This window comes from Oncorhynchus keta, chromosome 6 (genome assembly GCF_023373465.1).
Source record: "Oncorhynchus keta strain PuntledgeMale-10-30-2019 chromosome 6, Oket_V2, whole genome shotgun sequence".
NCBI classification, from domain to species: domain Eukaryota; kingdom Metazoa; phylum Chordata; class Actinopteri; order Salmoniformes; family Salmonidae; genus Oncorhynchus; species Oncorhynchus keta.
In genome coordinates this window covers 28032211-28104299 of record NC_068426.1, presented here as the reverse complement: position 1 = coordinate 28104299, position 72089 = coordinate 28032211, and the positions used below count along the sequence as shown (strand labels likewise).

At 44.7% G+C, this 72089-nt stretch overlaps 1 protein-coding gene across 39 annotated transcripts; it reads right to left on the bottom strand.

The window, feature by feature from the left end:
• Positions 1-19199: 19199 nt before the first annotated feature.
• On the bottom strand, positions 19200-70262 carry LOC118385337 (ephrin-A5-like). 39 transcript variants are annotated; one of them, XM_052521266.1, is made up of 10 exons: positions 69150-70262; positions 29060-29352; positions 23958-24029; positions 23748-23828; positions 21527-23566; positions 21456-21481; positions 21362-21408; positions 21174-21220; positions 20914-21043; positions 19200-20866 (listed from the first exon to the last, which is right to left on the bottom strand). In XM_052521266.1, the coding sequence occupies exons 1-5, from the start codon at positions 69272-69274 to the stop codon at positions 23442-23444; spliced, it is 696 nt and encodes a 231-aa protein (XP_052377226.1). In that variant the 5' UTR covers positions 69275-70262; the 3' UTR covers positions 19200-20866; positions 20914-21043; positions 21174-21220; positions 21362-21408; positions 21456-21481; positions 21527-23441. The 39 variants fall into 39 exon arrangements, with proteins under 39 accessions (XP_052377226.1, XP_052377214.1, XP_052377222.1 ...); XM_052521254.1 differs by having other exon boundaries at positions 20914-21114; positions 21198-21220; XM_052521262.1 differs by having other exon boundaries at positions 20914-21067; positions 21198-21220.
• Positions 70263-72089: the final 1827 nt, after the last annotated feature.

The window sequence follows — 72089 nt, the reverse complement described above, 5'->3', positions numbered from 1 at the left end:
TCACTGCAGGCTCCGGTCCTAATGCCCACCCTAGTCACACCCTGGCCTAACTAAAATAGAGTATAAAAGCCATCTCTTTGGCCAGGGCGTGACACTTAAATAGCATGATTAGTGTCTCCATGAGCTTTTCTATGATTTAAAAAAAATGTGGGTGCAGAAGGAGGACCATGCCCCAGTCAAGGGTGGCCATGGGAAATCAGTAAATTGTATCACAAATAGCATTGCAAATTGCCTTAAAGTATGATGCATTGTATTGACAAAGTGTTTCAACTGTTTATTTATATCTGTCGCTAAGCTATAGAAAAAAATCTATATGAAGATGAACACGGGGAACATTTTGAAGTTAGATACATGTTAACCATGCTGGTTAAGTGTGCCTTGAATTCTAAATAAATCACTGACAGTGTCACCAGCAAAGCACCCCCACACCATCTCACCTCTTCCTTCATGCTTCTTGTTGGGAACCACACATGCAGATATCATCCGTTCACCTACTCTGCGTCTCACAAAGACACAGCAGTTGGAACCAAAAATCTCCAATTTGGACTCATCAGACCAAAGGAAAGACTTCCACCGATCTAATGTCCATTGCTCATGTTTCTTGACCCAAGCAAGTCTGTTCTTCTCATTGGTGTCCTTTAGTAGTGGTTTCTTTGCAGCAATTTAACCATGAAGGCCTGATTCACTCAGTCTCTTCTGTACAGTTGATGTCGAGATGTATCTGTTTCTTAAACTCTGTGAAGCATTTATTTGGGCTGCAATTTCTGAGGCTGGTAACTCGAATGAACTTATCCTCTGCAGCACACTTGGGGTCTTGGGGCCTTCCTTTCCTGTGGTGGTCCTTATGAAAGCCAGTTTCATCATAGCGCTTGATCGTTTTTGCGACTGCACTGGAAGAAAAGTTCTTGAAATTTTCTGGATACTTTTCATGTCTTAAAGTAATAATGGACTGTCGTTTCGCTTTGCTTATTTGAGCTGTTCTTGCCATAATATGCACTTAGTCTTTTAACAAATAGGGATATCTTCATATACCACCCCTCCCTTGTTACAACACAACTGATTGGCTGAAACGAGTTAAGAAGGAATTAAATTCCACAAATTAACTTTTAACAAGGCACACCTGTTAATTTAAATGCATTCCAGGCGACTACCTCATGATGCTTTTTGAGAGAACGCCAAGAGTGTGCAAAGCTGTCATCATAGTGTTGATGTCTTCACTGTTATTCTACAATTAAGAAAATAGTCCAAATAGATAAAAACCCTTGAATGAGTATAGTAGGTGTGTGCAATCTTTTGACTGGTACTATATATGGAGATGTTTAGTGCCTAAAATAAGGGGTTAAATACATGTAAATATATATAGACAGATTCACACACACACACACCAACACACCTTTGAACTGTTATGGGTTAAGCCTCCTTTTGTTTTATTGAAATCAGAAGAGAAGAAATGCAACTCTTGGTACCATCTTTTTCAATGTCTCATGTTATGTACTTACTACATCTGTGTGACTCTGAAGGAGACTCTGAGGAAGTCCCAGTCTGACTTCCAGGTCCCCAAGTGGTCCTAAGTGTGCCAGAAAGTCTGACTCTATAGGCACCATACAGTGATTCATGCTGGGAGCCTGAGGCATGGAGATATTGCTTAGATCATGGGAAACAATATTTTTGCTTCAAACAACTTACTGAAACTGATTGAGTGGGTTGATTTCAACTTTTTCATTTTGATGATGATAAGGGAAGTTGACATCTTCGAAGACATTTGCATAATTTTGTAATTAAAGATGCTCCGGAACTTTGGCAACTACAAAGTATTTTTAAACCTCCCGCTTTGGGCAGAATGTGTCAATGTGTAGTTCATACATGCATCATCTATGAGCATAATTACAGTCTTAATTAGCCATGAAATCCCAGGGGGAAAAGTATACAAAAGTACCAGAGAGTCTCTTTAAGATTTAAGATTCGTATTTGTCTAATGAAGCAAGGAGCTCTGAATTGGAAGTTGATACATGGTCCTTGAGAAAACAAACGACCTTACTTGCAGAGCGCGGAAAAGGCACGCATGTGCTCCAGAGATTGTTCTGAAATTATTTAGCTAAATAATCAAACTGAAGCCCCACAATATACACAATATAGTCCTCTCAGCATTTTGTGTCACAGCACATTTCTCCCATTGTCACTCATTTCTCATCAATTTATGGAAATGCGAGGCAAATCAGTACGGAAGAATGACTCAGAATTAGGCTATTTATGGAAATTCTTTTCAGAAAGACCATTTGTATTTTATATGGATGGCCATTTATTAGAGGGCTTTTGTTTGCAGTGCATTCTCCACGACACTGAATATTTACTGAATGATTCACTGCCAAGGCTGTATCATAAAGTGCCTACTAAGTATAAAGGATGTCACGCTGCTTGTTTAGCGAGGATCACTTCCTCCTGATTCGTCTCAAACCGAGGCTCACACCGAGGCTCACACCGAGGCTTAAACCCAGGACCTCTGCCTTTGCTAGCACACGTGACCCCTGTCCCGAAGTGTCTTACCAGTAGGCTCCACCGAAAAGTTGACAAGTGGCGCAAGTGGCAACCCTTCAGGCTAGAGAGTAAGTTTCACACATCCCCCATGTGCTTTATAAGCACATTATTTCTTGAAGACTGGAGTGTTCATAAATGATTTGTGAACTCCAATTGCAAGCACAAGGCTTTATCAGAAATCAAAGCTTCATTGTGCTCTGAAGAGTTGAGGCACCATCATTCTCTTGAAACATTTACTGGCATAGGCCTATTCATTTAGAAATGGTTCATGCTTTAGTTCATATAATCCGTAAATCCATGGATTTGAGCAAAAATGTATCGAATCTAATCTATGAGTCATTCCTCTACTTCACACCTCGTTGTTAGTGTTTTGTTCCTGCCTGCTCCTTTTGAGCCTGTGGAACCAATGATTCAAGCACCAGACCTCTGCTCTATGACACACTAATAAACGGGCAGGCTGAATAGAGAGTGGCTTTGGATTACAGTATAACCCTGCCTTATAAACTGTCCGGGTGAACAGTCAAAGTGATATGCTGCCTCCACTGCTGACTAATTGCCACATTCATGGATCTTTAGATTGAAGGGTTCAGCCACATCCCGTCAATAATGCAGTCAGTAACGCAGGTTTCCGTTCTGCAGCAGAGCAGAGCACTTCACAGCAGGTTCAGTGGGTCTAAATGGCAAGGCAGAATGAACGTTTAGCACAATGGGATTCTTAAAGCCTCAGTTCCCCAGGTGGGTTATTTTGTGGTGATTAAGATGCTGATAGCTGGAGTTTAGACAGCGACACAGTGCTCAGTAGGTTCAGTGATACGTCTACATTTCTATAAACAATGTGGACACCTGCAGTCAGCGGCTGGCTATTTAGAAACATGATTTACCATCCCTCTAAAAACTCAAAGGGCTGTGGAAGCAGGGAGAGAATGGAGCCGGTGCGTTTCTGTGCCGAGATGAGAGCAGTTCTCATGAGATGGCATAATGAGCTGTGGCTGCCTGCGACCGTAGCGGCGATATCCGCCCATTAAACAGAAACCCCAGGTTTGTGTCGTTAAAAAGCAGCTGTTTTTGCACGGGTCATGACTGACAGAGCGCTGGCTGGCTTGTGATAGTGGCTATAAGCTAATTGTGAAAAGGCTCATTATATCTGATAAAGAAGCACATAAATCACATAGCGGGGCTGACCTGAGGTGGGCCTCAGAGGCTTGGCAGGGGGAACAGGGGGAACGGGGGGGAACTCTCACCGAGGCTGACTCGGAATGCCTCACATCTCATTACTTGGTCTTCTTCACAGAGTTCCAAAAGCATCTTTGATTCTGTTAGGGATTCCATCTTTACATACCAGCTCTGTTTTGTCTGGATAAAAGGAAGCTGAGAATGTGATGATGGTGAATCTTAAGAATCTCCTGATAGTGGTGGGTGGATATGTTCCTCATTGACATGTAAGCCTAAAATATAGGAGTCGGAAAACCATCAGCGCAAACATACCGGCCAAATGTTCCTGTCAGATAAATGGAAGTTATAGGCAGTAAACTAGGCTTTCCTTGATCATAAAAACTAAGGATGCTGGTTGGTGTTCCCTCCTAGTTTAACCTCTGTTTGTAACTTTCCACTGACGTGTTCAATCTCAATGACATAGAGCATGTACCGTAGACCATTGAGTACTCTCATATATGAAAAAAACTGTGGGTTGAGAATAGAGAACACAATGATGAATGGAGTTTAATTACTAGATATGAAACATTGGCTTCATTTGATTTCTCCTGAGTTTTGCACATGAGCCATTGCCCATCTGAGGCCTGCGCTTCTTTGGCAGTGGCAGAACTGGGATAAACCCAGGAAAGATATTTAAAGGTTCATTTAGAACACATGTTGGGAGAGGAAGCCGAACTCGCTTAAAATGCAACATCAGACTTGGCTCATTGAGTTATATATTTGAGTATTTACTAAGGGTCTATTTCCTAAACAGATACAAATAGATCCGGTTGACTTCTGTTATTGGTTTTTATTTACGATTGAAATGTATTTTATTACAGTGCTGTGAATTCTGAATGGGCATCAAAAATAGACTGTTTCCCCACGTGTACTGTAATATAACAGAAAACTAGATGTAAACAAGCCTCTGTCTTAGTCATCATTCCTGTGGAAAACCTAAGGGATAGATTGAAATTTACATAATGGATACCTGGAGGAAAATGGGGGATGGTCATGTTTTTTTAAGAGGGAAGGTTTAGTTTTTTTAAAATCTAGACCAGGGGAGGATCATGTAATTGATGACATTTCTATGTTTCTCAGTGTTTTAGAATGAGTTGCTTATTAGGCTATATATCATGTGCACCCAATGCCGCCCCTCATCTCTGATTCTCTGCTGGGGCTGACAATATAATTTCTGCCTATAGGCTATTTAGTGTGGTCTCAATCAAATGATCCATAGCCTATAAGCTATAGGCTATGAAGTGCATGCTTGGAGAAGCACAGGGACATTTTTTATTTCTAAGATAGCTGCTGGGAAAGTTTAAATAAAACTAGGCTGCATTACACACTGCAATGGATATTCCAACCCTGAGCCCCGGCCTGCTCTGCACTTGCTGATCAAAACTATTTTGTGCGCTGCCTAACCAATGGCTGTGCTGTGTAGGCATATGATGGGAGTTCAGTTAGAGAGTCTAAGGCTTCTTCTTATTATTTTTTGATTAGGCCTATTCCAAAAAGATCTTGCGGTCAATTCCTCCACCCACCATGCACTCTTTAAATAGCCTACCCGAGTAAACGTGAAGGGTTGTTCAATTAAAATTAAGAGATTAGAATTGAGGGGGTATGAGAGAGAATGCCATAGGCCTAGTTTTTATTAAAGAAAAGGGCAAAAGGCACAGGCCTACCTCTTGTTAGCTTAAGATTTTGAAGAAAATAAAAACAGAGGCGATTATATAAAATGATTTATAACAGCGTTTTGGTCTGTGATAAATTATACTAGAAACAAGCTAAAATATCCGGGAAAGACGTGACTCCGATACAATTGGGGATATCTTTTTTCTTTTTTCTTTGACATTCAGAATCTGAGCTACAACCTTCTATAGGAGACAAACAATTGACTTTGCTTGGAAAGTCATCTAATTCTGTCACTATCCATTGATTAAGCCATTCACTTTCTGTACAACAGATGTTTAAACCTAGGCATCTTTTAGGGAAAGAGGGAGGGGAGCCTTTATCTAGCCTACTATCTATCCAAAATATTTATTTTAGTTTATTAGACACATGACCCCGTTCATGAAAATAGTTCGCTCCCACAGACAGGGAGTCACTTGGCTTGCTATATAAAGCAGGCATTGTGTAACATAGACGCAGAGTTAGGAGAAGTTTAATGATGAAGAACATGCCATTTAACAAAACAAGGGAAGCGTCTAACATGGAAACAAACAATATTGCCTGGTGGGTGATAACAAAGGAGTGCTAGATAAAGGGGAAGTAGTCAGGGTAGTGATGGAGTCCAGGTGTGCCTCATGATGGGGCGCATGTGTGTGTAATGAGGGTTGGCAGGTGTGTATAATGATGGGTGGCCAGGACCGGTGGTTAGTAGTCTGGTGACATTGGGCGCTGGAGAGGGGGAGCGGGAGTAGATGTTACAGTAGTAGATGTTACAGGGAAGGCGGAATGGGATGTTTCTGGTGGAGAGACAGACGCGATCACCAGGATGGAATACGGGAGCTTCACTGCAGTGGTGATCTGCCTGCTCTTTCTGGCGGCGGACTTGGGCCTCGTTCCATACCTCTTCTGAGCACCTGAACCACTTGTCCACATCAGGAGCTTCGGTCTGCTTAGATCCACGGAGCCAGGGCCGGCTGATAACCCAGAACACACTGGAAGGAAGTTAGGCCGGTGGAGGAGTGTCGCAATGAATTCTGGGCGTGTTCAGCCCAAGGAAGGAATCGAGCCCACTCCCCCTGCCGGTACTGGCAGTGGCTCATCAGGTATCTCCCCAGTTCATCCACTCCACCTTCCCGTTAGATTGAGGACCGTACCCGGAAGTGAGCCTGACCGTGACCCCCAGCTTCTCCACAAAAGCCCTCCATACACGTGATGTGAATTGGGGGCCACGATCGGAGATTATATCCTCTGGAAGGCCATAGTGCCGGAAGACCTGCTGGAACAGTGCCTCAGTGACCTGGAGAGCAGTAGGGAGACAAAATCTATTGACAGATGGGTCCAAGGCCACTGAGGCACGGGGAGGGGAAGGAGTTACCCTGCTGGAGTGTTCCGGAGAGACTTGGTTTGGGAACAAATGGAACAGGAGTTGGCGTAGTGGGTGACGTCCAGCACCAAGGTGAGCCACCAGTACTTAACGGAGATGGATTGAGTGTTGCGGGTGATACCTGGGTGCGCCCAGATCAAAAGCCAATCCCTTACCTCCGTGGGAACTTAGACAGGTAGCCGGTGCCTGGCATATGTTCACATCTATGTTCCAGAGTACGTGGGCAACGATTTGGGAGGGTAATTTGGGAACACTCAGGATGGGGAACTCTCCCGAATCGTGGAGATGGGACAGGGCATCGGCTTTGATGTTATTTGAACCTGGGTGGTATGACAAGGTGACATTGAATCTAGTAAAGAAAAGGGCCCACCTTGCTTGCCTCGCTGTCCTTATGTACTCCAAGTTCCGATGGTCGGTGAGGATGAGAAATGGGTCCCTGGCACCCTCCAGCCAGTGTCTCCACTCCTCTAATGCCAACTTCACTGCCAGGAGTTCCCCATCACCAACATCATAGTTCCTCTCTGCAGGGGACAGTTCTTTTTAGTAGTATGCACATGGATAAAGTTTCTGTGGATTACCTTGACGTTGTGACAGGAAGGCCCCCACAACCACTTCTGAGGCGTCCACCTCCACCACAAAGAGCAGCGTAGGCTCTGATTAATTCAGCAACGGGGTGGAGGTCAAACGCGCCTTCAGTAGGCGGAAGGCCTCATCAGCTGCAAGATTCCACAGCGATTTGAGGAGAGAGGTGAGAGGAGAGTCTTTGGATCTGAAGTTCCTGATGAAGCAGTGGTAAAAGTTGGCAAACCCCCAAAACCGTTGTAGTTCTTTTATGGTGGCTGGGACTGGCCATGACCTGACTGCATCTACCTTCCTTTCCTCCATAACCACTCCCTGCGGGATGATCTGATATCTCAAGAAGGAGACGGCGACATGATGGAACTGGCACTTCTCTGCTTTGACGTACAGATGGTTATCCAGGATGCGTCCCAGGACTACCTGGACGTGGGTGATGTGATCCTACAAGGTGGCCGAGTAGATCAGGATGTCGTCGATGAACACAACCCAAGCGCCCAAGCATGTCCCGAAACACCTCGTTCACGAATGCCTGGAACAGTACTCATAGTGCCCAGACATCGTGCTGAAGGCCGTCTTCAATTCATCCCCCTCCCGAATGCAGATCAAATTGTAGGCACTCCACAGATCCAGCTTAGTAAGAAAAACTGGCCCCCATGGAGCTGTTCAATGGTGGCCGGCAGAAACGGGAGGGGTTAGCGGTATTTGGTAGTGATGGCATTGAGACCTCTGTCATCAATACACAGGCGAACACCCCCCTCCTTCTTGGCCACAAAAAAAAGAAACCAGCTGACGCAGGGGAGGTGGATGGGTGGATGAAACCCTGTTGGAGAGCCTCCTGGATGTACAACCTCCATAGCCTTGGTTTCAGCCCCCGACAGGGCGTAGATGCGAAGGCGCAGAGTCTGATAGCAGGTCGATGGCACAGTCCAAGGGGCAATGAGGAGAAAGACAGATGTCGTGAGTCTTAGAGAAAACCTCCCAGAGATCTTGGTAAACCTCCGTAATCTCCATCCACGGCCAGGAGATGGTGGGATCGTGGCATTGGAGCCACGGGAGGCAGAGGATGACCTTGTGTACGGATGCCTGGATGATGAGGAAAGGGAGACTTTCTTGGTGCAGGGGTCCCACGGTGATGGTGAGTGGTGCTGTGATGTGTGTGACTGTGTCAGACCCCAGTGGTCGTTTGACCCGGAAAGCAGAGCGGGTATGGCTCTGACTCAGATCAGTCAACGTAGGAGGGAGAGAGGTGATGGGAGTGCCAACGCTTCCGAAGGAGGTTATCCAGATGGATGGCCATCGTGATGAGTGCTTCCAATGAGATGGTGTCGTCTTTGCATGCCAGCTCTGTCGGGACCTCTTCACTCAATCCTCTTCTGAATAAGGTGGAGAGCACCAGCTCATTCCATCCGCTGGATGCTGCCACTGCACAAAAGGTGAGGGCGTATTCCACAGCGGTCTTGTCCTCCTGCTATAGTTGGAGTAGGCGCTCACCCCCCTCTCTGCCCCCCGGGGGATGATCAAAGACTCTTCCGAACAGAGCCATGAACCTCCCCTAGGTATCCAGGTCCTCCTCTCCTCTCTCCCAGAAGGCCGAAGCCCATTCCAACACCCGCCCAGTCAAGGGAAATAACCATGGCAACCTTGGACCTCTCGGTGGTGGGGGCTCTCGTTTTGACAAGCAAAATAGGGCGAGCACTGGAGGAGGAAGACACGTATTTGGATGGAGTCCTGTCATGTTTGTCTGGAAGGGACAAACGGGCCTCGCTGACTTGGGTGTGATGCCAGATGTTGAAGAACACAGAGGACCTCATCCATCGCCTTCCCCAGTTGCGCCAGCTTATCGTGCTGTTGGCGAAGTAGATGAAGTAGATGTTCGTCAACCATCTGGGAGATGTCTCGGTTGGCTGCCACTTCCATTTTGTGAGGCAATATTCTGTAACTTAAACGCAAGGAGTCAGGAAGAAAGTACTGTTAGCAGGTTTAATTCCGAAGATGACGGAACGATACAAAACAAGGAAACAAGTCTAACATGGAAACATAAACAATATTGCCTGGTGGGTGATAACAAGGGAGTGCTAGATAAAGGGGGAAGTGATGGAAACCAGGTGTGCCTCATGATGGGGCGCATGTGTGCATAATGAGGGTTGCCATGTGTGCGTAATGATGGGTTGCCAGGACCGTGGTTCCAGTATCTCAGAAATGGCCAGCCTCCTGGGCTTTTCACGCAAGACAGTGTCTAGTGTCTATCTAGGGCAGGGGTCTCTAACAGTTTGATAGAGAGCTACCAGTAGCTCGCCAAAAAAATCTGAAAGAGTTTAGCCACTACTGGTTTAAAAAACCATACCTAACACAATATCTGCCAATTAATTTTCAGCAATATTGCCCGTCTGTCTGTGTGTTGCACACTTTGTCTATCACACATGTTTAGCCAGTTAATGTGATAACAATCTTGTGGGTTGACAAAAATAATTTCCCCGAAACCTTCTCAATTATATGTTAACTGCAAAGTAGGCTTACCTGGCAGAAGTACATGAGTAAGTATATTGTTTGTATCTATTATTTGTTAATAGCAAACTGTGCCATGAAAGGAGCAGCAGCAGTACAGAACCATCCTAGACCGGCACATTAGAAGACACATTCCTCACTGGCTAGATGCGGAATTAAAGGGGAATTACACTCAAAAAGTTGTCTTCTGATGTGGTTTAAGTATTGACATGGGCTCAGAACATCCAATTTTGTTGTTTCACTATGAAAAATTGTAATTTTGAGAGAGAAAAAACAATAAAATATATTGGGAAAATATAAAACATAATTTTGGGGAACAAATCACAGATGTTTTATGGCCCCCCTCAGTTGTTTTTTAACCATTAGTTTACCAGGTATATTGCCAGAAAAAAGTAGTGCACTGCTTTCTCTTGTACACTAAGGACCCGGGGAAGAGTTGCAGAGGAGAAGAGAAGAATGTGTAGCTAGCGAAAAGTTTCATTTGTTTAACCAGTTGCGACGAGCAATCCCGTATCCGGGAGCGTAATTATAGCCTCAAGCTCATTACCATAACGCAACGTTAACTATTCATGAAAATCCCAAATGAAATGAAATAAATATATTGGCTCACAAGCTTAGCCTTTTGTTAACAACACTGTCATCTCAGATTTTCAAAAATGCTTTTCAACCATAGCTACACAAGCATTTGTGTAAGAGTATTGATAGCTAGCATAGCATTAAGCCTAGCATTCATTTACATTACATTTACATTACATTTAAGTCATTTAGCAGACGCTCTTATCCAGAGCGACTTACAAATTGGTGCATACACCTTATGACAACCAGTGGAACAGCCACTTGCATCTAAATCTTGTTGGGGGTGAGAAGGGGGTGAGAAGGATTACTTACCCTTACTTACCTATCCTAGGTATTCCTTGAAGAGGTGGGGTTTCAGGTGTCTCCGGAAGGTGGTGATTGACTCCGCTGTCCTGGCGTCGTGAGGGAGTTTGTTCCACCATTGGGGGCCAGAGCAGCGAACAGTTTTGACTGGGCTGAGCGGGAACTGTACTTCCTCAGTGGTAGGGAGGCGAGCAGGCCAGAGGTGGATGAACGCAGTGCCCTTGTTTGGGTGTAGGGCCTGATCAGAGCCTGGAGGTACTGAGGTGCCGTTCCCCTCACAGCTCCGTAGGCGAGCACCATGGTCTTGTAGCGGATGCGAGCTTCAACTGGAAGCCAGTGGAGAGAGCGGAGGAGCGGGGTGACGTGAGAGAACTTGGGAAGGTTGAACACCAGACGGGCTGCGGCGTTCTGGATGAGTTGTAGGGGTTTAATGGCACAGGCAGGGAGCCCAGCCAACAGCGAGTTGCAGTAATCAAGACGGGAGATGACAAGTGCCTGGATTAGGACCTGCGCCGCTTCCTGTGTGAGGCAGGGTCGTACTCTGCGGATGTTGTAGAGCATGAACCTACAGGAACGGGACACCGCCTTGATGTTAGTTGAGAACGTCAGGGTGTTGTCCAGGATCACGCCAAGGTTCTTAGCGCTCTGGGAGGAGGACACAATGGAGTTGTCAACCGTGATGGCGAGATCATGGAACGGGCAGTCCTTCCCCGGGAGGAAGAGGAGCTCCGTCTTGCTGAGGTTCAGCTTGAGGTGGTGATCCGTCATCCACACTGATATGTCTGCCAGACATGCAGAGATGCGATTCGTCACCTGGTCATCAGAAGGGGGAAAGGAGAAGATTAATTGTGTGTCGTCTGCATAGCAATGATAGGAGAGACCATGTGAGGTTATGACAGAGCCAAGTGACTTGGTGTATAGCGAGAATAGCAGCAGGCAACATTTTCACAAAAACAAGAAAAGCATTCAAATAAAATAATTTACCTTTGAAGAACTTCAGATGTTTTCAATGAGGAGACTCAGTTAGATAGCAAATGTTCAGTTTTTCCAAAAAATATTATTTGTGTAGGAGAAATCACTCCGTTTTGATCATCACGTTTGACTAAGAAAAAACCCCGAAATTCAGTCATTACAACGCAAACTTTTTTCCAAATTAACTCCATAATATCGACAGAAACATGGCAAACTGTAACGGCGTTCTTCGTTTGTTGAAAGAGAGTCGGACCGAAATGCAGCGTGGTGGTTACTCATGTCTTTCATGAATGAATCGCGGTACATGAAATAACTGATACAAATACAAAACAACAAAACGGACCGTGAAACCTAATTACAGCCTATCTGGTGAAACTACACAGAGACAGGAACAATCACCCACGAAATACAAAGTGAAACCCAGGCTACCTAAATACGGTTCCCCATCAGAGACAACAAGAATCACCTGACTCTGATTGAGAACCGCCTCAGGCAGCCAAGCCTATACTAGACACACCCCTAATCAAACACAATCCCAATGCCTACAAAAAACCCAATACGACAATACAATAACCCCATGTCACACCCTGGCCTGAACACATAATTAAAGAAAACACAAAATACTAAGACCAATGCGTGACACAAATGTTGTTTAGAATCAATCCTCAAGGTGTTTTTCACATATCTATTCGATGATAAGTCACTCCTGGCAGTTTGGTTTCTCCTCTGTTCAAAATGGAAAAATGCACGTACCTGGAGATTACGCAATAGTTTTGACGGAGGACACCGGTAAATGTAGTCTCTTATGGTCAATTTTACAATGATATGCCTACAAATATGTCACAATGCTGCAGACACCTTGGGGAAACGACAGAAAGTGTAGGCTCATTCCTTGCGCATTCACAGCCATATAAGAAGACATTTAAAACAGGAACGTTTTTCATCCAAAAATGAAATACTGCCCCAAGAGGTTCAAGAGGTTAAAGTAAATGTCATAGAAAGGCTGGAGACCCCTGGTCTAGGGTTTACTTGGTGATGAGAGGTCGAATGCGGATGGCAAGAACCATGCATGCTAACAGGCGGGCCACAAACAGACAAATAACGGCACAGTACAACAGTGGTGTGCAGAACGGCATCTCGGAACGCACAACTCGTCGGTTCTTGTCACGGATGGGCTATTGCAGCACTCCTATCAGCTAAAAACAAGAAGAAACAATTGAGGAGTAGAAAACCATTGCCTTGTCCGACAAATCCCGGTTCCTGTAGCGTCCTGCTGATGACAGAGTCAGGATAAGCAACACGAGTCCATTGCCCCACCCTGCCTGGTTAAACGGTACAGGCTGGTGGCGGTGTAGTAACAATGTGGGGAATGTTTTCGCCGACAGCGTACATTTTGCCTCCAATTGGTCCTCACACACCTCCTCTATACAGTCCTTTCACAAATAATAAGAATAACACAGTGAATTTATAACATGCTTTTCATTGAAAAACAATCTCAATGTGATACAGTAAGTGCATTAAAATAAATAAAAACGAGAGGTAGACAAAAAAAACTAGACAGGGCAACTGACACAAAGGACACAGCTGATGCTACAAAAAGAGGCAAGGACAGCAAAAAACACAGATATGTCTAACGGAAGGCCTTCCCTGACAGGAGGCTTGGTAGGCCATTTTTAAAGGAGCCTAGAGTCTGGGGGGGGGTCGAGCAGAAAGCATGATCACCCATGGAGCAAATCTTGGTCCTGGGGATGTGGAGGAACAGGCTATCGCTTGATAAGAGGTTGCAGGTTGGGATATGAGATATGAGCTGGTCTTTGAGGTATGGAGGGGCATTGCCATGGATGCACTGGAATGTCAGCAGGAGGGTTTCGAATTCGATTCGGGAAGCCAGTGGAGAGATGATGAAAGTGTTTACTCACTTTCATCAGGATCCTGGCAGCGCTGATCTGAATGTACTGGAGCTTCTGGAGACTCCTGCCGGGGATCAGGAGACAAAATAAATGGACAGGTTTCTCTGCATCAGACTGGGACAAGGGGACATTTCCAACAATACCGCAGAACTTTGATGTGCCTTGTTATTCTTACACATGCCTAATTCTTCTCTGACACATTTGAAGCAAAGACATATTCACTTTTACTCGCCTCTGTGAGCTTAGATTGTTGAGGCGGTTTTGACAGCGTATAGAGAAAGCGATAGCAGACAGAAAGCATATGCTGTGTGCACATGGCTTAAACCCAGCTGAGGGATCTTGTAGAACTGGACTATATTCCAGGCAAAAACTATCATTGTGTGTCTCCTCAGTGTTATTGAACACCTTGGTTTCTTCATTTTTTCCTTTCCTCCTCTCCTCCTTTTTAGAAACTGTTTTTATAAACGGCAAAGTTAGTGGTCTGTGTGAAGAACCGTTACTATCTCTTGTTGGATCCCCCAGGAAGACTAGCTGTCATCATGGCGTCAGCTAATGGGGATCCAAATTAAATTAAATAATCCCACTTTGGCACAGTAGTTACCTCAGTAGCAACTCTCCCTTATTCTCACATCTAGTTGGCTGTGTCCATCACTGCTCCTGGCAAGCACTGGGAGTTGTGCCAGTGAGTGGCAGTGTGTGAGTAATGGTAAGTCATCCATCAAACCCTATAGCATCTGTCTGCTAGCCACAAAACCCTACTGGTCCCCAGTCTCAACCCCAGCTCATATGAAAACTCCTCTGCCACTTCTAGGCAAGTGTCACCAAACTGTAAAGCTAAGCTAATTACCCGAAACAATAAAATAATTTACCCTAATTAACAAAGAACAGGCCTATAAAAGGAAGGAATGTCAAACACCGGGAGGTCACTCGAATTGTTGCACATAGAGGAAGGAATGCAAAGTGTGTGTGCGTATCTGTGTGTGTATGTGTGTGTGTATCTGTGTGTGTATCTGTGTGTGCGCGCGTGCGACCCCAGCATATTATCATTGCGAGTGATATAGACATAATATTTACCCCGTAACAAGACATTATAATCTGTCATCTAATTACACTTACAGTCTAGTCTTCCTGTGTGGCTCAGTTGGTAGAGCATGGCGCTTGCAACGTCAGAGTTGTGAGTTTGATTCCCATGCAAGGAGCAATATAAAAAGGTACCCGAAATGTAGTGCTGTAAGCTGCTCTAGATAAGAGCCTTCTATTTGTCTCTTTTCTCACACAGACACAAACACTGCAGACAGGCTCCCGTAGTCAAACTCTGTCTGAAGCATGCCACTGACTGTCCCATTTACCTTTGTACTAATTCTGTACAATTCGTACCTTATACGAAGAGCAAGACTGTGGCTGTTACTTCAGTGAACGAGTGTGTCATCGAGCTGTCCTGTCCTCTCTGAGAGCTGGCTCCTGGGACGTGTGTGTGTGACTGTGTAGTGGGTCAGGTGGCTCCTCGGAGCCCGGGGCTGCTGGGAACACCTGCTGCTGTAGCCAGGAGGACTCTACTATCCCACATGCCCCGGCTTGTGTAAAGCATATTGTTTGTTGTTCTTGTTATGTTATTATCTAACAATTCAACGCAAAAGTAGAATCAGTCCGGAACAGCAACTCCTCAGGACCTATCGCATTGTAGGATGACTTTGACAATGTAATACAGACACCTCTCCTGTTCAAGTGAGAACTTCCTGGAATACAAAACTTTTGCACACCTGAAGTAATGCCTTGTCACAGGTATGCACCATACGAGTATCCATTTTACACACAGACTGAAATCCCACTAATTTACCATGGCTGCCTCTTTTGGCCTACTCTGTTGTATATCTGAAAGGTGTAAGTGGTGAAAAACAACAACATGGGAATCCCCACCTAACGGCCTAGTCATGATTCTTGCATTTGTACAGACCCTGTAACCAAAATACAGGTATCAGGTCTGTGTGAATTGTTTTCTGCTTGTTTGCAGGTAAATTCATTAACACTATTATTGTGTAATTTGAAATGCAAACAGCCCCCGTGGTTTAACATGACCCCCCTGCCACCACCCCTCCCAATTCGCCAGTCACCCACTGATATGTATAAAAAGGGGTATAATGTACCTGCAAGAAAGTGGTAAATAAGGGGCTGTTTGAAAGGGGCTCATACAAACATTGCCTTTTGTACAGGTAATATACCACATATTCTGTCTGAAATGGGTATAGGAGAATCATCCATTTTTCTTCAAAGTGAGAAACTGGCAGCAATGCTCATTGATCAGACATAGAGGCCATTCTTCGCTTGGTCAATCATTTTTCTTGTCCAGACCTACATGTTGTCCGTCTGGATTATAGATTTAGAACTCGTCAATCTGAGAGCCATATTCTCTGTTTCCTCTGGCTCCATCTCTCTCCTCAGAAACCCCTTTCAGCTCGAGGCCATCTCTGCCATAGAGAGACGAGAGAGAGGGACGAATACTCTCAACTCCACTCCATCTTATTTATAGAGTTTTGAGTAGAGTTACAGATGGCCTATATAAAACTGAATAGGGCTTCATTTCAGTAATAGGGCCTAAAATTGGCCACTGAGCCATTGTGAGGTCTATTATCTGAGGTCCAGTAAGTTGTCCCTAGCCAAGTTCAGTACAGTGCGGCGGTAGGATTTCTCATGATGATTTTAAAAGAGGCTTTCTCATCATGAGAATTTCCTATCACTTGGCAAAGGTCGCGTCTTTGGATGAGATGATACCGTATTTTGGGTGCTTAATACCCCATCTCATTCCTGGACCATTCTTTTTCCTGTGTCAGTCAGCGAGACACCCATCTGCTCAAACCATCAGCCAAATGAAGAGGACAGAAAGTTTTGAATTAAAGCAGATATTAAAAGCTTCCCCGGTGAGATCAAATGAAGTCGCTGCGTGAGGTGTGACAGTAGTGATGCGAAGGAGAGAAACAGGATCAGGAAGTAGAACACGTCAAATGTGAATCATACCACTTCCGCTAATTGTGTTTCACAAACAAAGTTTGAGTTTGATCATCAAATCCCATTTTGCCCTCAGGGCACACTGTGTGTGGATCCTTCAGGCGACCTACTTCAGTCAGAACATCCAGCTCCTAACCATTGAGAACATGCTCCTATGTGCATTGCTTGTTGCCTACTTTTCATAATTCTCTCCTTCATCTATGCAGGATGCAGATCTCTAGTCTTAAGCAGCTGACCTTCCCTTGGCTGGGTGTGTAGCCCCAACAAGGCTTTAATATCATGGTGTCCCACAGTTATCTGCCAGACTAAACACACAGTACGCTTCCTGTTGTTGACATTTCTCAAGGTGGCAGGTTTTTCCTTGCGACTGCGTTAATGAACGTGATGCGCTCATACCTCCCGCTAATGCATCTGCTTGGGTGAGACTCACCACAGATGGAGAAACAGACAGAAAACAGCTTCTAGGCTTACATTTCAAAGGAAGATGATCCAGCCATACCTCCTCTCATCTATTTAACCCCCCGCCTATATTTCTCTCTCCCTGTCTGTCTGCGAGGCGGTTCATATTTAATGACACATTCATAGTAATCCAATCTAACACAGATCATGTAAAATGAGGCATGTACCACACACTCCCAGGGGTGGAAACATATCCTTCGTATTAATCACCGGTGCTTCATTGTCAGAAGTTGATCCACAGAACAGCCAGACATAAATCTCTCTGCCTAATCCCATTAAAGAGAACAAGGCTGTGGATTTAACCATCTTAAATCATCTCAACATGAGTGTATGGAAATGGAAGGTGATTAAACTTCACCTGATTCTCTATCAAGGTAACCCCCCTCCCCGCAACGCAATACTGGGCTATTCCGAGGTTCCTGTACGCACTGTACAGACATTCTTGAGAGAGTATAACGCTCATTCATGGTTTACTAAGAGTAAATTATATTCTGTCTGTCTTTCAGTTAGCATACCGCACCACAGTGCTGGTTGAGAATAGCAGTGTGTGTGGTCCCCTCAGGACTATGACGTAGAGTGGCGGTGGGTTTAGGTGTCACTGAATAAGGAGTGGAAGGAAGGTCAAAGAATGCAAGCAGAATCACAGGTCGTCTGCCTTGAATGAGACCCAGCTCTTTTTCTCCACCAATCCTGTAGAGTGGCTCATCTGTGTCTTGTTGTTGAAGATAAAACACATGATCGTTATAGTGATTCTCTCTCGAATGAGAACTCTGTTCTTGACCTTTAGTTGTTGTTTGGTTCCCAGGGTCTCTGTGAGGTTGTAACATAAATGTCTGATAAGGCCTCTAAAGCTCTCCCTTACATTGTAATTACACTGCTGTTTGGCAAGGGCTTCGGTGTCAAAATCACTGTCTGCTCCCATGAGAGAGAGGGAGAGAGAGAGAGAGAGGAGAGAGAGAGAGAGAGAGAGAGAGAGAGAGAGAGAGAGAGAGAGAGAGAGAGAGAGAGAGAGAGAGAGAGAGAGAGAACAATTACAACACAGTCAACGCAAAACTATATTGCTTATTGGGAAACACAAGCACTAACACAAAGCAAAATGCAGTGCTATCTGGCCCTAAATCGACAGCACACTGTGGCTAAATATTTGACCATGGTTACTGATCCTGCAGAGGAAAGGCTGTACAACCACTGCACAACAGCAGAACCTGAGACGGAGCTGCATTTCCTGACAAAATGTTTTTTTTTAATATATAAAACAATTAGAGAGTGTCATTTCCCCAAATTTGAAACTCTTATTCAAGGTTTCAAAGACCTCTCTGATGAGAGTAGGCTACCTGTCCTGTTGGGGGAGGACGCAGAGAGCCGTGGGTTGGCAGCGCACTACATTGCTGAAAGAGGTGAGAGAGAGTGAGAGAGCGAAAGAGATGAGAGAGCGTGAGAGAAAGAAAGAGGTGAGAGAGAGTGAGAGAAAGAGGACATAGAGAGTGAGAGAGAGAAAGAGAGGGAGAGTGGAAAGAGAGGAAGGTCAGAGAAAGAGAGGAAAGAGAGAGGAAGGACCGAGAAAGAGAGGGAGAGAGAGGGATAGACACACAGAGAGAAAACAAGGATAATGAGAAGCCTAGCAGCTTTTGGCAGAGATCCTAAGAAATCACTCAACACATTGCAGGTTCAAGTATGATTGTTTGAAGTTGTGTAGTTTTTCTATTTGGGATTTAACTTCAGATAATAGAATGACAGCTGTTAAGAAATGAGGAGAGTAAATAAACAACTTTGGATGCCTAACACGTACTGCTTATTGACAGTTATCTTCCATTTTTGTCAAAGAGCAGTAGCTTGTCTCTATTTAATTTTCCATCCACTATTTAACCTTTATTTAACTAGACAAGTCAGTTAAGAACAAATTCTTATTTACAATGACAGCCTACTGGGGAACAGTGGGTTAACTGCCTTGTTCAGGGGCAGAACAACAGACTTTTACCTTGTCCGCTCAGGGATTCGATCCAGCAACCTTTCTGTTACTGGCCCTACACGCTAACCACGAGGCCACCTGCTGCCCCATTAGACAAAGCAGTTCAATTTACGTAAAAAGAAAAGACATTACAAATTTGAGAGACAATGACAAACAACTTTTATTAAATCATTTTTTTTGTTGTAGTTAGTCATAGCTGCTCCAACACGTGTATTTACAAATAATGGCCTTCGTATGAAATACATTTGCAGAAAAATCTGGTGAAGCGAGTTAGACCAGGAAGAGAGGGAGGAGTTACAACAGTCTGGGGAGGTGAGGACAATAGGTCTGGGACAAGAGGACAGGGACAGAGGCCAGGGGACAGTGGACATGGACAGAGGCCAGGGACAGGGGACATGGACAGAGGCCAGGGACAGGGGACATGGACAGAGGCCAGGGGACATTGGACATGGACAGAGGCCAGGGACAGGGGACATGGACAGAGCACAGAAGACAGAGTACAGAAGACAGGGACAGAGGACAGGGGACAGATACATACAGTAGGACAGGGTACATAGGAGGGCACAGTGACATTAGGTTCAGGCTAAATGGCTACAGTAACAGGTACCAAATTCAGGTGAAGAGCTCCTCCAATCAGACTCCCTGTTCACCCTGTAACAAAACTGCATCTAATACTCTACATCAACGGTTGAATAGAAAATTACAGTTAACTGATTTAGGACATTGTGATATGCACAGAAAACCAGCACTCAACAAGCTTTACAAAAAAATGGACATTCCATCTCCTGAATTCAGGTACAACAACATGGTGCTACTGACTACTGAAGCTTCATCTGAAACCATTGGAGAGACCACAGACAAACTAAGCAGATACAAGAACTCAAAACATCAGGCACCTAAACCACATTCCAGATGAAAATACTACTAAGTAAAGGTCTGGTCAAAAGGGGAGAGCGATAGGAGTGTGGTCTGGTTCTTGGAATGGGCATGGATGGATATAGTGCACTTCCAATAGCAGAGACCTTAACTTCAACCTCCACACACACACACACACACACACACACACACACACACACACACACACACACACACACACACACACACACACACACACACACACACACACACACACACACACACACACACACACACACACACACACACACACACACACAGTTGATATTTGAGACGCTTACACATAATGCTAACTGCACGGTGGATTCAGAATTGACAGATATAGACTGTAACATTGATCATGTTTCTCATACAAAAAGACATTTAGAAATGAAACCAACCGTTTTTTTTAATATTGAACGTTTACATTTTTCTCACCAACAACATTAACAATGTCTCCCTTAACTCTGGTTGCCCTTCAAAGAAGTGTGAGAATCACTGCTCTAACACTGTACGTTCTATTAGCCTACGGCTGGATACACAGTACCCATAAAACAAGGTGATCCGTCTTTCCCAATGGTCCCCGAAGTGAATGTCGGTGACAATGAATTTTGACTTTTCCTATCTACAGATTTGGTCAAACTGAATCCCACAATGACAGCCTACAGAGGCAGAGGCTAAATGTATTTCTCACTGATAGTCCATTCGACCCTTTACAAAGGAGGTGGGTGAGTGTCAGTACACTAAATAGACTGTGTATAAGTAAGTGAAGGGACTGAGGGAAATATTTACCGAGTGTTCCTGGGTTTGAGAAGCCGATTTCTATTGATCTCAGCTGGGGTCTCTCTCTCACCTCATCACTCACTCCGGTCCACTGGGCTGAACAGGACACCTCTCTCTCCCCTGCTAGTGAACCTATCCAGAGTCTGAACAGGACACCTCTCTCGACCCTACTAGTGAACCTATCCAGAGACTGAACAGGACACCTCTCTCTCCCCTGCTAGTGAACCTATCCAGAGACTGAACAGGACACCTCTCTCGCCTCTACTAGTGAACCTATCCAGGACACCTCTCTCGCCCCTACTAGTGAACCTATCCAGAGACTGAACAGGACACCTCTCTCGCCCCTACTAGTGAACCTATCCAGAGACTGAACAGGACACCTCTCTCGCCTCTACTAGTGAACCTATCCAGGACACCTCTCTCGCCCCTACTAGTGAACCTATCCAGGGACTGAACAGGACACCTCTCTCGCCCCTGCTAGTGAACCTATCCAGAGTCTGAACAGGACACCTCTCTCGCCCCTACTAGTGAACCTATCCAGAGTCTGAACAGGACACCTCTCTCGCCCCTACTAGTGAACCTATCCAGAGACTGAACAGGACACCTCTCTCGCCCCTGCTAGGGAACCTATCCAGAGACTGAACAGGACACCTCTCTTGCCCCTGCTAGTGAACCTATCCAGAGTCTGAACAGGACACCTCTCTCGCCCCTACTAGTGAACCTATCCAGAGACTGAACAGGACACCTCTCTCGCCCCTGCTAGGGAACCTATCCAGAGACTGAACAGGACACCTCTCTCCCCTGCTAGTGAACCTATCCAGAGACTGAACAGGACACCTCTCTCGCCCCTGCTAGTGAACCTATCCAGAGACTGAACAGGACACCTCTCTCGCCCCTGCTAGTGAACCTATCCAGAGACTGAACAGGACACCTCTCTCGCCCCTGCTAGTGAACCTATCCAGAGACTGAACAGGACACCTCTCTCGCCCCTGCTAGTGAACCTATCCAGAGACTGAACAGGACACCTCTCTCCCTCTCTCTCCTGGTGGTCTTTTCTTTTTCCATTCCAGAAATAACCAACGCATGGCCACCCAGCATGTGGTCTGCAAGGACGCTGCTCCACACGACATCAAAGACACGGCTAAATCATACCAGAGCTGCAGCTGCTATAGAGGAACCTTATGTCCACAACGTTACCACAACCTTCCTGCAAAGTTAGGAGAACTGTGGGGACGTGTGGGTGGATCATCACTGCATAGTCGCTAACCTATCAATATCAATATCAATGCAAGTGTGTGCTTTTTGCCTGGCAGAACCCAAGAATACTACTAAAAACATAATTGAAACTAATCGTGTTAGCTACAGAATGGTGTCATCCCTGTACCTTGTGTTTATAAACGTAAATGTAGTTTGGTAAAGGTTATGACAATGTTTCCAAATGAAGTAGTGGATTGTAATATGGGCTGACTTGTTAGTACGCATATAGTTTGTGTTTACTGTTACAGAGAAGATCACAGTTATAACTCACATTCCTACACCCTGATACCTCAAGCGACTCTCTGTCCTCTTCCCTGAACTCAGCTGGATAAAAACAATCCAATTAAATTACATTTTGAGTCCAAGCCCAGATATTTAATGTGTACGAGTAATGAAATATAAGCATACCTGTCTTAAACAAAAAGAGAGACGGATGCTTTTTCGTGGTGGGATGTTTTGGGCTTCTCTCTGCTGTAGTTACAGTGACAGAACCAGGACAGTCATCAGAAAAGGGACAGAGCACGAGGACTCAAGAATAAATAGGAAAATACATTTGCCTGACAAAATACCATATCAGCTCCCACGCTCCTCGCAAATATACACCCGTGTTGGCTGCTAAACTTGAATTATGTGATTTATTTCAAAAATACATTAATCAATCACTAATTCCCCTAAAAGGACAGAAAGTACTAAACATGGGGGCTTATTTTCTCCGGTTAATCTCAAACATCCTCTCCCAGTCTCTGAGTCATTGAATCCAACCCCCATCACCTGAGAGGAACTTCTAATGGACTCTTCAAAGGAAAGAAAACAACAGACAACCCTCCGCTTGGCAACAGGATTTCTCCAAGCTATAACCATGGCTTTGGATCCTTGTTTCACCGTTGATTGGCCAGCATGCCTTGTCCTCATTTTATTGGCCAGTATACCTTGGCCTCATTTGATTGGCTGATCTGATCAGTCACAAGCCTTCTTCAAACGATCAATTGTCATTTGCCACACGACTTCATCATATTCTCAATCAAAGTAATTTGGGGGTTTGGAAAATGTTTTTGTTCCGTAGTTTAATCTTGCAAAATGTTTGGTGTGGCTACAGAGGAGGGCGAGAGAGAGAGAGAGAGAGAGAGAGAGAGAGAGAGAGAGAGAGAGAGAGAGAGAGAGAGCATGTGTGTGTGTGTTAGTGTGTGAGAGGGTGTGGGAAGAGCAAATTCAACGGCATACCATGGCCTTCAAATATCAAAATTCACAGGAAAGTAAAATGACAAAAAGGCTTTTGGCATCTTAACTCCCCAAAGCAACGTTTATAAAAAGGACTTCCACTTATAAGTCTCTCCTCTCCCTTGCACTGAGAGAGACTGTCTGTTAAAAAGTGCTCCTTGGGGGTTGTGGGGGGCCTGTGGTCCAGTCAGGGCGGTCCACTCCGCTCTGTCTAAAACCTTCAGGCTGGGCGCTATGAAGACAAGATGGCCGCCAGGAGAAGCAGGGAGGAGGTCACCAGCAGGCCGGCAGTCTGAACCCGGCCCACGGAGTTGACGTCACCTCGGGATGGCTCAGCTGACTCGTGGCTGGTGTCATCTAGATGATGGGAGGAAAAGATGGAGGAGAGAGGAAAGAGAAGGAGATAAGAATCATTGAGATGAGACATACAATTTGTATTTGTAATACAATTTGTCATTCCTGGATAAACGCACGCACGCACAGGCAGGCAGGCACACACCCAAAGACACATACACACACTTTATAGAGTCAAACAAACCTCTTGGTTCTAGGGAATTGTCCACTCTCTCATTGACGTCAAAGACCCGATCGTGAACACTGACAGTTTTCACACAATTGTCTGCAACAAAAGGAGTTAGGATGTGAACATTCATAGCGAGCCCAAGATTGATATCAGACTTTCACATAATGCAATAAAAGTTGTCCACAGATTGAAAGAATAGAGAATGGCATGTTCTTTCAGAAATACATTTACTTGCTGGTCTGACGAACACCTTCAGTCGTAGGCAACTTCTCCTTCCATTGTCAGCAATGGTGGAAGCTGTGAAAACATTTCAGATATGTTAAGGACAACGCTTACGTACTTCAACGCTAATAGCAAAGACCTGAGAGCTATTCTGTACAGACACACACTACCAGTCAAAAGTTTTAGAACACCGACTCATTCAAGGATTTTTCTTTATTGTTACTATTTTCTACATTGTAGAATAATAGGGAAGACATCAAAACGATGAAATAGCATATATGGAATCATGTAGTAACCAAAAAAGTATATTTTATATTTGATATTCTTAAAATAGCCACCCATTGCCTTGATGACAGCTTTGCACACTCTTGGCATTCTCTCAACCAGCTTCATGATGTAGTCACCTGGAATGCATTTGAATTAACAGGTGGGCCTTGTTAAAAGTTCAAATGGAATTTATTTCCTTCTTATTGCGTTTGAGCCAATCAGTTGTGTTGTGACAAGGTAGCCCTATTTGGTAAAAAGCCAAGTCCATATTAGGGCAACAGCTCAAATAAGCAACGAAACCACTACTAAAGGACACCAATAATAAGATGAAACTGGTTTGGGCCAAGAAATATGAGCAATGGACATCTTTGTGAGATGTGGTGTGGGTGAACGGATGATCTCTGCATGTGTGGTTCCCACCATAAGGCGTGGGGGAGGTGTTATGGTGTTGGGGTGCTTTTCTGGTGACACTGTCTATAATTTATTTAGAATTCAAGGCACACTTAACCAGCATGGCTACCACAGCATTCTGCAGCGATACTCCATCCCATCTAGTTCGCACTTAGTGGGACTATCATTTGTTTTCAACAGGACAATGACTCAACATACCTCCAGGCTGTGTAAGGGCTATTTTACCAATAAGGAGAGTGATGGTTTGCTGCATCAGATGACCTGGCCATCACAATCCCCCGACCTCAAACCAATTGAGATGGTTTGGGATTAGTTTGACAGCAGAGTGAAGGAAAAACAGTCAACAAGTGCTCAGCAGATGAGGGAACTCCTTCAAAGACTGTTGGAAAAGCATTATAGGTGAAGCTGGTTGAGAGAATTTCAAGAGTGTGCAAAACTGTCATCAATGCAAAGGGTGGCTATTTGAAGAATCTCAAATATAAAATATATTTTGATTTGTTTAACATTTTTTTGGTTACTACATGATTCTGTTATGTTATTTCATATTGATGTCTTCACTATTATTCTAGGTTCTGAAAGGATGCAACTTGTGATGAATGTAGCATATTGTAGGCCACTTTTACGAATTAGCAATGTTGATCAACACCTGAAACACATTTCAATTGGCTACTGAGTGAGGGCAACATCTGCGACATAGACTTCCATTAGCTTTAAACAAAACAAACACCTGCCCCCTTCAATTTTGATTGGCTTTCAAGAGACATCCACACCGGCTCAAACGTCTATTGGCTGAAAGAACTGTCTGCACCTGCTACTCAAACTTCTATTGGCTCCAAATGTTGTCCACATCTGCAACACAGAATTCGATTGGCTCAGAGTAACATCACCATCTGCTATGAATGATTTGATTGGCTGCAGAGGCCGTCAACACCTGCCACTGGGTTCTATTAGCAGTAAAGTAGCACAACCCTGCAACACAGACTACTACTCTGGATAACTGAAATATGACAGCTGCTTCACTAAATCCCTATGGTGGCAGGTCACTTCAACTCAGGCCGCTTCACCTTCTGACCTGTCAACAACTAGACAATGTCACCTAGGACGTAGTCACCAAAGTGACAAACTTGACTGCGGGTGTTTCACATTGTGTGATGTCTTGAGAAGCAATAGTTCTGAAGTCCCTATCTCACTTCTATTCTGAAAGTAGGTTGTGACTGAGATCTTGTTCTTGTTGCTAGTTTGACAGACCCTGACCGTGACTGTATTCTTCCCCTCTATAGAATGCCTCTCTTATTCTCCCACCCAGCAACCCCCAACTCTATGGGCCCCTATGTTCTGACCCCGTCATTTCCTGGCCTGCCTGGGGTCTCAAGCTGCTCTTAATCTAGACATAAACCCCCACACCTCAGGGCACCATCATGCTGTTTGTCTGTTTGTGTGTGGGTGTGTGTATGTGCGTGTGTGTGTGTGTGTGTGTGTGTGTGTGTGTGTGTGTGTGTGTGTGTGTGTGTGTGTGTGTGTGTGTGTCGTGTGTGTGTGTGTGTGTGTGTGTGTGTGTGTGTGTGTGTGTGTGTGTGTGTGTGTGTGTGTGTGTGTGTGTGTGTGTGTGTGTGTGTGTGTGCGTGTGCATGTGTGCGTGTTCGTGTGTGTGTGTGTGTGTGCATGTGTTTGTGTGTGTGTGTGTTTGAGATAGAGAGAGAGCAATACAGTTTATCTATAGAGTGTCCTATAGCCTATCATCTATCTTGATACACTCTTCTTCCCCGTGAATGATACTGGCAGTCAATTCCTGATAAAAACGAGCCATGTCAGTATTTCCATGACTGAAGACTGAGGTTACGATTTTAAAGCACTTAGCGTGGCTATGAAATATGATAAAAATTGTCTTTAGAACTTGATGTGGAGAGTTATATTGGCAGTGTGGCGTCAATCATGGCTCTTCTGTCTGTGTCAGCGAGTATCGTGTAACTTACCTCACACCCCTACAGTGGCAGGCACCCAGGCCAGACTGTTCTAGCTCCCTTTCTATTCCCAGTCAGTCAATCAGACAGACAGAGACAGAGCCTGGACTCCACAATACCCCACACAGCCGTGAGCTGCTTTTCTACGACCCTGTCTCACGCGCTGCGACACTAGATCCCAGGTTAGTCATGCCATGCGGCCGAGTGGAGGAGATTAGCATCCTCTTGTGAACACACACCATCCCATAAACTCCTCACATGTCCACGCACACTATACACATGCAGACACTCCCGAACACACACACACACACACACCAGACACACACACGCAGACACACACACATGACCAGACACAAGCTAGGGGCTCATATGCCGTGTAACTTAAGTCTGGGGTATAGACCGGAGATGAATTGGAGATCTGGTATAAATACGATGGGATCAGATGATTCCCTTGTGATCAGTTTGTATCTGTCGGAACAAAGCAAAACCCTAGACAGTGGAACAAACACACTGTTGAACAGGGTTTATCTCATTATCTATGTAGATCTTCAGACTGTGTACGGAGTAGGACCTGGGCTTTTGAAGCTTTACAGCATACAGTCAGCCCTAGTCACACAGAGAGAGACAGACTCTCCACTGTCTCCCCAGATAATTGGATTTCTATCCCCTGAGATTTGGATCACACTTCCCCATTGGCTATTTTAGAAAAACATGCAGCTGTAGCCTGGGAGAAGCCCGGGTTCACATCCAGCCATCAGGACATGCTGAACTTTGACCCCCCCTCCCCCCCTCAGGACGCCCCTTCTGATCCGCCTGATAGCTTCCTGCAGACATCTGTCTGCCAGACGGACGGACAGACCCAGGGCCAACCGCAGGTGTCAGCCATTTGATTTAACCCACCCCATGTCCCACCGCACCCTTTCCTTTCCTCTCGTCGCCTGGGGGGTTAACTATCCACGGGGGGGACAAAGGGTTGTCTGTCTGTCCTCTGCGCTGAGTCGTTGTCACCGGCACATGTCAACCCCCAAACACTTGACTTACTTGCTCTAAGTTCTCAGCTCTATTGTCCAGTAGTGTTACAACATGTGCTAGTATCATCTGACAATGTAACTCTTTAGTCATACTTGACAGATCAGACACATGCAATGTGATACTGAAACTGATATCACGTGGTTTATTGTGAGATATCCAGCTTTTCTGGAACTACATAGAGGAACATGATGTTGGAGCAGATTAGTGTACACCTCGGTATGTTCCCCGGGGTGTGATTACGTACACGCCTCTTTGTTATTTCATCCTCCTCGCAGGTGACGTGTTCTTGGTGAAAAACAGCCTCTTTTCTGAGTGAATCTTTAACTGTTGAATAATAATTCTGGGCTAAGGAAGGAAATGCCTTCAGGCCATGTGGCCAGTCTCTCTTTCTCATTCTCTCTCCCCCAGTTTCACTGTAAAAGCCAGTATGGCAATATATACTTGATGGCTATTTTGACTCCATCTTGGCTCTCCTATTAGCACATTAAACAGAGACTGAGAGACAACCTAACGTAAAGTCCATAACCTGCCCCACACCATCCTTTACTCAATCTATCCAATCCAGTAGAATAACATCCTAGGAGATTGGGCAGGTCATCATATCATGTGCCTTTAAGGACTGCCAATTCGTCAGGCAGCTTTCTCCTAAATCACATGACGGGGGTCTGAGGCGTGCAGCTGAGGACCGAGGCTGAGGCTACTGAGGAGTAGGCCTAAGTGAAGCCATCTCTGTAAGAGGAATCAGAAATACTGTAGCCTAGCAGGCTGCCCAGTGTTATCTCTTATTTAGTCTCAGATCTCTGCCCTGTAAGGCTCCGATTCGACTTGTAAAAACATGGCTTCAGATGCTTGTGTTCCAGAGGCCTTCTCACGAGCAGCAGAAAGTTGAGCCTGGCGAGTTTGTAACAAAGTCTCTTCATATGGAGACCATGAGAATGGAGATGTTTTCCCTCAGGCAAATGTTGGGTTATGAACCTCTTTCCCAGGACTAACAAAACACAGTTCTACTTTGCTATTGTCCCCCCGCAGTCAGTTCCATGCTTGGACTCAAAATGCTTGGCCTCATATCACACCCTTGAATCATTTAAAGTATGTTGTGTTTTTCCATAGTAGCCAGAGCCCACAACATAATAACTCTTCACTGATATCATAAATGCCATGCAGGAAGACTGTGGCAGCTCTCTCTCTCTCTGCCTTTAAGCAAAGCATTCCTGTATTCCTGTACTGTGGTACCAACTGTGTTTTTCTATGATATGTAAATGAGTGGTATTCAGGCATACATGGCCCTGATAACTCAATTTGTTGGGGCATGGCGCTTGCACCAGCAGAGTTGTGGGTTTGATTCCCGTACTTTATACGGAATGCTTTTGTTAACTTTAAACTTATTTGACTATAAGCATGTGCTAAATTACCATAAAGATTACCATTACTCACAGATGTAGTAGTACTCTCTGCCGGGGCGGAACTCGAAGCCCAGAGAGAAGGGGGTGAAGAGCTGGAACTTCTCGGAGAACTTCAGAGGTCCGTTTGGGGAGTGGGGCCTGTTACACTCCCAGCGTTTGAAGCCCTTGGCCGTGTGGTCACAGGAGCTGTAGCCGTCGTAGTTGACCATGTAGAGGACGTAGTGCTCTGTCCGCTCCTCTGGGACAGAGTCCAGGTAGTGGGGACAGAAGACGTCCAGGTAGTCGTTTATACACACGTCGATGTGGTAGTCACCCCGGTAGAACCTGGGAAGGAAAGCAGAAGGGTTATGGAGTAGGAGTCTTCAAGACCACAAGGTCTAATAGTATTGATACTATCACACATTTCCATGACTCTACCGGTCTTGATGTCATCACTGATCTCACACTGTTGGATAGGTAAAGTATACGCAAGAGCTTCATTATGTAGCTCTCACCTAGTGTGTCATGTCAGGTCGGTGATGACTTGGAAAAGGGGAATAACATAAGATACACTAAATGTTTGTGAACTAAAGCCCTAAACTAGAGAAAATGCAACCAGATGTGTTGTGAAAGACAGAGACACTTCAGACTGCCAGGTATGCCAGGTATTCATTCCTGTGGAGTGATGGGGAAACACAAATTCCCATAGGCGCCATATACGGTTGCATTTCTGATGCTTTTAGTGGAGCCAGATTGGGATAGGATGGCCGGCACGTCTCAGGAGTCGCTAATGGCCCGAGCTCGGTATCACTGACATACTGCGGATGTCTTCAATACTCCACCTCTGTTCATTGACACACTGGGGCCGGGGGGAACAGGCTTGGAGACCGCGCCTGTGCATGCTGAGCACTGATGATCCCATACGGGTGAACTCACTCTGGCTCTGTGGGAGGTTTCTCAAGTAAGGACTGAGACACACAGGCCAAGGAGCAGATGTTACACCCACCTAACAACCTTTCCAGGGGGGAAAGGACCACTCAGAACTGATTCAGGGTCAGGTGAGAGAGGAGCCTGCGTTGGACGGCAGTGCAGCTGTTCTCACTGACACGTACATTTCCAGGCTTTAAGAGGCATATTTTTAAAATGTATTGTACCTTTATTTAACTAGGCAAGTCAGTTAAGAACAAATTCTTATTTTGTACAGATTTGTACCTTATCAGCTCAGGGATTTGAACTTGCAACCTTTCGGTTAATAGTCCAACGCTATAACCACTAGGCTACCCTGCCACCCCGTATAAAGGGTGGTGTGTGTGGGTTGGGACCTGCTGGGGGTATCAGGTTGTCATTATACGGATAGCAAATGTGCTGCAGGATTAGTGACTGTACTACTGGGTTTGGTGGGCCACAGAGGTGTGTGTGTGCTTGTGTGTGTGTGTGTGTGTGCGTGCGTGCGTGCGTGTGTGTGTGTGTGTGTGTGTCCTATATTATGTGTGAGAGTGTGTCAATGTGTGTGATTCTCATCATTTTTCTCTCAAGTTATAGTCTGGTCAAACACAAAACCAAAGCCTTGTTTTCTCTCCACTTTTCTCATGCTCCAGCTGAGTGCTGTGGCTCCAGGCAGACACAGCAGGGCTTCAATCAGCCTCAGTTTCAGAGGCTTTCACTGATACCATAACTGACAGAGGGCAACCAAACCACAGAAAGCCACCAGTAAGTATCACTTCCTCAGCCAGAGGCACTGTGGGATAGCCAGCATGGTCTGTCCATCTCCTTAAGCTTTTAATGCTACCTTTCAAGTCAACCTGTGTGTACATGTAGATGCTCTCACCTAACTGTCACTCAAATCTGGCCTGAGACCTGCCATAAAGATTAACACGGATTAGAGAAGAGAGTTCGGCTCGATGTTCGTCTGACCGAGAGGTGAGGAGTGGTCCCTTTTCTGAACATGACGAGCGGAAGATTTACGTCAGATGAGCTAACAGGGACAGCAGAGAGGATTACTCTGGCCCTCCTGGAGAGTATGCTCACCACAGATACACTGAGAGAGCCTTCCTTGTGAGTGATAGTGCCCAATATCGATCCACACTGAGCCATATTCTTGAACCATAATGCCGAGACATATGTCTCAGTCTGAAGCTCATTAGCACCTCGAGTGTGAGTTTTCAATCTTTTTGTGAATGTCTTCAGGCTAGAGTAATGCTTCACAACGCACAGACAGAGCTCAACTGGGACATCGGCGTTTTCTCAGAGTCCTTTTGGGGGTTTGCACAAAAAACAATGACGAATGAGGATACGTTCGGAGTCTCTTACAACGAACATAAATGTAGCAGGAAGTAAATAATGCAGGCTTTAAAACTGACGACAACGTGATTAAGAAATCCACACCTTCATTTGTTAATTCAGTTGTTCAATGTAACGCGATAAGCCAATAGAGTTTTAAAAAACAAGACACCCAAATCCTAGCACTGTCGTGTTTGGGATTAATTACGCTTGATTGGCTGAATTACTCACAGCCACTTAGACAGGCTCATGTCTGATTCAGGGGCAAGTACTCTTAACAAAGCACACTCATAACGATAATCCTTCTTTTTACTCCTCTAATCCTATTTTTTCTCCTCTTTCTCCCGCTCTCTTTCGCTCAGGTGACCAAGCACGGGTAATGAATGGTTTGCACCCTGGATCAGAGGAGGAGAGGAGGAGGGAGAGAGAGAGAAAGCCTTCCTGGTGTTTTCTACAACACATGATTACAGTGGGGTCAGAGCAAGGTCAGATTCCAATGGTTTTATAACAATGGAAGAAAAGAGGAGACACTTTCCCTGCTCAGACCACATGAAACTGCTGACCTGTCCCGAACCACATAATGGGACTATAACAACTGTCTAAATACAAACTAAATGGTCATGGGAGCAAACATTTCAAGGTTCAACTGCACTGTCTCTCACATAATTACATTGTTTTCCATTGAAAACCTATGAGTCAACAATCATAGCTTAAAGCAATGTGTATTACAGACCACAGTCTCTGTGCTTGGGTTTTAAAATATTTCCTTGATATCTATTCTCCTGACATTTGTTGTGTGTTCTACACACTCGCACAAGCACACACCCCACACGGTATGTAGTTCATATCCTTGACCTCTAGGGGGAGCTCGTTAGGTAGGTCATTTCACTACTGTGGCCCCACAGGGTAGAGGCTAATACATCTGGTCATTAGACCCTGGGCTCTGATGTCAGCATATGGAGTCTATCTTTCCCTCTGCCTGGTGTTCCCCCTCTCCCTCAGGGCAGGAGGACCTGACCCCCATCCACCCGGCCGATCATTCATAGCACTGGGAACCTGTGCCACCAACCCCACCAACCCCACCACCAGCCATGGTTCAGACATCATTACCTCCACTGATCAGTGATCACACACATCTGTGCAGATAAACACACACACACACACACACACACACACACACACACACACACACACACACACACACACACACACACACACACACACACACACACACACACACACACACACACACACACACACACACACACACACACACACACACACACACACACACACACACACACACACACACACACACAGAGAGAGAGGGAGTGCTGTCTGCCAGGGTTCAGAGGCAGACTGGTTGTTGACAGCAAAAATGGATGAGAAAAGAGAAACTATTTTGTTTTAAATACACTTCTCTCTTTTCTTTGTGGTCAATTTCCCTGGGAACAAAAGGTTTTGTCTGAGCTTGTCAGACAAGGGCGAGAGTAAATGAATTTTAGATTGTACACCCATTGCTGTTTGTGGGAGGTAGGTCCTACATGGCAGGAATATTACAATGAGAGCAACAGAAAGAGAATATAGACAGAATATAGAGTAGGAGAGTGAGAACTAGAGTGCTAAGGAGAGAAACAAAAACAGAAAGAGAAGTTTACAGTAATACTAAGCTGTTTTCCCTGAATGACATCAGAAGTTAAGTCACAGAACAGGACAGGTTAATGAATGATGATGCTATTCTGGTGGTCAAAGGGTCAAATAGGCAGCATGGAGTGAGTGTCACTCAACACACACATACACACACACACACACACACACACACACACACACACACACACACACACACACACACACACACACACACACACACACACACACACACACACACACACACACACACACACACACAAAGACACAGCAGGGCTCCGTCACTCACTCAGTGCTTAACCCCAGGGGCTGACAGCTCATACCATAAACCCCTGGTCTCGAGGCAGACCCTCACACAGGTTGCCATCACACTGACTTATGACAGAGCTGTGCTCTACCTCTTTTACACGCACAGGGTGCTCAAATTCAAGGATACACACACACACACACACACACAGAGATCTCAGGGTGTTCTCCGCCTAGCTCAGAAGCCACTTAACTGGAGAACCCCAAGCCTTGTTAAAATAACCCTACTAAATATGGCACACTCAACACCTTGGACAGAACAGGTGTAACATATAGCCCTAGATCATAGAAACAGACGCCTAGATCTACAGAAAACAGAAACATCAATGATGGAGCATGAGCTTGGATCCCAAATAGATTGCCTGTCTAGATGGCTAGATGCTCCCTATCACTATCAGACATTCCACTCAGGAGGATATCAATCTGACACATAAGAGCCTGGCCAGGGGTGAGAGGTCACTGACAGACCATTATTCATCTAGGGCCTCAGTATTTGGCCAATGTCTGAGCCCGGTGACGGGGATGACTCCAGGGTCGTCCATCTTAGGAGCTGCTGTGTAGGTGGCGGGGCTGCTAAGGGACGGAAGGGGAAGTTTAAAATGGTGGATCCATGAGGCTTAGAACAAACAGAGTGGCCCAGCCCTCTCATTAAACAAAAACACACACACACACACAAATGAATACATACATACACAGACACAAAGTAATGGTATAAGCATCTGTGAGTTATACAGGAAGGGTCTACCTCAGTCCGTGTTTGACTAACATGACCCTGATCCCCCTCACCGGGCTGGAGTTTTGACATTTGACCCGTCACTCCGGGGGATTTGAACCCCCCGCGCCACCCTATCACTTTACTGCACCCCAGGGAACTCCAACCCGCCCTGCCCTGGGCCAAACCAACCCTGTATAGTGGTGAGAGAAGAAAAACACACCGTCTGGACTCAATCACCCACCCATGACAAGGCTCCACAGCGTTCACACACACCACCAGTCATCCACTAGTGAGGTCTTACCCATATCACCGTGGGGTAACACTGACTAAGTTGAGTAATAGTGTTCTGTTGGAAGATGGTAAAAAAAACTAAATGACGCTGTCGGATATTTGTTGTGTTCAAGGTTGGGAAAAGTCAGAAAGGCGAAAGACGAGGAGAACAGAAAAGAGAGAAGCAAGGCGAAAAAGAGGGCGAAAAGGAGGGATGAGAAAAGGGGGAAGGAGGAGCAAAGTGGGAATAGGAGAGGGAAGGAAAGAGGGATGTGCTCAGGTCAGATGTAACATGGGTAACGTAGAACCAGAGAGGGGTCGGTAGATGCCTGTTAGAGTGTAAGAGGGGGTGGTCCGGCCGCCACTGAGGGGGAACCATTCTGTTCTGTCAACAAACAGCAACAGGCCCAGAAAAAACAGCACATGTAAAATCATGTAAGGGCTAAACATAGAGCGCCCCTCAGAGTGCCAGGCATGCCAGCGCCAAGTCACAACAGCTGCCCCCCTCAATCGCACCCCTCTAGGCCCCATAACCCACCTTTCTTCACCCTACCACTCCAAGAGGACATCATCTTATCCAGGAGGACATCATCTCAAACTCAGCCATTGTGACTTTTCAAAGGGCACGTTTTATATCCAAATTGAACATTTATATAAAACGGGAACCCACAGCTAATATTCACACCGTGGTCCCATTAAAGAGTTTCATAGCCAAACGCTCACACACAGAAAGTTTAGCGATGCAGCTCATATTGTTCTGAGATCAAGGCCAAAGGACAGCAGGAACAAAAGCCGGTCCTGAATCACAGGCCAAGATCCAGCAGACAAAAGCAGCCCACCCCCGATGTCATGGATGGACCAGCCCAGATAAAAGCAGCCCACCCCCGATGTCATGGATGGACCAGCCCAGATAAAAGCAGCCCACCCCCGATGTCATGGATGGACCAGCCCAGATAAAAGCAGCCCACCCCCGATGTCATGGATGGACCAGCCCAGATAAAAGCAGCCCACCCCCGATGTCATGGATGGACCAGCCCAGATAAAAGCAGCCCACCCCGATGTCATGGATGGACCAGCCCAGATAAAAGCAGCCCACCCCCGATGTCATGGATGGACCAGCCCAGATAAAAGCAGCCCACCCCCGATGTCATGGGGACCAGCCCAGACATTCCCTTTACCAGCTGGTCACATGCCCCTACAGCACCTGCTCAGGCCTCGCTGAAGCCAACACTGACTCATCTTCCTCCTCTCTGTCCTTCAAAACGGATTCCAGATCAGCTCTCCCAATCCCAGCCCTAACACTAACCATTAAAAGAAAAGAAACAAACCTGATCCTGGGCCAGCTGTCTAATGGGTAATAGAAGCCACATGTCACTGGCTGTTTATATATTTGTCCAGGGATGTACAGTGTCTTTCTGGTGATAGAGTAGGTAATAACAGAGCAAGAGAGGTTCTTTTGATAGATCACCTCATGACAGGCCAGTTTCCATCCCAAAGAACATTGAGTCAGACACTTCTCTGTCTGAGGTACGACGCCAAAGGAATAGAGACGTGGAGTAAGACAGATGCTCTGTCTCCCTCAGACCATCCATCCACTCAGTGTTGGATCAGTGTATGTGTGTTATTAAGCCTGACCCAGCAGTTTGGATCTCATCTCAGTATCGTCATGGACGGCAGAGCTGAGCACATGTTCAGGTTAAAGAGCCTTCCTTTCATCTGGGCATGGTTCCGTCTATACCAATCCCATCCACACAAAAGGCTGTGTGAAAATGTGTAGGCTATGTGTACGTGTGAATGTGCATGCGTGAGTGCATTTATTTGTGTGTGTGTGTGTTTGGGGGCAGGCTTTTTGGCTATGTACTGCTGCCAGCTTCAGAAGGAGGCCTGTGTGCTGAATCATTATCACTGGGTTTTAGTGAACCGACTGTAGTGATTAGCCCCAGACACTGAACCATGGGCCACCTCATTTACCACACCACTTGATGTGATTGTTATTGGAGTGGAGATACTACCCTGCTGTGCAAACGCCACCTTTCCTCTCCTCTCACTCCTGCACAGTCACTAAGTGTCCTTGCCTCAGAGAGAGAGGGAGGGAAAACGAGAGAGAGAGATAGGCGAGTTAGTGATAAAGCGTGAGGCAGAGAGAGATAGAGGAAGGAGAAAGGAGAGAAGAACAAGTGTGTGAGAGGGAGAGAGACAAGAGAGAGAAAGAGAAGAGAAAAATAGGGGCAGGTGAGAGAGAGACAGAAGAGGAAAGAAGAGAGATGTGCAGTTCCAGCAGGCCTGGAGCACAGTGGTGTGTACATAAATACACCCCCCTTGTGAATGACAGGCATGCTAGTCCCTCATCTACCCCATGTGGAGAGAGGAGCAGGGAGGCTGCAGCCATCTTAATTAACCCTTACTGTCAGCTCACTTTACAGCCCTACAGAACAGAACACTGCTGCAGGCGCTCACTGTCATGGCTATTGGCTAACCTCTACACCATCTTAAAACCCTAACTGCCCAGTAACCATAGTGATCCTGAAACAGTAAATGCATAAAGCCTGTATGTCATCATCTCTACACATAACCATTCGTGCCTTCTATATGTTCTGCTTGTTCTATATGTTCTTCATGATCTATATGTTCTGCTTGTTCTATATGTTCTTCATGTTCTATATGTTCCTCCTGTTCTATATGTTATTCATGTTCTATATGTTCTGCATGTTCTATATGTTCTGCTTGTTCTATATGTTCTTCATGATCTATATGTTCTGCATGTTCTATATGTTCTTCATGTTCTATATGTTCCTCATGTTCTATATGTTATTCATGTTCTATATGTTCTGCATGTTCTAAATGTCCTGTATGTTCTATATGTTCCTCATGTTCTATATGTTCTGCATGTTCTATATGTCCTGCATGTTCTATATGTTCTGCATATTCTATGTTCTGCATGTTCTATATGTTCTGCATGTTCTATATGTTCTTCATGTCCTATATGTTCTTCATGTTCTATATTTTCTGCATATTCTATATATTCTGCATGTTCTAAATGTTCTGCATGTTCTAAATGTCCTGCATGTTCTATATGTGCTGCATGTTCTATATGTTCTATATGTTCTTCATGTCCTATATGTTCTTCATGTTCTATATTTTCTGCATATTCTATATGTTCTGCATGTTCTAAATGTCCTGCATGTTCTATATGTTCCTCCTGTTCTATATGTCCTGCATGTTCTATATGTTCTTCATGTTATATACGTTCTGCATATTCTATATGTTCCTCATGTTCTGCATGTTCTATATTTTCTGCATATTCTATATGTTCCTCATGTTCTGCATGTTCTATATGTTCTACTTGTACCTCATGTTCTGCATGTTCTATATGTTGTACATGTTCCATATGTTCTGCATGTTCCATATGTTCCTCATGTTCTATATGTTCTGCATGTTCTATATGTTCCATATGTTCTGCATGTTGTATATGTTCCTCATGTTCTATATGTTCTGCATGTTCTAAATGTCCTGCAAGTTCTATATGTTCTGTATGTTCTATATGTGCTGCATGTTCTATATGTTCTGCACATTCTGTATGTTCCTCCTGTTCTATATGTTCTGCATGTTCTATATGTTCTACATGTTCTACTTGTACCCCATGTTCTGCATGTTCTATATGTTCTACATGTTCCATGTGTTCTGCATGTTGTATATGTTCCTCGTGTTCTATATGTTCTGCATGTTCTATATGTTCCTCATGTTCTATATGTTCTGCATGTTCTTAATGTTCTATATGTTCTGCATGTTCTATTTGTTCGACATGTTCTATATGTTCTGTATGTTCTATATGTTCTGCATGTTCTTTATGTTCTGCATGTTCTACATGTTCTACTTGTACCCCATGTTCTGCATGTTCTATATGTTCTGCATGTCCTATATGTTCCGCATGTTCTATATGTTCTGCATGTTCTATATTTTCTATATGTCCTGCATGTTCTATACGTTCTGCATATTCTATATGTTCCTCATGTTCTGCATGTTCTATATGTTCCTCATGTTCTATATGTTCTACATGTTCTACTTGTACCCCATGTTCTGCATGTTCTATATGTTCCATATGTTCTGCATGTTGTATATGTTCCTCATGTTCTATATGTTCTGCATGTTCTATATGTTCTATATGTTCTGCATGTTCTATATGTTCTACATGGTCTATATGTTCTGCATGTTCTATATGTGCTATGTGTTCTATATGTTCCACATGTTCTATATGTTCTGCATATTCTATATGTTCTATTTGTTCTTCATGTTCTGCATGTTCTATATGTTCTGCATGTTCTATATGCTCTGCATGGTCTATATGTTCTATATGTTCTGCATGTACTATATGTTCTGCGTGTTCTATATGTTCCACATGTTCCGCATGTTCTATATGTTCTGCATATTCTGCATGTTCTATATGTTCTGCATGTTATATAAATTATATTTGTTCTGCATGTTCCATGTGTTCTTTGTGTTCTATATGTTCTGCATATTCTATATGTTCTGCATATTCTATATGTTCTATTTGTTCTTCATGTTCTATATGTCCCTCGTGTTCTATATGTTCTATTTGTTTTGCATGTTCCATATGTTCTTCATGTTCTATATGTTCTATATATTATATATGTTCTTCATGCTCTATATGTTCTTCACATAATGGAATATAGACTAACACAGGTAAACTCATGGAACCCACTGGACAAAAAAGTCAAATTTTGGTTGAGGTAAATTTGACTGAAAATAAAACAAGCCTTTAAACTCTAGCATCGATGTGTGGTTTGAAAAGAGACATGTTTCATCCAGGAGAGAAGGGCCTTGGAGTGTCCCTTGGATTGTTCTGTGAGTCAGAGTATATTTTAGGTTTGCGTGTTTCCGTGTAAAGCTGTCACTTTATTAGCAAAGACATCTATCCTTCCTTTCAGGGGCACAAGGTAGGCCGTCAATTGTGTTAAAAACTGTAGCAGAAAGCTTCAGAACAAGGGTCTCAAAGACCAACGTACAGTATCCATGACCACCAATGAAATAGAGTGTGTTCACATGCGTGTGTGTGTGTGTGGAAGGGGGAGTGGGTAGGGTTTAAAAACACTGTGAACCCACGTCAGTCAACATACACATTAAAAACACATGGCTGAACACACACGGCACCCATTGCACACACAGGAACACACAGTGCACACTTAAAGTGCTCAACACGTCGTAGATAGTGTGTTCATCCTTATAACAACACCCAAGTATGTTATACTGATGCATAGGGTGTGTCAAAGGGTGGCTACTGTGTCATCTATAATGATTGTTTCAAAAGAGGAAGATCAATCAATAGACCCCAATATCTCATTTGAAGGCCAATGAGTTTTTCCTGATCATGTGACCCGACCATGAAGATCTCTGGCTCAAAGCTATAGCAGTTTTGTACATTTGATACCCCAGAAGAAGAACGGACTCTACAGCCACAGGTCAAGAGGTCATCATTAATGTCTAATCCAGCCTAACCCTGTTAGTAACCCTAACCCAGCATAATCCTCCCTCACAAAGCTCCTCTCTCTCAGACAGCAGTGAGTGATGATCTGCCAGGTAGAATAGACTCTGCTGGTCCACTCTATACACAGGAGGGATTACTCACCAGCAGGCCAATTTCGGCCCGCGGCCACCAGTTGGGGACCCCTGAGGTATGGTTATAGTTTTACTACGCCAGCAGACCATACCCTGGGACTGTGTCAGGGCTGTCACAGGTAGACTGATGATGTTGCCTTTTCTCACCACCGGTAAAGACACTAATCCCCATAATTCCCTCAGTGATCCCACCCAGGTCAGGAGTGATACCACACACACACACACACAACAATGAGGAATAGAGAATTTGTCATACAGGGTAAATGATGAGGGACCAGTCTGCTGAACGCAAACAAGCAGTACTGCAAACCAAACAATCAGTCAGTACAATTCCATTTAAACACCACACTCAGAAAGAGACGAACACACACACAGCCACACACAAAGTGGAGTCTGCGCTGCATTCCTCTGTGCCTGCTGGCTCTTGTCCCTCCACACTTGTCACAAGGCAATTCTGGCCCTCGAGCGTGTTGGAGTTGTGTGAAGAGCCTCTCACAGGCCTGTTAGCATGCGGGGGGCGTCGGCTGAGAACTCTTGCCTTGAGGACACACAGGAGCAGCCTCAGCCACTCCCAGTACACTCACACACATATACAGGTAACTGCCAAAATGAAGGAAACACTTGAGTAAATAAGGGATACCAAGTACATTGATAGCAGGTGCTTCCACACAGGTGTGGTTTTCTGAGTTAATTAAGCAATTAACATCCCATCATGCTTAGAGTCATGTATACAAATGTGTGTGTGTGTGTGTGCGTGTGCGTGTGTGTGTGTGTGTGTGTGTGTGTGTGTGTGTGTGTGTGTGTGTGTGTGTCAGGCAGCAGATCTCAACCCAATTGATTCTGGAGCTGCACCTGAGACAGCGTTTTCCATCACTATCAACATAACACCAAATTATTGAATTTCTCGTGGAAGAATGGTTTCACATCCCTCTAACAGAGTTTCTGACACTTGTAGAGTCTATGCAAAGGCGCATTGAAGCTGTTTTGGCGGCACGTGGTCCAAAGCCCTATGAAAATATTTTATGTTGGTGTTTCCTTTATTTTGGCAGTTACCTATACACACTGGTCGGACACACACACCCTGCAGGCAGAGACAGTGGGACTCTTTAGCTATATACACAGTTCTGTGAATCCTACACCAAATGAATCCCGATTTGGGCCTATCTGGCAGTGTGTATACAGCATACAGGCCTCTGGTGCATCTTCCTACATACCTGTGTCTTCCTGTCCAGGGCCGAAGCTGTCAGAATTAAGACAGATGGTTGGATGGGGGGACAGAGACGGACGCAGGCGCTGAAACTGAGACGGCATGTTTGGTTTGGGGCTTAATTGGAAGAATAACAGTGCCCTTTCCAACTCCTAACAGATCTGGAGTAAGGCTCTCCACTCAGGCAGGCAGGCCGAACGTGAAGAGAGTGCAAATGACCACAGTAGTGGGATTTTACCTTATCCCTCCTCACCCCTTTCTCACCTTCTAAAACACATGAACATCTGCCTCTGTGTCCCTTCTCTGTCTCTTCTCTCTTGTAACATTGCCTCAACTCTTCTTCCTTCTCTTTTTATTATCCCTTTCTTCTACCTACATCCATTTCCCTGTCTCACTCAGTCTGTTCCTTACATCTACATTTCTCTCAATTCCTTTTACCCCATCCTTCTTTTTGCTCTCTTTGTCTCTCTGTCAGTCTCTGAAGCCATTATGTGTCTCATTGACTGAGGCAGTCCTTATTGAATCCTGTGTGTGTGTGTGTGTGTGTGTGTGTGTGTGTGTGTGTGTGTGTGTGTGTGTGTGTGTGTGTGTGTGTGTGTGTGTGTGTGTGTGTGTGTGTGTGTGTGTGTGTGTGTGTGTGTGTGTGTGTGTGTGTGTGTGTGTGTGTGTGTGTGTGTGTGTGTGTGTGTGTGTGTGTGTGTGTGTGTGTGTGTGTGTGTGTGTGTGTGTGTGTGCGTGTGTCTGTGTGTGTGTGTCTGCGTGCGTGTGTGTGTGTGCGTGTGTGTGTGCGTGTGTGCGTGTGTCTGCGTGTGTGTGTGTCTGCGTGCGTGTGTCTGCGTGTGTGTGTGTGTAGGGATTCTATGGATGGGCTTGTTTTCTCAGCAGAGCTTGGTACAAATAGAGGCGGAATGGAGAGGGGTTTAGGGGATTCCAGGAGCAAAGAGAGACCCTGGTGAAGGGTTACAAAACAGCTGTGTCCACTCTGCCCAATATCACTCTGGAAGAGAGGGAGACCACGAGGGAGTGGAGAAAGGGAGAGACAGATAGGGAGGTAGAGGTTGGGGAAGAAACGTTGACAGACGTTGCAAAATGAAGAGACCCAAAACAACTAATCATCCCAAAAACGTGACAATGGACTTGATTCAAATATTACATATGCGATTGCAGAGGCAAAGAGAGGCAAAGAGAAAACAAGAAAGAAAGAGCGAGCGAGACTGATCCTATATAAGCCTTTGCACAATCACGTCTCTCTATTATATGCGTGGGAATACTATGAGTGGGAATAATACATTAAAATCACTTGTAGCTGATTTCCTGGTGTTTTTGCAGTCTTTTATGTCCAACGCTAACGTTTTTTTGCCACCCAAATAAATCCACCGTAGGCCAAATGTGTTCAGCAGGCCACCAGTCTGGGAGCCTCAACTGTACAGTATATCCACTGTATCCTGAGCTATGCTGATGAATATTTGTGTCCAAGTTGCGTCTGTAATTTAGACATTGAGTGGTGTTTCCTTCCAGATTCCTCTTTATGAAGGGTATCGATGTCCCTGTAAATGAGAGCCTTGTTTGGAGTAAACATGCAGCTGTCTGTTTACATTTTTACGTTTAGCAGACACTCTTATCCCGAGCGTCTTGCAGCATTCATCTCGTGGGACAACCACATATCACAATCATAGAGAGTACATTTTTCCTCAATAAAGTACAGTAGCTGTCAGCAAAGTCAGAGCTAGCTGGGAAAAAGTAACGTGCAAGTGTTAGTTCACAAAAGGCTTTTTCCCCCCATCGCCACATCTCCCTCTCCTATTTCTCTCTCTCTCTCTCCTGCAGGATCTGACACCGGAGATGAAAAGAAGAGGCACCGTTAGGTTGGCACCACATCTCATTAACACACTGGTAAAACGCTGCCACGTCCACATTAAACGGGGCGGCAGGGTAGCCTAGTGGTTAGAGCGTTGCACCGGAAGGTTGCGAGTTCAAACCCCCGACCTGACAAGGTACAAATCTGTCGTTCTGCTCCTGAACAGGCAGTTAACCCACTGTTCCTAGGCCGTCATTGAAAATAAGAATGTGTTCTTAACGGACTTGCCTGGTAAAATTAAAATAAAAAAAACATACACACGCATGCCGGAAAGGTACGTACACGCGCACTGCCACACCCACAGCCACTGCAATCCAAGAGTGACTGTAAACCCAAGCAGAGACCAGAGACACCATGACTATACTGTAACTGACTGACAGTTTACCAAAGTCAGGACGGGGTTGCTGGTCAGTGTTACCGTAGGAATGAGGATTAGATATGTGTGTGTTGTCATAACACAGAGTAGATTAGACCAGGAGGCTGTGGATACTCTGCCCAGGTTTATCCACGGCTCTCGCTTTATCACCAACCCCCCCAGGGATGGAAGACAGAGGAAAGAGAAAGAACAAAGCTTCACTGTAACAGATCCAGGTGTGAATATTTCCCAAACAAACTCGTGGGCTCCCGCCCGCGGTGCCGGGGCTACATTATGGGGAGGTGTCGGGCTGTGGTGAGATAACTGTGGTGAGATAACTATGGTGAGTGGATGGTGTTGACAGTTTACAGTATACTCGGGGATGATATTACATTCAATGAGATCTTAAACGCCCTCGAGTGGTTTCTGAAACACACAGGGCGTCACTGTTTGGGCTCAGGTTGCCATGACACTGCAGATGGACACTGTTAAGGGCACACATGGTGTGGTCAGAGGACAGAGGAATACAGGTTTAAAGGAATGGAGAGATGGATAAACGAGTGAGAGCAATGGAGTTGACGGCGTCCTAATCAAAACCAAGTTTATTGGTCACACAGTTTAACGTTATGAAGCGGGCGAGCAGAAAACCTTCTATTACTAGTTCACAAATAATCCAAACCTAAATTCAAGAAATGTCCGAACAAATCCAATTAACAACTCAAATAACACTGTATCAGTAAAAACCTGCCCAGGGACTGTGGTTGAAAATGGGCCCTAATTCAAATAGGCCCTAATCTATGGACTTCACATGACAGATATGCATCTGTTGGTCACAGACACCTTTTTTTTTTTAAAGTAAGGGCATGGAAACCATTCAGTATCTGGCGTGACCACCACTTGCCTCGTGCAGTGCAACACATCTCCTTTGAATTGAGTTGATCAGGCTGTTTATTGTGGCCTGTGGAATGTTGTCCCACTCCTCTTCAATGGCTGTGCGAAGTTTCTGGATAGTGGCGGAACACGCTGTCATACACGTCGATCCAGAGCATCCCAGACATGCTCAATGGGTGACATGACAGGTGACATGCAGGCCTTGGAAGAACTGGTACATTTTCAGCTTCCGGGAATTGTGTACATATCCTTGCGACATGGGGCGATGGCGGTGGATGAATGGCACCACGACAATGGACCTCAAGATCTCACCACAGTATCTCTGCGCATTGAAATTGCCGTTGATTAAATGCAACTGTGTTTGTTTTCGGTAGATTATGCCTGCCCATACCACAACCCCACCGCCACCGTGCCTCTGTTCACAGCGTTGACATCAGGCATACACGCTGGCTGCCATCTGCCCGGTACAGTTGAAACCGGGATTAATCCGTAAAGCTCACACTTCTCCAGTGTGCCAGTGGCCATCGCAGGTGAGCATTTACCCACTGAAGTTGGTTGCAATGCATAACTGCAGTCAGGTCAAGACCCTGGTGAGGACATGGTTACACATAGTCTGCGGTTGTTGAGGCTGGTTGGACGTACTGCAAAATTCTCCAAAGCAGGGCCTCCGGGGTGGCGCAGTGGTTAAGGGCGCTGTACTGCAGCGCCAGCTGTGCCATCAGAGACTCTTGGTTTGCGCCCATGCTCTGTCGTAACCTGCCGCGACCCGGGAGGTCCGTGGGGTGACGCACAATTGGCCTAGCGTCGTCCGGGTTAGGGAGGGCTTGGCCGGTAGGGATGTTCTTGTCTCATCGCGCACCAGCGACTCCTGTGGCGGGCCGGGCGCAGTGCGTGCTAACCAAGGTTTCCAGGTGCACGGTGTTTCCTCCGACACATTGGTGCGGCTGGCTTCCGGGTAGGATGAGCGCTGTGTTAAGAAGCAGTGCGGCTTGGTTGGGTTGTGTATCGGAGGACGCATGACTTTTAACCTTCGTCTCTCCCGGGCCCGTATGGGAGTTGTAGCGATGAGACAAGATAGTAGCTACTAAAACAATTGGATACCATGAAATTGGGGAGAAAAAGGGGTCAAATTCAAACAAACAAAAAAATATATCCAAAGCAACATTGGAGGCGGCTTATGATAGAGAAATTAACATTAAATTCTCTGGCAACAGCTCTGTTAAACATTCCTGCAATATGCAAATCAATTGCACGCTACTTCAAAACTTGAGACATCTTTAGCATTGTGTTGTGTGAGTGGTCTTTAAATGTCCCCAGCACAAGGTGCACCTGTGTAATGATCATGCTGTTTAATCAGTTTCTTGATATGCCACACTTGTCAGATGGATGAACTATCTTGGCAAAGGAGAAATTCTCACTAACAGGGATGTAAACAAATTTGTGGCCAACATTTTTGAGAGATAAGCTTTTTGTACGTAGGGAACATTTCTGGGTTCCTTTATATCAGCTCATGAAACATGGGACCAACACTTTACATGTTGCGTTTACATTTTTGTTCATTGTATATTAAAGTGAGCTATACTATTCCATATGTTACAGCCATTCTGTCACCCATGTCATTATAATCCCACAAAAGAAAGTATTATCTCTCTCTCTTTCCTCTCTCTTCTCTGTCTCTTAGTGGTTCCGGTAGCATACCCTGAGCTGTCAAGGCCAAGTCTAGGTAACAGATCAGAAACAAATTTTGTCTGGCACTCATGAGGAAGGGAAATATGCCTTATCTTAGCTTTAGTGGGGGCTTTAGGAACGCACCTCAACTCACACGCTTCCCCAGCCCTTAGCCCAGTTCCATCAGCCCCGAACCCTGAGGAAGAGCAGCTCCCAACCACTTTATCTGAGGAATGTGGGAATGTGGTCTGTGGAAGCTTGGAATAGAGGGATAGGAGAGAGCGACAGGGCTTACTGGGAGAGAGGGATCAGGGGTGGATGGAAGATCTCTATATGTTGACAGCCCCCTTCTCCAAATGGACACCTTCCCCTGAGCGGGAATGCTCGGGTGGATTAGAGGCCTGGTTAAGAGCCAGGCCAGAGCCCTCACCCCCCACTCTCCCTACACACAGCCCTGCCTCCACCTCTTCATGTGCCCGAGACAGAGGGCAGCTGTTTCAAGAAGAACAAATGCTATCATAACCCTCAGCTTGGAAAACCAACTATTAACAGAGAGAGCGGAGGGGGTGAAAGAGGGAGCGAGCCTCTATACTGGTTTACGTGTGTGTGAGCAGTGAACACTCCCTTCCCTCTCTCTCTCCCCCTCTCTCTGCTCTCATTCCATTTCAGTCGATCTCTGCCTCTCATCCCTCGTAATCCGTTATCCAAACAGTGAAGTGTAAGTATTGACACACAGCCACATCGTCTGTCTCTGCCCTGTCTGCCGGGGATTCACTTCCTAAACAATGGCCCAGAGATAGAAGGGACGGACTAGCCCGACACACACTTCCCACACACCCACACTTGCAGTTTGCAAACACTCACGCACTCACACATTCACATGTGAACACACACAGATGGGAAACTTACTCCCATACACACACACACAGGTGTGCTCAAAGCAATCCTAAAGATACTATCTCTCATAGCTTAGAAAGCAGCAGGACTGTATGCTATTGTACAGGCTTGGCCGTATTTCTCCTGAAGGATTCCGTTCCAATGGAATAAACAGGCCCTGTAGTGACGAATGGCTCCCGAGAGGGCTACTTTTCCTTCACTGTCTCTCTCTCTCTCTCTTTCTCTGTATCTCTAACTTTCTCTCTCTCTCCCTCTCCTTTGTCCATTCCTCTAATAACTGGGCCGCTTGCCGGCACACGGACCCCGGCCCATCCATAACCGACAATCTGTCCGACCGAAACCATCATGTGTTTGCGTGTGTGTGTGTGTGTGGGTGCACGCACGCGCGCGCGTGTGTGTGCAGTGTGTGCGTGTATGCCTGCGTGCGTGTGTATTTCAGAGTATATAAACCATGTGTGTGAATGGGAGTGTGTGTCAGGAGGCTTCACACCACACCTGCCACACACACACACCAGTGCCCAGCCTGTTAGCTCCTCTCAACACATCGTATTCATGTATGAGCCAGCGTGGCGTTGCTAATCCATACCGTTAAGGGTCAGCTATCGGCTATGGAGCTGCTGCTGTACTAACAACAGGATCCTCCACATGTGTGAATGGGAGCGGAATGCATCACAGATGTTAGCCTTATGCATAGCCTACTGTACTTAGAGGATCTGTTTCTGATCTGTACCATGGAGCCCTAAACCTGTGAAACTGGCGATGTACAGTTGGCCTGTATTAGATGGGCAAAATGATAGAAGAGTCACATGCATGCTAAAAAGAAATGCAATTTCAGTTGTGAAGGGCCACACTGTGTGCACACTTTTACACCAGCCCAGATTTATAGTAACACTAATTGTTTTCAAGATTGAAGACCATGTCTAATCACAATTAGCTGAATCAGGTGATTTAGTGCTGGGATAAAACAAAAGCCTGCATACACTGCAGCTCTTAAGGACCGGAATAGCACCACTTAAAAAGACGTGAAGACAATGGGAGCTATAACTCTTCTCTGACTGTTTGAGTGTAGTTATGGCAGGAGGTCCATTAGCTAAATGGAGAATATGCACATAGCAGTAGCCCTAAATGACCAGTAGCCCTAACCCAGACCCTGACCCCGCAGCACTCTGAACAATCGATTCCACACATCCCATAATAACCCCAGAAGGTCAGGCCACAGTAAATCTCAGGGTGATTAAACTGAGGTGACACCGAGGAATGTGCTAGCAATGACATGATGTCACACACTGTGAGGCATTCCAAGGACTTCTGGTGACAAAGTGTGATTAGTAGAGTAGAGTGGTCAATGACTCACATGGGCCATTGTTCTCGGTGTCGATTGAAGACAGTGGACTGCTGGGCACTGTATTTATTTCACCTTTATTTATTCATTCATATAAGGTAGTTAGGTTTGACAGTGGAGAAAATGTTGCTCAAGGGTCACATGTTAAAACATGCCCTCACATGTTAGAGACTGGTGGGGAACTTACATGCACAGAACAGCACACACCTCTGTTTGATAAGCCAGTGCCCTGACCAGGAATATGGTCCTAAGTTTTTCCTGACCACAGGAACTGAATGAGAAAAACTCAGTGCCCTAGAACTCTCGGTCAGAGCACTAGAATACCAAAGACAGAAGTCTAATATTCAGTGGTCTAACTGCCTCACAACACGACCCGCCACCAGAACCATCTTCGAACCCACAGGTCAATGCCGCGACCAATCAAGCCACTGCTCTGGCCACATTGTATTGAAGCCCAGCTGTTATCAATATCAGCTGTCTGGCTGGCTTCCCACACACTGCCAGGTATCGTGTGTTCTCAAAGAGCGTCACCCTATGATGTATTGAGCTGTTTGGGAGTGTTGCCTCTGATCTAAGGTAACAAAAGACGCACATGAGCCGCCCAGCTTGTGTGTGTGCGTGTGTGTGTGTGTGTGTGTATGTGTGTGTGTGTGTGTGTGTGTGTGTGTGTGTGTGTGTGTGTGTGTGTGTGTGTGTGTGTGTGTGTGTGTGTGTGTGTGTGTGTGTGTGTGTGTGTGTGTGTGTGTGTGTGTGTGTGTGTGTGTGTGTGTGTGTGTGTGTGTGTGTGCGTGTGTGTGTGTGTGTGCGTGCGTGTGTGTGGAGGAGGCAAAGTTACTCCCTATGATAAGGTCAGGCCCTCTCATCTCTGTGTGCTGGTAAACGGAACACACACACCTCCACACACACTGTCTACACAGCCATACCAGGCATCAAAGCAATGATAAGACACCTCATATTGTTTTGTCCAAGACCACAATAAAATTAATTGTGTCTTGAAACGGGAAAGGCATTTCAAATCAGCTCATTACATGAGGAGACAATCTGGTGTTATCCAGCCCAAACGGAGGTAAACACAATTCTGAAGGAACAAAGCACAGTATCTGTCAAAGTTGATCTGTTAACCTTTTACTGCAGTGGGCTAAATCAGGGTCACACAGAGTGTTTCTTGGTAGTCTTAAACAAATCTACTTTGAAACCAAAGTATACACCTCACACACATGGTTATGGGCTTAAAAAAGTGTCAGATATAGAGTTGAAATGTATTACATTTTGAGTTTGCATCCCAATATTACACTTTATATACATCACAGAAGACTGAAATATAACAAAAGCGTTTGACATAGAAACACCAGATTTTTCAGTGTTTAAAATAAAAAGATGTTTATCGTTTATGGAATTATGAAAACTATTAATAACGTTCCACCCATGAGGCCACTAGAGGGGGATTTGGTCATTTGACTGCAGGAATGGGACCCTGGTCTGGGCTTGTACTAACTAAGGCCTATATATATATATATATATATATATATATATATATATATATATATATGCTTGAGTACCTTTGATTTTGTAACATTTTCCTATTATTTTCAAAAGAATTCAAGCTCTGTCAAATTGGTTGTTGATCATTGCGAGACAACCATAGATTTCAAAGTATATTTAAGCCAAACTGTAACTCGGCCACTCAGGAACATTCTCTGTCTTCTTGGTAAGCAACTCCAGTGTAGATTTGGCATTGTTTTTATATTGTCCTGTTGAAGGTGAATTCATCTCCCAGTGTCTGGTGGAGAGCAGACTGAACCAGGTTTTACTTTAGGATTTTGCATGTGCTTAGCTCTATTTTGTTTATTTTTTATCCTGAAAAACTCCCCAGTCTTTAACGATTACAAGCACACCCATAACATGATGCAGCCACCACTATGCTTGAAAATATGGAGAGTGATACTCAGTAATGTGTTGTATTGGATTTGCCTCAAACATAACACTGTGTGTTCAGGTAAAAAAGTGAAATGCTCTGCCACATTCCTTGCAGTATTACTTTAGTGCCTTGTTGCAAACAGGATGCATGTTTTGGAATATTTGTATTCTGTACAGGCTTCCTTCTTTTCACTCTGTCAATTAGGTTAGTATTGTGGAGTAACTATAATGTTGTTGATCCCTCCTCAGTTTTCTCATATCACAGCCATTAAACTCTGTAACTGTTTTAAAGTCACCATTGGCCTCATGGTGAAATCCCTGAACGGTTCCCTTCCTCTCCAGCAACTGAGTTAGGAAGAACGCCTGTATCTTTGATTGGGTGTATTGATACACCATCCAACGTGTTATTAATAACTTCACCATGCTCAAAGGAATATTCAATGTCTGCTTACCAATCTATGCGAGGCATTGGAAAACCTCTCTGGTCTTTATGGTTGAATCTGTGTTTGAAATCCACTGCTTGACTGAGGGACCTTACAGATAATTGTATGTGTGGGGTACAGAGATGAGGTAGTCATTCCGAAATCATGTTAAACACTATTATTGCACACAGAGTGAGTCCATGCAACTTGTTATGTGACTTGTTATGCACATTTTTACTCCTGAACTTATTTAGGCTTTCCATAACAAAGAGGTTGAATACTTATTGACTCAAGACATTTCAGCTTTTCATTTGAATTCATTTGTAAAAAATATAGAAACATAATTCCACTTCAACATTATGGAGTATTGCATGTAGGCCAGTGACAAAACATCTAAATTTAATCCATTTTTAATCAGCCTGTAACACAACAACATGTGGAAAAAGTCAAAGGGTGTGAATACTTTCTGAAGACTCTGTATATATGGTTTTACAGTACCTCTGACGAGGAGGAGGAGTAGTAGGGAGGATCGGAGGACCAATGCGCAGCGTGGTTTATTATAACTCAGAACACTAAAGAATAAAACAACAAAGAGAACGGAATGAAACCGAAACTGTCTGCTGCAGACACAAAACAGAAAATAATCACCCACAACTCAAAGGTGAAACCAGGCTACCTAAGTATGGTTCTCAATCAGGGACAACGATTGACAGCTGCCTCTGAGAACCATACCAGGCCAAACACAGAAATCCCAAATTATAGAAAAAGGAATATAGACTGCCCACCCCAACTCACGCCCTGACCATACTAAAACAAAGACAAAACAAAGGGACTAAGGTCAGAACGTGACACCCCAACCTCCTTCATTCTGAGATTCAACAATAAACCTGGCACCAGGCCAGTTCTTAAGGGCATAAAGCAACAACATTAGTGAACCTAACACCTAAGGATTCCCTGGCACACACAGGGGCAGTGCCACCCGATCCTGGAGCCACCGGCCCACCAGACTGTAAATCAGGAGGGCTGTGAGACGCTGATCTGGCCGTGAGAAGAAGACGAGACAGACAGGAACGCTGATCTCGGTCTCTGATAGCACAACTACACAGAGCCCCCGACTCTTCCCAGTTCTCGCACGACTCACAAAAGGCCGGGCGCAAAGAGACCAGCAGGGAGATCACACCAGGACCGACATGGTGGTGTACACACTAATTATCTCCACACCATGCTTGCAGAGGCACAATGGGCTTTTCATAGCCACCTCGTACACTACACAGGAGACGCTGGTATCAGGGTCGGGACCGCTGCCATGTATCTGATACCCCCTTTGATCTAATGTGAGTGGTACTCTGCCCCCTAAATACTACACTACATAGAGAGGGGGGAAGAGAGAGGTGGCTGGACTTGTTTGAGGAGATGACTGTCACAGTGTGAAAGGCTGATGCTGGGTTTTGTTTGGGGGTTGACAGGCGTGTTATGAACAAGCGTTGCTGGTTTTGTTCGGCGAGTGACATTCTCTCAAAGAGAGGGGCCAGAGGGGCCTTTGTTGTCCATGTCCAATGACGTGAATGACGTTCAGGACCTGGCCCACTGCCAAAGGGGAGTGGTCAGCAGATCACGGCCTGATGACATCACTGCTGACCTACAAATCTGACACTGATACACTCTGACAAACATGCACTCACCAAATTATGCTCTACTAGTATGGCAAACATGCACTCACCAACACACACACACGCACACATATAGACACACAGAGATACTCATGCTCATCTGTGTATACAAGACTGTGTGTGTTGAGTGACACCCTCCCAGCTGTATTTCTGTATCTGTTAACCAGACGAGGCTGATGGTTGTGATAAGCTCATACTGTTCCATCACACACCCAGGTGGCTGGGATTACACATCAGACTTAGATCATCTTAGATCAGAAACTCACACAGTGAACAGCTTGGATGGAGAGACACGTTGATAAAGGATGGAGTCTGGATTTGGAAAGCTCAGACTCTTTTCACTGTGGATGATTCGGGCAGCTAATAATGAATGTGTTTGTTTCCGCAGACAAAATCGAGATGAAAAGATCTTGGGAACAAGATAGAAAGAGACATATACGCGTAGATAGAAATATGGGGTTAGTTCCTATCCTCCTCTCCTCTCCTCTCCTCTCCTCTCCTATCCTCCTCTCCTCTCCTCTCCTCCTCTCCTCTCCTCTCCTCTCCTCTCCTCTCCTCTCCTCTCCCCTCCTCTCCTCTCCTCTCCTCTCCTCTCCTCTCCTCTCCTCTTCTCATCTCCCTCCTGAGGTAACGTCAGTCCACTAGGGGTGCAGAGAACATTCAGCGGGGCCGTGCTCAGCCTCGGAGCTCCGCTGATTTAAAGCACCTCATTCATCTGGCCTTACACCCCCCAAAAAAAAAAAAATAGCCAACTGTTTATTTTATTTACTGCTCATGGAAAATAGCTGTCTGTGAGCCTCCAGCACTAGGTACCCTGGGTTATCAGTCCGCCAGCATTAAGGAAAAGCACATGTTTGGCCTGACATGAGAAAGGCCTGTCAAGAGGAATGGAGAGACTGACTGGGGGAGAGAAAGAGACACAGAGCGAGAGAGTGGAGGAGTGCAGACTGGTTTCACTGGTCCCAATCCAGCCAACTGCCGACAGGCATGCCTCTTTTCAAATGGCTGCTTCGCTGAATTTGACCAGTCTGCAAATATTTCAAGGTAAACGCAAAACACATTTTATACGTTTTTTATTGGGTGTATAAAATACTGGGTGATAATAAAGAGAAGTTTGGCTCAAGGAGCTGGCTTTATGTTAGCTACTGATCTAAGGTGAGTTTTCCATCAGTTTCACTCTCTTAAAGGACCATTAAGGAAGACTGAGGACAACAGAGAGAGAAAGCTGAGAAAAGGCATCCATCTCCCCCACCTCTACAAAGCCAAGCACAAGAGAGGGCACACACCACAGAGGGCTAATGAAAGTGTGTGTGTGTGTGTGTGTGTGTGTGTGTGTGTGTGTGTGTGTGTGTGTGTGTGTGTGTGTGTGTGTGTGTGTGTGTGTGTGTGTGTGTGTGTGTGTGTGTGTGTGTGTGTGTGTGTGTGTGTGTGTGTGTGAAATCCTATCAATGTCACAAAGGTCACGCTCCCTCAAGATAACCCGGGGAGATTGCTGTGGGCTCCTGTGGGATTTTTTTCCCTCTCTCTTTTTGTGATTAGGTGTCACGATAATTTCCTTGGTGTAAAGACGAAGCCTTTCATGTTGCAGGTTTCTCAGGGTTTACTGGGCCATGTCGCAGGCCATTCAAACCCATACAAAGCAGGGTCGCAAAGCAAACTACACACTGTTCATTCTTTATACATTTGCACAAAGACAAATCCATATTTGCCTAAGGAGGTGTTCTGCATCCTAATAGGGTTTTTGACCTGTTTTGGTTGTCAATGGGTGGCTGTTATTTCAAAGGGAAGCAAAAGAAACTGGGCTAGTAAAAACAGCATCATGTGGCATTTACTGAGCACCATGACTAGGATGAGCTTATGTTGAGGACCCACACACACACACACGCAGACACACACCAACAAACACACACAGCGGCTTTTCAGTGACAACTGTTTACAGCTGATATGTTAATGGTTTGTGTAATGCCATTCCGGCTCTTCCATCCCCCAGTGCAAGAACTGGCCTTTTAAAATCCCTTGCTCATCAGGAAACTAATTTACACGTTGGGCCCAGATTTGGCAAGCTGCAAAAAACTTGAATGACATTCCATAATTAAAGTGAACCTTTCCAATTACACACCCCCCGCTGAAGATATTTACACCTCATCTGCCTGTGTGTGTGTGTGTGTTACTGAAGCTCTGCACAAATGTCATCTGTGAGCATCGGTCCTAGTTCTGAGATGGACAAACTAACAGAGCGGGATGACGGGATTTCAGAGAGAAGAAAGCGGTGAGTGATGGGGATTGGGTTGAGATGGAGAGAAGGAGTGAAATATTGAACTAGAAAGATGAAAGGAGGAATAAGGAGGATTAAGAAAGAGAGAAAGCAGGACTGAACGAGAGAGAGAGAGAGAGAGAGAGAGAGAGAGAGAGAGAGAGAGAGAGAGAGAGAGAGAGAGAGAGAGAGAGAGAGAGAGAGAGAGAGAGAGAGAGAGAGAGAGACGAGGAAGGAGAATCTACGGAATGAGGGTGAGAGGAAGATAGGGCAGTAGTGATAAAAGGAGAAAATTAGGAAAAAGGAGAGTGAGAGTGGTTTTCCTTCCGTGTGTGAAACAGTTGGGACTGGCTGGAAGTCACACGGGGCTGGGGTGGAGCGGTTGTGGCTCTGCTACGTGCCTTTCTGGCCTCCGATCCCAATCATTCATACTCCCCAGCAAGGCCACAAGCCCACAGGGAGCGACCCTGCCCTGCCCTTACAGTGGTTCAGACTTCCTGTGGGTTCCTTCCTGCCGAGAAATGCACTCCTGCTGCCGCTCCTAAAACGAAAGAATGTCCCAGCTAAATAAACAGAGTGATATGGCTTAGAAATCCAAATAAATGCTGTGATGTTTTACAGTGTAAACGTACATACATTGGAGTGGGGATTGTTGCCCCTTGGTGATGTGCTGAAACATACAGGCCGTGCCACTGAGAAAAGGTGTCAGACCCCGTTAGAGGCCTTTGGCTGGACGCAGCTCAAGTACAACTTGGACAAAAGCACTGCTTGTCTCCCCTCATTAAGTGATTTAAGTCCCGTGTTCCCTGGTTCCTTTCATTGGCCGCCAAAGTGAACACACTTTTCTTTTTTTTACAAGAATGCCGGGCCGCGGAGATGAATAGAGCAAGGGGGAAAGCTGGAAGTTAGGGCCAGGGAACTGGGTCAAAAGCTGAGTGGCTACGCTAGCCATGCCTATTAGCGTGCCCAGTACGGAGGGCCATATGTGAATGAACAGTAAGGGCCTACACTGGGAAAAGGAGCAGCCACTTAATCCATTAACAGTTCTCTCCCCACAGAACCAGCTTTTCCCATGGAGGTTTAGTTCTGTAAAAGTGCTGCTATTTTCACATTTCTTGCTAACGAGACATAGCTGTCATGGGGGAAGGGGGGACTACTGCTCAGTGCTCTGACCAGCCCCAGGGGTGTGATGCTTCAGCAGACTGGTGTCATAATTACATCTGATAGCCTATTGGATATCACACAGTTTGCATATTTACTCTTAAAAGACCATCACCGTGCGTTGGGATGTGAGTGACGTCCCTGGGCTTGGCGGGAGGATGGAATGTGGCCAGAGAGAGTGTTAGCGTTCGCTAGCTGGGATGATCTCGCTGGCAAACACACACTGTTTCAATTTGCACCTGAAAGACAGCAGGCTCTTCTGGGCCATTATGTCATCTGTTTGTGAGCTCTCTAATTGGAGAGCTGAGGAAGGAAGGCTAGCCATGCTGCTGCAGTACAGTCCTCTGCTGTACAGGGGGTACGAGCAGTTCTCATAATGAGCTGGGTGTATCTGAGATCAGTTTGTAGAGGAAAGGGATGTATTCAGAGTCTCAGTTTGTGACACGTAATTCGCAGAGGGATGATAAATGATACAGTGTGAAAAGCAGCACTTGCACATAAGTCAGTTCTCTAAGTTTCCATAGCCAAGTCTCTCCAGCAGGGGCCCTGGCTATCGTCTGTAATCCTGGGGAGAATCTCAATTGCATACTTCTCGCGTCCTCTCTCCTCACCTCCTTCTCAAAACCCATTGGAGGAGGTTAGAGGGGCGGGACCTCTGTCTTTCTCATCCAATTGGTTTTGAGAAGGAGGTGAGGAGAGAGGACTTGAGGAGTATGCAACAGAGATTCTCCCCTAGTGGGAAAGACAAGCTCAGGGAGTGTTCCACAGTTCATCAGCCCAGTGGGTGTGGCTACACCCCAGCAGCCAACCTCAACCCCCGGACATTACACCACAGCCATGAGGTCAGAGGGAAGCTCTTTCCTCCTCTTCACAAAGAAGTGATTTTTCTATCTCCCCGTGAGAACAGCAGTGGATAATGAACCTTTGGGCTGGGGGTAACACGTTCGCTTTCACACGCGTCAACTCCATTCTGAACCGTAACAAAAGGCTGCAGGAAGACATTGGTGGGGAGGGACCGCGAGTCGGGGTACGCTAAAGCGCATTTCTCCATCTAAGATGTGAGGGATGTGAGGAGATAATGTGGCTACTGCAGATCTGAGAATTGTGTTACATGTGGGGCAATACAAACAGATGAGGACACTGTTAACATTTAAACTGCACTTTATTCACGGCTATCGACATTCATTAATCACAAACTCTGGTCAAAACGCTTATTTACAGGGGGATAAAGTAATGCATGGCATGATGTGCTTGTCAGTTGTGTGTGTGTGTGTGTGTTTTAAGACCTCTGTCTCCACACAGCCTGCAGACTCATTTCCACACCAGATTAGATGAGAGTGTCTGTCTGGGCCAGAGTGTGGTTTCAAATTAAAATCATGCCGTGCCACACAATCATCTGAAGAGCATCTGTAACAGCCATGAGCACTGAGCACAATACGAGGCCCACAAACAGTGAACATCACACCCTGCTGCTTACTGTGGTACCACACATCAAGCTGTACCCACAGCCCGGATACTGATCAAAAAAAAAAACAAGCATCTGCTATATGCAGTCATATCCAATCACACATTCACATCCATTAACAGACGCAGAGGAAAGAGTACGGTATACAACTTGGGAAAAGGCCTACTAAAGATCCATACGATACGATGCAGAAGTATCAGTCCTGTGGAGTCACGCCAAGAGGGGAGGAAATGACATCAGAGGTCAACTTTAGCCGTTCCAGTATGGGGGAAGTCAGCTGGAGGTGGAGGGTTGAGGGGTGGGGGAAGGAGAGGAGTGAAAGGCTGTGAAGTCCCTCTCCTCATATCTGATATCAGCCCAGGACTGGGAGTCAGCATATGTGACAGACGTCTGGACACCAGGGAGGGAGGGAGGGTGGGAGAGGAGGGTGAGGGGTTAGAGAGGGAGAGACAGAAAAAGGAAAGCAGAGAGAGAAATGTGGAGAGACGGGGATACAGATAAATCATTCTCAAGAAAAAGGGTAAGAGAGAAAGAAAGTGAGGGACAGAGAGAGAGAGACGGGTGGTTATAACCTTCTCACATTTACTTCAGATGTCTTGGGCTAAAGGAAGGCACCCGTGTGTGTGTGTGTGTGTGTGTGTGTGTGTGTGTGTGTGTGTGTGTGTGTGTGTGTGTGTGTGTGTGTGTGTGTGTGTGTGTGTGTGTGTGTGTGTGTGTGTGTGTGTGTGTGTGTGTGTGTGTGTGTGTGTGTGTGTGTGTGTGTGTGTGTGTGTGTGTGTGTGTGGTTACTATGTGGCATGGACACTATGTTGTGGATACTGTTTTAAAATGATTGCTCTGTGCTTTTCAGTGGCTATATGCCCCAAAATAAACTAGCACTGCCACACAGCATAAATCCAACAGTGCATTAATGGCCTCCCTTTAGGCATGGGTACAGATGGAATACGATTTCCACATGGTGTATCTGCCACACTTTTGGTTATCAGTGCTGATCTCCCAATGAAAACGCAGCTGCTCTATGCCTCATTGGTTGCCACAGGTTCTGGCTTAATCCTTATTGGTGAGTTTCTGACTGATCACACCTCGCTTGCATTGTCTTTGGGCTTCGATTTGCATAATTCCTATCCCTTACACTAGCGTAGAGGATTTGTAATTCAAAATACTCTGGGATTTAAATAACAGGAACAAAGCTACCAAATGCAGGAGATCATTAGACCAGCACAGGCAAGCACTGTGAGCCACACTGCCAGCTGAAACTGAACGCCAAAATGATTAACACAATGATATAGATCTATTAAATGAAGCCTTGAGTTTACCTAAAAGTTTTATCAGAATGATCAGTTATTTCAATGTTTTCCAGAAACAATTGGGGCAAAATCCAGTTGCACATGGTCAATTTTTAACCAATAGAAAAGGAGAATTGTAACCAGCAATATTAGCTCAGCCCACCATATTTCCTATCATGTTGCTGGGCAAAATTTCCAATGAGCCTGCCTCCGTCATACTATGGTAGCTTGGTCGGTGGTTGTTAAACGTGTGTGATGTGTTAGCCGGTGTACTTCTTTGGCCCCCTGTGTATCGTGTGACTGACCTCACTAACAGAACTTCTGCATTGCCCAAAGTAGCAGTCACAAGACTTCAGAACCTAACAGACCAGAGGCTTTTTTTCAATCAATTCTCTTTTTCCCCCCGTCTTTAATCATTCGATATGCTCCAATAGGCGAAACAGAGGAGTAGTGACAGATTTGGAAGCCATCATGAAACACCCATGGTTGGATCAAAGGTCCATCCAAGCACTGAAATGCCAGCTTCCTAAATACAACTGCAACTACAACTTTCTCTTAGACTGAGAGATAAATAACCATTATGTCTAGAAAGCACCATTCACCTGACTGTGTTATTTACTCATGCCATAAAATATGGTTAGGGCCTCCTTTACATAACTTATTAACTTATGTTATCTTAACTTAATGAAAATACTTGATTGTATTTCAAACAATTCAAATGTAATTATTTTGTATTTTCCAGTTGTTGATCAATTTTGTCAGAAGTTCATTGTACATTTGATTTGATTTAAAACTCTTATGAAAATGTTTATTTTTTTAGTTATCTATCTAAAAAATAGTTGGCGATATTTAATTTATTTGCTTAAAAGTTGTCTTTATATCTTTCTAAATCCGTTGTCTTATAACAAAATATTGTACTTCAATTTTGGAGTAATGTAATTGTTGAAATATAGCTAGCACAGTCCAATATATCTTTTTTGCTTCACTTTAGTGAATGCCTTGATTTTTTATTTATTTTTTGCTCTTAAACATAGGCTACAAACAAATGCCCTAGCGAGTGAAAACACCGATACTGCAGTAGCATATTATATGTGACAATTTACAACTGTTTTCGTCACCATGTGAGGATGAACATATCAAAACAATAAATTCCAGTAAATATTACCAGTAGTGCCTCTGTATGAGCACTACCTGGCTGGTTCCATGTCTGGCCCTAAAACATCTCTGCCCAGAAGTGCACTTAAAGGGCCTGGGCTTTGGTCATTAAGATCATAAAGTCCTGCTCATAAATATGTTTTACTTGTTCCTTGAGTGTGCTCACTGCTTAGGAAGTCTTTATAGCAGAGCGGTAATATTTCTTTCTCCAGACAGACCTGCCCATTGAGTTATTATGGAATACTGTAACTGGCCAAATCATAGCATGGCTCAGAGTTTATAACTGAAATCTGAAAAATATTTTCTCCTCTAATAAGCTGCTATAATATACAATCCCTTGAGAATCTTGATTCTTACAAATATATAGTAATAAATATACAGTACATTGCTTGGTCTGATAGATTGATTCCATGGAATAGATGTTAGGTTTTAATTAGTACAACTAAAATATCATCACTTTATTAGATGACTGTTGGACGTATTCAAATGATATAACGATGGAAAATAAATTGTTATCTATTTCTAACAACTAAAGGTTTTCTTTAAAAAAATTAAAAGAGGTTCATTTATCAATTGAAAATTAAGGCATTTTCGTTTATATATTTTAGACTTACATTGAAGAAATTCTACGTTATTAAAATAATAATCAAATATAGTTGTTATTGTCTCACATCTATCCAGTACATCTGGTCCCTCTTGTCTGTCCCATAGTACTATAATACTATTGGGAATGATACTGAGTGGTTTCAAGCTCTGATCGCAGCATCGTAACCAGGAACACAGGTATTTCAGATGGGTTTCAGGGGAAGTCCTGCAGCTTTTATTGCAGTTTTCTGTTGAGAAAGGTAGTCGACTGCTTCAAAGTGGGACAGGACAGGTTATCTGTGACCTGGCCTCTTTGTTTAGTAGACAACGGAGGGTTATTTGGCCATTAGTGTCTCTTTGTAGTGACTTGTCTAGGTCTGATATACACCCTGTCACTAAAGATCCAGCACAGCCAATCTCTGCTTCATCTAATGCATGATAAAGGAACAAAGATGGTGGAGACAATGCCTTGTGACGCAATGTACCCATAAACACCACAATCCAGGCTCATTCACATGACCAGTAAAATGCCAAATGACTTCAATTATAATCAATGTAATTTAAAGCGTAATGCTACTCATTCTCTATTTCAGTTTCATTTAATATGAGAAAAGGCTAATAAAACCTATGACAAACTTAGCACATCATCTGCAGACTACAGACTGCTAACTGCGGTCGGTTGTCTGATTCACGGGGAACGTAGTATTCTGCTTCGGCGAAGACTTCTTATTGGTGGGAAGATGTTGAGCTGTGATTGGCCAGGAGGGTGACATTCTGTGTCGAGCTCCACGCACCAGAGGACGGGGACCTGTTACTCCAGATGTCCTCTCGTCGTCCCCTCCAATGTTTGCAGTCGCACACACGCGATCCCTCGCTCCGCCTGGCTGCACCCTCTCATCGCATTACTTCTGCTATTCTAACTCCGCCATCAATTATGCACTAGAATAACTGAGGGACCTGGCGGAGCCAAGACATAAAGGGAGATCATCAGCCCGGGCCCTGCGAGCATCTGCATGCTTGTTCCCACTGTGTTGACGTGAGGAGTGATACGGGTGCCAGGCCGCCGGCTCAGCTAGGGTAACCAAGGCACAGATACAGCTATGCTAAGCTAGGCTAGGGCACAAACGCAACATGGCTATGACGCAAACACAGCCAAGCCATGACTATGTTGCTTCTACCATTGTTTTCAGTCTAAACTAACGTTGTACATGCTTTTGGAGAAACGCATTAAAATCACAATCAAAAAAACTTTGGTTAATCATATCTAAAGCTGTTCGTTGTCTCCTAAGGATCTTCATGTTGAATTAAACAAGGGGCGGAGCCTGTTCAGTAAGGCTCCCAGGATTCTCAACCCGACTTTATTTCTTGAAAACAAAATGGAGTCGAATTTGGAGGGAAATGGCGGTCTCTGCTTCCCTCCCCGTCACAAGACACAGCTGGGAGTCAGGCAAAGAGGAGAGAGAGAGACACCTAGCAGTCTGAGATTTCAATCAACAGTGCTAAACTTGGGGTGATGATAAACTCATATGATTTCATCGAAGTCTCTTAACATCAAAGAAACATGGGGTGAGTGAGAAAACATGTATGTATTATGGAGTGAGACAAAATGTCGACCCCTGCATTAAAGTCATGGCGGTCCTGACCTGGATTTCTTCTGGTTGCGTGTGAAGGTTTGCTGTCCAGGCTCTACTGTGAGATCGCAAACAGCTTTTTAATATTTCATGGGTTCCAAAGCACTGAGCATGCTCAAATACAACAGGAGGACATACCCTCTGTCTCCATGGGCCAGAAAGCCACACTAAAAGGTCCTGCAAAGTCACATCAAGTTAACGAAAAGAACATTGTTCTTCCCAGATATCTAAATGTCACTTCTTCTTTTTTTTTAAACTCAGAAATCACATTATCAATGCCCTTTACCTCATCTGTCCACGGGTGCCTGAAACGCCACAACTATGCCAAAGATCATTGCATACACTAAGCTAACCCAATATATAAGACTTCTCTTAACATGCTATGAAAAATAATGAGCTTTCATCAGATAAAACAAAGTTTCATCAGACAAAGGTAATATTTACTTCACTTGAACCAAATTAATTAGAGAGGAGGAGCACAGTACATTCAACCATTAAAAAATGTAGGCAAATTTCGTTTACAGAGTGTATCAGTAATTCAATCTGATCTAATCAGCAAATACAATGGGGTGAAAAAATAATACTACACACTTCATCTACCCTGTTTGTCTGTAAGTCTGATGCAATCACAGAAGAAATTCTGTAGAAGCAAAATGTCTTAATCCCCCCCACCCAAAAAAAAAACAAGACCTTGAAAGTTAGTCACCAATGAAATTAGGAAACTTTGCCTCTTGGAGAGGGATATTTGCTTTTTCTTTCATTTCAAAAGCCACATTGACCCAAATAAAGTTCCCGAAGCATTACACGGATGCTTGGCTGTAATCACATTTGTTTTATATCGTGCATACTTTCCGGCCAATTTGGATTCATTTGGAATAGTATATACTAAGGTCTGTAAAACACAGCACCCTGTGCCAATGTGCCTGGTGGGAGCCACAAGCATGCCAGGTCTGTGTGCCATAGACCAGAGAGTAGCACTGGTGGAATTCCAGTTAGCAACACTAAAACAGCCAAACTGTCACAACCACACCCTTCTGGAGCTATCTCAGACTGAGCACTACGAACAGCAATCATGACTAATTACTAAAGACAGAGGACGAGCCAATCCTCTGTAAATAACCAGGCTTTAGGCCAGGGGTGTCAAACATACGGCCCGCGGGCCAGATCGAGCCCACGAGGTAGTAGAAAATGTAGGCCCATTAGAAATGATAATGGACCTACATACATACAGTTCCATACAGTTATTGCCAGCTCGCTAATAATCACCAGAATGAATGAACAACAGTCAGGGAGCATCAAAAGTTCCAAAAACGATGAATAGAGGACTATTTTTGAAATATATTTTTAACGGTGAGGAAGTATAACACATTGAAGACCGAACGCAGCCCTGGGCGAAATGAGTTTGACACCTTTGCTCTAGCCCTCCAGCTGCAGAGAGCTCAGCTATGGTCGACAGAGGGAAAGGAGATCCTTCCGGTTCTCGTTCTGACTTTCTCTCTCTCCCCAATCTCTCCCCTGATTTGCACTGAGACAATTTGTTCTCTCCATTTACTTGATCCATTTAAAGTCTGCAGTGCAAAATGCGTCCTTGACTTCCTTTCCTCGGGGAGAACGTTCTGCAATAGGAGGCGTGCAGTAGATAACGCAACGTTACTGCAGCTCACCGCAGGAGAAACGGTTCAGACCCTACACTTTCCTGGTGGATTCTGTTTGTGGCGTCCATTTTCATTACCTTGGCCTACTGTACATAGTCCTCTTTCATTGTGGGCTTGTTCTGCTAAAGCGTACTGTAAAAAGAAGCTTGGATAGCCACTCACCACTCTACTGCACAGAGGCCGTCAATACAGAAGCCTTCCCCGCACACCCACTACACTGTCTGTCAGGAGGCTTTAGGGACTCTTTAGGGCCTTCAAGCGGCAGTTCCAGAGGCTTTACTGCAGTCATTAGGGGCTGTGCCTGATTAATGTGAATGGTCAGGCAGGCCCTGGCTTTCTGGGGGAAGAACAGAGCGGGGTGAAGGGTCCCACAGGAAGTGTTTTGTGTCTCCACACAAAGGGAGGCTGACCTCTTAAGCCCCTTAGAGCCTCTCTGCTAATACCCTCACTGGTGCCTACAAAGACACAGTGGACGCCATTTCACCACTCACATTTAAACAGCACACAAAAAGCCCCACCGAGACTTAAACCTTAAGAAACAGCAGAAAAATGAACCTTGGGAGCGCTGAAGTGAGACTTGGAGATTAGGGGCTGGAGGGTTGGCTCTAATCCACTGACTGGCCCACGCATATTAAATGGCGGATGCCGACTTGCCGAGCTATACCACCGATCGGAAAATTGACTGAAAACAAGTTTACGGAAGTTGCTGAGAATGTGATCTGCACAAAGTTTAACAGAAAGAGCATGGCAAAGACTTTCTATCCAAAAAGGGATTAATTGTGTGGTGCTCTGAATATTGAATATTCCTGTAAGGTAACAGAGAAATCCCTACTTACACACAGTTAACACAATAAATGTTCACCAACAAGACACCCACTTAAAACACCCTCTTCTTTTTAGTCCCCGTTAGTCAAGCAGTGGCAGTGGGACAGACTGCTTTCTCCACAGGACTATTTTCCCCTTCTTTGAGGGCCAGGACAAATAACCTCACACTCTGACGCCAAGAGTTCCCTGAGAAGATGGCTGCAACATGCGGCTCCATCCACAGGCTAAGTAAGGGCAGGTGTGGAAATACCGGTTTTGACCTCATGCAGGGGGCCCATGGCATGGCCACTATTTCCCCGGGTAACCCTGTGTCCCATCTCCGGAAGCTTCTGTTACCCCTGTGGACTGTGTCTCGCTCCCGTTGTGTGCCCCTTCCCCTCCTTACGTACTCGCCCTCACAAGAGCCTTGCCACAACTACCTTTCTCTCTCCCACAACTCTCCCTATATGCCTGTCTCGCTTTAAGAGCATGCATAGTTAGAAGACGGCTATGGGGCCGCTGAGTACGATAGGAACAATAGTGTCCTTTCACGCGGTCTGGGCTGGGGCTGGGAGAGGGTTGCGGTCCTGAGACCCAGTCAATATTTGGACGTGGCTGCTTTTTGTTTCCGTTTTGTATCCAAGCGGAACCCAGCAGCAGGGAGCCGGGAAAAGGCTGATGGGGAAAACAAAGGTAAACACGCTGAAAAATGCAAACGGAGCAAACTCACATTGCCACTGGGAAACTATCACAACATCAACTTGTCACAAACTGGAAAGTGGTGTATTGTTTCTTAAGTGGAGATTAAAAATGTTGCCAGAATAGAGAAAGCAAACAGCCAAGGTCATTTCGCTGAGAGAACTATCTGTGTCTGTAAGGGCAAGGATGTTATGAGGTGGAAAGAGAAGCCACTGAGTCATTTTCACATTTCTTAGGTGTCCTCACAAGGACTGCAGAACCAAATCAAAGTATACCAAAGTAGTGGAACTGGAAGACAGACGAAAAAGTAGTTTGATTGTCTTTGATAAATATGTCACATCTGTTGTAGAAAGATTTGAGGGGCATTAACGAAGCTTAAACTGCAGTCCCTAGGGTGACAGTGCTCTTGTAGAATGCTGAAATCCCTCTCCCCAGCTGTCAGGTCGTTAGTCCCACCCAATGAGCCTCTTTGATGAGGAAGAGTATCAGTTTCCATGGCATCAGAGACACAAACAGCAGGAAGATTAGGGACTCAGGAATGATTCTCCACTGATCCCACCTATTAGCAACAAATAAACACCTTGCCACAGCAATGGTTGCATGTGTCCCATATGGAGCCTGACGGTTTTAATTAAGCAACTATCAAACTAAATACAGGCCGGTGGGGATTTCTCTAATGCTAACTCATCAATGGGCAATAATCTAATCGTTAACTTTACTTACAAATTGTGTTTTTAATTACACATGTATTAACACAGTATTACTGAAGAAAATGCATGACTAGCCCCTCCACCGTGTATACACAACATTCACGCATGTATGTTAACCAACAGCCATCCAAAGATAGCCCTTCTCCTCCAATCTTTACAAGACATTTTATTTTGTGGCCGAGCAATTTCTATAGCTAATTACTACCAATATAGCACATTCCTATAAGACGGGCACTTAAAAATTATGCTCTCTTAAAATGTGTCACTAACAAGTCAAACAAAACACTCTGACTTATTATAATATAGGGTTATTCCATTTGATTTCAATCCCTTTTTGACTGCACCCCTTTTGATTTGAATGAAACTTTCCATACATATTTTCCCATAGTAGAAGTGGTCATCAAGTGACTTTTTGGACCTGAATGCCAAAACATTCAGGAGATATAGGTGCCCAAAGTTGACCCATTTTGCATACCCCACCATACCATGAGACATCCATGTCTTAATCACTGGAAAAGATAAATGGTTGAGTTTGATAGCATTTAAATGCTTACAAAAACAGTTTTTTTTAGCTTTTAACGTTAGTTATCTGGAAACGCGGTCAACAACGTTTTTTTTTTCATTTTCGCACATGTAGTTTAGACCCTATTTTACATAATCTGAGGTATTTGTGTTGTGCCCGCCATCAGTGATCTGAAGGGACAGGTCCATTCTATGAATTCTATTTCTATGAATGAAATGACACCCGCCCTGTATTCAAGAGTATGCTGAGTCTCAACTGATGGTGGGCACAATGCATGCACTTCAGATTATGCAAATGAGGTTTTAAGGTACAACATATGTGAAAATGTAAATAATCGGAGTTGACACGTTTTTAGATCATTGACGTTAAATGTTAAAAAAAAGTAAAAAATGTTAAAAAAAATATAATAATAATAATTATTGATTTATTTTTAATTCAATAAATTATTACATTGTTTGACAACCCTGTTTGTAAACTGTTAAATGATATTAAACTGAACCTTCAATCTTTTCCAGTGATGGTGGCATGGTGGGGTATGCAAAATCTGTCAACTTTGAGAATCTGTATCTCCAAAAAGTCACTTTCATAACACTTTCACCATGGGCAAGCACTGAAAGTTTCATTCAAATCAAAGGGGATGCGTTCAGAAGTGGATTGAAATCAAATGGAATGACCCTATATCCATTGTAGCTCAGAAATGTTATGTCTCCTCAACAAGCACTTCATTTTTTTTAAATGAAGGTGATTATAATGACTTGAGCGCCTCACTGTCACTGATTGAGTCATTTGCACCTCCCAGCATGACTGAATCCTTATCATGGTTACACTACTGTTCCACTGCTTTTGATTCCCACTGTTGGAGTGTATCAACAAAGTGCATCAGAATGTTGAGAGGTTTTTCTTGAGAGATATTGGGAGGGAAATAGGAGCAACGTTTATTAAGCGCGCAACAAACATGACACCATCAACCTACATGAGTATTAAACAATAGAAAATGTCTTCACCATTTACTTTTTTCACGAGTCACTTCCCATTTCAATTTCAGAGTCCCTGTAGGGGATTTCATGAATGGCTGAGTATGGACTGCAGGACTGCAGGGCTGCCGCGTTGGGTTCCGTTTTTCTACTGTGGTCAGAAAAAAGCCTCATCTGGAAGTTGTGACTATACCCCAGCAGGCTTCGGGCTCTGATGGCTGAGTATAGTTACATTACCCCGCAGGGGCCACGGGCCCAAGGTCTAACACAGAGCATGGTTATATTAAACGGCAGGGCCAGGGGCCCCTGAGTCTTAGCATGGTGCATGGTTACATTATACAGTGGGTTGGGTTTGGATTAGGCCCCTCAATGAGAAAAGGAGAGTCAATTTAGAGTTAGTCATTTATTGACTTGAGGAGCCCTATTCTCCTCAGACAAAACCCAGGCAGGGTGCCATTGCATGGCCGTCACAGAGCCTCAGAGGAGAGGCAGGCTCTGCCCTGGGCTTAACCCTGACTACAGTCCCCTCTGTGCTGCCATGTGATGGTTAACCCAGGGCCTGCTTGATTACCACAGAGTGTGTGACCTCAGCATGTGTGTGTCTCTCACAGGAGCATGCACCACACTGGGCCTGGGCACTGCTGAAATACCCCTCTGTGTTCACCTCATTGTCTGCCCCAGCATGTGGTTGGGTGGCAGGGTAGCCGGGACAGGGGGGCATGGCTTTGGAGGAGCAGGACTTGGGAAGCTGGAAAGCTTTTTCGTTTTTTTTTGGTTTGGCAGGAGCTGTTGGAATGAGCTGATGCCACTATGGGAGTGCATCAAAGATGTTATCTGTTCCAGGAAAAGAGGTAGAGAGGCAGAGAGCCTTGCCTTTGATGCCATTTGCGTTAATATCTCACCCGTTCTCTTTCTTCTCCTAACTAGCTCATTGCACACACTTTGCCTCAGGGTTACCACAAAAAGACAAACAAGTACAGCATCATCTGTTGATTCCGTGCAAAGCAAAATCACCCCAACGGACCAGTTTCTTCTCCCTAAGCATAAATGTTGAGGAGTCATCCCGAAACTGTCAATGTCAGGAAAAACCTGATAAGGTACAAAGGTGATATGTTATGTATGACACGAAGTGGTACACTCATACTACAAACTATTTTCTGAGAATCAGGCCATCCAGAGTGAATAACAGTTAGTCACCTGGGGAGCCAACTCAAAGCTGTAGGCTACCTGAGAATAGTATTGCACAATTAGCATCTCTGTCAAATAGCAGTCACATCTGACCATCCCATTACAGTGGGTAATTACAGCCATTGCTTTACCCTTGTGACCACACTAATTGGCAACTTTGAGCAATTACAATAAAATACAAATGGTAGGTGGAAACCTGACTGAATATTTCTTGTATTTTATTGTACAACCATGAGGAAAGCCTTTTAACATGTTATAAGAAGGCACAAGTGTTGTGGGTTTTTGTTGTGCGTCATATGCAAACGCCTTATCATTCTTCCAAAGAAAACTGGCTGATAATATTGAATCTTATTCAAGGCAACATTTTAGATGTGTTGAACAGACACTTGGATACATTCGTAGCCAATTCTAACAGAAATCAATAGCTATTGCTGCTACGGAATAATTGTCCTACTGCCGAATCAGTAAAAGTGAACGCGTTAAGAATCCGACTCACACACAGAATATTTTAAATGATCAAACTAACACCCGATTTCCCTCATTCGAGAGATAAGCCACATCATTTCCCATTAGTTAAATTATAAGCCTCAAATGAAAGCCTTTCGCGGCAACAGATCTGTGGACGCATCCAGCAGAACCAGGATAATATTAATAATCATTCTGGTGTATTTACAGTATAGGATATAACAAACTTATTGATGAGAGGTAGATAAGATATATGTCACGCAACATACACGTTCGTCTTTGTAAATGATTGCCGATGTGCATCAATAAAATGTATATTTAGGCTAATACACAAGTGAATCATGGTCAGTATAGCAGGGCAGAATATTTAAAATTCACATTGTAACAAATATCATATGGTCTACGGGCCATCCACCTCCAACCAATGTCATCAATTAAGTTGATCCCGCATGAAGTTTGTGACCGTGGCCCATCCCTGACACACATTGCGGTTACGCACGAGACTCACCTGGGGTTGGTCCGGTTCCAGTAGACCGCATAGCGGTCGGACACCACCTTGGAGACCGGCTCTTGGCCGTAGACACACGTCCATAACACCAGCGAAACGCACAGGATCATATCCATCTGCGGCATGGCTCCCGAACCTGGACACGTCAAGGTCCCTCTCGATGCAGCGTCTGGCGCGGTGGAATTCTTCAAATGAACAGAGTGAAATTAGATTCACATCTGAAGGCTTTTAAATGATAATTGCCTTATGTCTTGGTTGACTGCTCGAGTATAACGCATTGATTGGATTATTTCACGAGGCAGTTATTGTGCTGAGGCTTGAATTGACATTTGTAAAAAAAAAAAGTTGTTTTTTCATTCAGTAAAAAAAAGCAATGCCAGTTTGTGGAATAAAAATTATTGCAATTGGTGGGTAAATGTCTTGATTATTAATTAGTTGAGGATCCATTTAAAATACACTATTTCAGTCATTGTTTTGTCGTGTATTCATGGCAACAAGAGCATCCTCTTCGACCGCAGAAGATGTGGGATGTCACAGATATTATAAACATGAATTTTTAGCTTTATAATAGTTTTCTCCTGTAGTCGGTCTACACAAATGAATAATTATTCTCCCGGATCAACTCTTCTTTGGGCACCAATAGTTTCTGTAACCATAGGCCTACGCAGCGTTGAATTGTTGATTTTCAAGTTAATAACAGCGTGGTCCATGCATAAATATGCTCTGAAATGTTTATAGAACATTTGAATAATAATTAACTCCACAGAACCAGCCGGCTACAGACAGTGCCAAATCTTCCTTTACTCGCGCGGCTGTGTGTCCGTGTCGTCGGCGCTGTCGCTGTATTGTCACGGCTGAACAACCGCTGAAGAACTAGGAGCAGCTCTTTCCTTGAACCGGAGTCGTTCAAATGTGCCGTGGCAAAAAAACGAGTTCATAAAATCCTTAGCATGGACACAAATATTTCTAAGTGTCGCTTGAAACGAGGCAAATATAAGCAGGAGTGGTGGAAAGTCGTGTAGTTCAGCATGAAGAAATCAACCCATGTCAGAGCAGCGCTCGCTCGGCCATGCATGATCCCCCACTGTGCCAGCGCGGGTACAGTTTCAGTCTCTAGCACAGTCTCATTGGTTTGCATTTTGAATGATGGGCGTTTCGCTTACAAAAACAACATCCCTCCTCCTGAGGTGTATCTGCTTCAGTGCTTCCTCAAGCGACAGATCATTTATTTCACAAAGTAGACATACTGGGCACGAGGGCCACGGACCCTAAACGAGATTATAAAGATCTGATACCATCTCCGCAGGTCGGTCACAGGTTTACACCTTTCACCCAGGTTGATGCTGTCTTCACGCACACATAACGTATTTTGAAACGAACCATGTTTTTCATTTATACAGCATTGTGGAAACCTATGCTGCAACTAACCACTGAGTCGTATTGCCCGCTACTGTCATTTCTATCATCCCTTGAGATCAAATAGTTCATTTACTACACATTTAGCTCCTGTGTTCAATTCCATTTCGATATACCAGTGTGTAGAATGAACAGTTCAGTTAAACATGTGAATAAAGTGACATGTATGTGGCACTCTGCACTGCTTCCTACTTTTTGTCAATGTATTCAACATCCGGCAAAGGCAGTTGCTTACTGTTCTACCCTGTCTTGCAGGGTTTGCAGATTTGTAGGCTTGGCTACAGACTGATGCGCCGTATCGTTTTTTTGCTCATACCATGCTTAACGCAGTAGCCTTCCAATGTTTCCTGGCGCCCCACAGTGGAGAACAGGATAATCGCTTATTGGAAGGCAGGAAGGTAGGCTTTAAAATAAAGTAATTCGATTCAATATCAGGTATTGTGTTATGTTTTCTATTTGTAATCAATGTGATTATTTTAGGATTAACATCACAGGCATGTAGTAGGGCCAATTGTTAAAGTATTTATTGTGTATTTTACAATGGGTAGATCTAATCCTGAATGCTGATTGGGTAAAATCACATTCCTGCCAGTGTCAATTTAAGCAATAAGGCATGATGGGGTGTGGTATACGCTTCGCAGAGTGCCTGGACACAGCCCTTAGCCGTGGTATATTGGCCATATACCACAAACCCCTGAGATGCATTATTGCTATTATAAACTGGTTACCAACGTAATTAGAGCAGTAAAAATGAATGCTTTGTCATACCCGCGGTATACGGTCTGATATACCACTGCTGTCAACCAATCAGCATTCAGGGCTCGACCCACCCAATTTATAATCCACAAATTACCACCGGCTAAATCTATGACGTTAAAATGCCTGTTTACTCTGTTCCATCTGACTGCGCAATCCACTGTCTAATCAGCACAGCACAGTAAATTATAAACTTGATGTCCACTAGAAAAGCATCTAGACATTATCTCAGATTTCTTTTTGACTTACATTTAGTTTTCAACAGCAGAGATTTGTATGAACCTTGCTGTCTGTCTCTCTGACATTTGCAACATTGTTTCAATATTCAAATTAGATCTCCAGCTGTCCCATAGTAATGAACGTGCCGGGAATCGGACCGAGACAGACAGGCAGCGTTTCTCAGCCAGTCGAAATCGTGAATCAGCTGGCATAATTTTTATGGATTGACAAGTAAATGTCAATTTAAAAAAGGTAAAACGAAATAAAGTGCAGCTAGTTTGCAGTTTTTCTAGATTCAGTTTGAAGTGATTGTGTTAGTTGTGTTGTTGGCTAGATCCTTTGAACAACAGTGTCCTGACGAGAGAGCACACTTTCAATGGCAGGCGAAATCGCGCCTAATTAGCTCATTGTTATGGATGTATACGAATAAATGTCACTAGAAAACAGCTTAAGCAAATGCAGCTACTGTTGTTATGCTGGCTGCACAGTTTGACCTGCCTGTAAATTAGCCGTCGTTGGCTAGCTAGCTAGCAAGGGGTGAGAACGTTG

Bases quoted from the DNA above. Each gene is read 5' to 3' on its own strand.
- LOC118385337 (XM_052521236.1), bottom strand. From the start codon at position 69,274: ATGCCGCAGATGGATATGATCCTGTGCGTTTCGCTGGTGTTATGGACG. The intron at 29,353-69,149 runs GTGAGTCTCGTG...TTTCCTTCCCAG, and splicing joins TGGAACCGGACCAACCCCAG to GTTCTACCGGGGTGACTACC. The intron at 24,030-29,059 runs GTGAGTAATGGT...ATGTTTTCACAG, and splicing joins CAGAGAGTACTACTACATCT to CTTCCACCATTGCTGACAAT.